General features: G+C 41.0%; 2 protein-coding genes and 1 non-coding gene across 5 annotated transcripts; 1 reads left to right on the top strand and 2 right to left on the bottom strand.

Moving 5' to 3' along the window:
• Positions 1-2,630: 2,630 nt before the first annotated feature.
• On the top strand, positions 2,631-31,447 carry CTR9 (CTR9 homolog, Paf1/RNA polymerase II complex component). Its single transcript, XM_023189969.3, has 25 exons — positions 2,631-3,303; positions 4,503-4,601; positions 6,783-7,022; positions 7,504-7,621; positions 8,570-8,659; positions 11,941-12,089; positions 13,699-13,806; positions 15,153-15,260; positions 15,365-15,601; positions 15,834-15,923; positions 16,030-16,158; positions 16,270-16,453; positions 18,128-18,216; positions 19,541-19,726; positions 19,809-19,896; positions 20,078-20,226; positions 21,939-22,055; positions 22,212-22,357; positions 23,273-23,344; positions 24,246-24,381; positions 24,848-24,994; positions 25,744-25,901; positions 26,941-27,037; positions 27,250-27,362; positions 30,383-31,447. The coding sequence occupies exons 1-25, from the start codon at positions 3,259-3,261 to the stop codon at positions 30,807-30,809; spliced, it is 3,522 nt and encodes a 1,173-aa protein (XP_023045737.1). The 5' UTR covers positions 2,631-3,258; the 3' UTR covers positions 30,810-31,447.
• A 7,754-nt stretch (positions 31,448-39,201) lies between these two features.
• Positions 39,202-61,063, bottom strand: EIF4G2 (eukaryotic translation initiation factor 4 gamma 2). 3 transcript variants are annotated; one of them, XR_003309373.1, is made up of 23 exons: positions 60,854-61,063; positions 59,684-59,810; positions 59,247-59,312; positions 58,364-58,504; positions 57,435-57,537; positions 56,833-56,964; positions 56,685-56,751; positions 56,447-56,598; positions 56,020-56,130; positions 55,751-55,834; positions 55,574-55,672; positions 54,863-55,004; positions 54,608-54,768; positions 54,151-54,264; positions 53,441-53,566; positions 53,187-53,291; positions 52,888-53,103; positions 52,535-52,793; positions 52,000-52,204; positions 51,670-51,881; positions 51,457-51,578; positions 49,671-50,334; positions 39,202-39,212 (listed from the first exon to the last, which is right to left on the bottom strand). XR_003309373.1 is itself a non-coding variant. In XM_026454021.1 (22 exons), the coding sequence occupies exons 1-22, from the start codon at positions 60,897-60,899 to the stop codon at positions 50,269-50,271; spliced, it is 2,856 nt and encodes a 951-aa protein (XP_026309806.1). In that variant the 5' UTR covers positions 60,900-61,063; the 3' UTR covers positions 49,503-50,268. The 3 variants fall into 3 exon arrangements, 2 of the variants coding, with proteins under 2 accessions (XP_026309806.1, XP_026309807.1); XM_026454021.1 differs by lacking the exon at positions 39,202-39,212 and having other exon boundaries at positions 49,503-50,334; XM_026454022.1 differs by lacking the exons at positions 39,202-39,212; positions 54,151-54,264 and having other exon boundaries at positions 49,503-50,334.
• LOC111524724 lies at positions 53,957-54,098 on the bottom strand. The gene has a single exon (XR_002725856.1). It is a non-coding gene; the product is annotated as a small nucleolar RNA SNORD97 (small nucleolar RNA).
• Positions 61,064-70,976: the final 9,913 nt, after the last annotated feature.

Raw genomic sequence — 70,976 nt, 5'->3', positions numbered from 1 at the left:
GCCCTTCTCTTGTCACTCTCCATTCTCTCTCTAGGTTATCTAATCTAATTTAATACCACAGTTTTAAAATTTATTTTTATGCCAATGGCTCTCAGACTTACTTCTCCAGGTTAGAAACTGTCTTCTGAATCACAGATCTGTATATCCAATAACTGACTATCTGAAATCTGCATCTGGCTGTTGCAGAGACAGCACAAACAACACACGTGAAATCAAACTAGTGGTCTACCTTTGCCCAAATGTGCTCCTCCACTAATCTTTCCTATTTTAGGAAATGACACATCATTCACCCACTTGTTCATGCCAGAAACTGGATGTCCTTCTTGACACTACTTTTTCAGTGACCCTGGCCTATATCCAATACATTGGCAAGTCCTAGTGACTAAGGTATCAACAGACGATTGATAGACAGATAGATGATAATCTTAAATCCATCCACTTCTCTCCACCTCCACTGTCTTAAACCTATTCCTATTTATCATCTGTGACCTGGACAGCAGTTTCCTAAGTGGTCTGCCCACATCCTCTCAAGACACTTTCCTATCCATCTTCCACAACGTAGCCAGAACAATCTTTTAAAATCAATTTTTTTTTTTTTTTAATTATTTTTAGATAGAGTCTCGCTCTGTCACCCAGGCTGGAGTGCAGTGGTATGATCTTAGCTCACTGCAACCTCCGCCTCCAGGGTTCAAGCGATTCTCGTGCCTCAGCCTCCTGAGTAGCTGGGATTACAGGTGTGCACCACCACACCCAGCTAATTTTTGTATCTTTAGTAGAGACGAAGTTTCACCATGCTGCCCAGACTGGTCTTGAATTCTTAAGCTCATGCAAAAGGCCCACCTCGGCCTCCCAAAGTGCTGGAATTACAGGCATGAGGCACCACGCCTGGCCAAAATCAATTCTCTTTTATTCTTTCTCCCTCTCATTGACACATACACATCACTTAAAACCTTTCAATCACTTTGCATGTAAGATAAAACCCCAAATCATTAATATATACCAAGTCAAAAGAAATTCTGAAGGACAAAAGCATTTAGAAAAAAAAAGTTTACTTACAAAAACACTTGCAAAAGTATACAAGTGAATTTAGGCTTTAGAAGAACTGATACATCAAATGTACACACACCAAGGTTTACAGTTAGTTGCTTCATGGTAGGAAAACAGCAATTTTCTCATATGACTGCCATATGACCCCAAGCTCCCACATATCTTCAAACTGCAGCATTACAAAAGTCAGCAATTACATTGTAAGAGAGTCGGTAATAAATGGGAAATGCTGAAAGTTTTGTTCACTTTGGAGACTACAGATAGTGTGATACTCTTCTTTCACGGTTTATTTCAGAACACAAAGTATTTTGTTTTTCCTGTGGGATATAATGTGTACACTCACTCATTTTGGACACAGGACAAAATGTCAGTTTTGCTTTATATGAATAAAGCCCAGCATGTCTGGGTACTTCTTATACCAACTTCAACTTATGCCACTCGCCCCCTCATTTTCTACATTCTAGTCACATGACCTTCTCGCAGGTTCTCAAAGCTCTTCCCCAACATGCTGTCCCCTCTGCTACACATTCCCCTACATACTTTACCTGTCAAACTCATTTTCCCAGATGCAACTTAATGTCACTTCCTCCAAATCCCACTCTAAATTGAGTGCCCCAACTATTCAATCATGGCACTATGCATTATCAGGTATGATGCTTTGGATGCAAATAACTGAAAAACCAAACCTATCAATAGAGTTTTTAATATCAGGGAGGCTTTTGGGCATGGAGAATAACAATCACCACTATTTGTACTTTTGTTTAATGCTTACTTTATAAACTTTAAAATGTATTAAACAGTATTTCTGGGAAATACTGTCTGATGCCATCCAATGCAGTATTCACTAACCACATGTGGCTATAGAACACTTGAAATATGACTAATCCAATTAAGGAATTTAATTTCAAAAATTTTTAATTAATTTAAATTTTGGAAAAACTAAAGTATGCGAACTTATTTTTTCAACTGCAAACTTCATGAAATCTAAACACAGATCCAATATTTCCATTAAAATCAGGCAACTGAGACAAGTGTATACATGTGAAATACATACCGAATTTTCAAGACTTAGTATTAAAAATGTAAAAATTATCTGAATTTTTATATTGATTACATGTTGAAATGAGATTTTGGATATATCACGTTAAATAAAATATATTACTAAAAATAATTTTTTTTTTTTTTGAGGTGGAGTCTCGATCGGTCCCCAGTCTGGAGTGCAGTGGGGCGAACCCGGCTCACTGCAACCTCCGCCTCCCGGGTTCAAGCGAGTCTCCTGCCTGAGTCTCCCGGGTAGCTGGGATTACAGGCGCCCACCACCGCGCCGAGCTAATTTTTGTATTTTTAGTAGAGACAGGGTTTCACCATGCTGGTCAGGCTGGTCTCGAACTCCTGACCTCAGATGATCCGCCCGCCTTGGCCTCCCAAAGTGCTGGGATTACAAGCGTAAACCACCGCGCCCGGCCTCTTCTGCAATTTTATTTAAATCACAAATACACTAGGTCCTCTTACATGCTTCGAACAACCAAAAAAAAAAAAAAAAAAAAGACATGAATTATCACAGTGATTACCGAATTAATTGTAAATTTTTTATTTAAACTAGTCACAAAGGTATCATAGGTATGACTTACAGCCAATGGGGACCAAAAGATGAACCAATGATTGGGTTGCGGAACGAAAGACTGAATTATCCACAACAATCTTGCGAAGACAACAGGATTGGCCAGGCCCATCCCAAGAGGTCCACGTCAGGCAGAGGCCCCGCCCACCGCGGGACCAAGCGGCTACGCCTTCCAAGCTTTCATTTGGGGCCGAGCCAGCGCTGAGGACAGTCAAACGCCACATGGTTCCTAAGGCCCTGCAGCCTCTCGGGTCACACCCTACAGCCCTACAGCTGACACGCCAACGAAAGCTTCTGAACTGCCAACACCAAAATGGAAACACCGGAGCCACAGGGTGAGCTCGCGTAGGGCACGCTCCCGCGGGAGTGCTTCCGGGACAGGGGGCGGGGTCGCCGGAAGTGGCCGTCCGCCGTCGGCTGCTCGTTGTTTAAGCGGCTGACGGGAAGGAGAAGCCAGAGCTCTGGCGGCGCCGCGGGGCGGCAGTCAAGACCAGAGACGGAGCCGTCACTCACCTCTGGACTAGCCTGAAGCGGAGACTACCAGCTGCGAAGCGGCGGGGCGAGACACTTGCTCGCCTTCTGACCCCATCATGTCGCGGGGCTCCATCGAGATTCCCCTCCGGGACACTGACGAGGTAAGTGTCGTGTAGGGAGGCGGGTGGGGGCCGTGAACTTGTACGACCGCCCCCACCGACTTCACTCGACTTCGTTTCTGAAGCGAAAGCATCCTCCTTGCCTAAGAGCCCTGATCAAAATCCCTGGCCAAGGTCTGATCATCTTCTTCAGCCCCTGTGCCTTCTCGGGCAGGGAGCACCGCGCCTCTGCAGCCTCAGGGCCACTCGGAGAAGGAGTTCTTGAAAGTTCCTCTCCAGCCTATTCGTTTTTGATAGTGCGCTGCTCTTTTCCTAACCAACACGCGGGAGCGGAGATGTGAGAGTACCCGATAAACTGTAAAACACCTCGCAGATTACAGAGGTGGGCTCTGATGTTACCGGGGTTTATATGCTGCTCAAGCTGGAGATCTTTCCCTGGGAATATATAGGAGGTCATCTCTTCTCCCTTAGAAACTCGAGTCTGTCATGGTGCACTATGTTCTCGACATCAACTCTCCTTCAGCGAGATAGCCCAAGATTTAGCCGCCCCTGTGTGCTGATAGAATTTAACCTCCTCTCATTTACCTATGTCTCATTCATGGGTGGCCTGTGGCTTGTCTGAGTAAAGCTCTCAGCTTTGATGTTCAGTCTTCTTGTGTATCTTATACTCTTACTTTTATTTTTTTGTTTGAGATGTAATATTGAGGTGTAAAATTCAGTGGTTTTTAGTGTATTCGCAAAGTTGTGTAGTCATTGCCTCTAATTCCAGGACATTTTCCTATTATTATTTTTGTGCTTACAGTCAGGACTGTCTGTTACACGCAGGTGCCACCTCCATGATTAATGTGTGCAGTGGCATTCAACTTTGCATGGCCTGTAGGGTCATGCATCTCAAGGAGTCAGACCTATGGCATGAGAGTCTCTAGGGTGCTTATCTGCACTTTACTTGGATTCTATGTTAAGTAGGATTTTGTTTTGTTATTTTTGAGTAAGCAGACCATTTCTAGCATTTTATAGTTCCAGTGATTTGGGGACAAGTAGCAGGTCTGTGCTCTTACTTTATTATAGTATTACCTATTTGTCATGTAGTCCTTAAACATTAACATGTATTAGCTCAACCGTATTGAAAGTGAACACGTACTCTGTGTATATGCATGTTGATTATATTCAAGAAAAGCAGCACAGATGAAATTTGAATTTTAAAGCGGAATAAGAGTTAAGACCTACATTTTGTATTTTAGGTCATTGAACTTGACTTCGATCAGTTACCGGAGGGAGATGAAGTTATCAGTATTCTGAAACAGGAACACACACAACTGCACATATGGATTGCTTTGGCGGTCAGTATTCATGTAGCAAATATTTTTTATTTGTTGACTAGGAAAATACGTAGTTTCTGTTTTCAGATATAGTAATAGCCAGCTTGGCTGCATGATAGATTAATTATACCATGTGTATGGAAATTAATTGTGTTAATAATTTATGAAACAATAAGGCCATTTTCCTAAGTGATATGCTACTCTACTGGTGAATTAGTGTATGTTGGTAAAGGCAAAATTCATTTAAGTACTATTCTATATTGAATATGTGATTATTTAGTGCTTGTTCAGTGAAGGCTGGCTTATGGTTTATAGACAAGCTGAAAAAAAGGAAAGTGCTTCTGTGTGAACATTGCTGCTTAACATTGTTTCCTATAACAATAAAACATTTCCCTTAAAATATTCTAGAAAGTGATTAGGCTCCAGGAAAACCCCACAGAAGTTCTTTTGGGTGAAGTTTATCTCAGGCTTACGTTTTTTGTCCTATTTAGTCTCCTTCAATGTGAATCTTACTGGAGATTCTCAAGAAAATCCAGTCAGAAAGCCTAAAATTCTATATCCTCTACTCGCCAGCATCAGCTGCATAATGATGTTTCCTTTTTATAGGAATAGGTAATATAAATGTTACAGTCATTATTCCTAAGGAGATGTGCCACATTGCTTTCATACAAACATGCAGAAGAGTCTCCTAATATTGTCTTGAAGAATCAGAGAAATAGGTCTGGAATTGGGCTTATATCCCATGCTCAAGACTGCTCTAAGAGTTTCTTCCTTTTGGATGTGGATTTACAGAGAAGTATTTTCAATGACAAGCAGTGCCTTCTTGACTTGAAGTGCCAAGTTTGCTTATTCCATGGAGACCAAGCCTCCTTGTCACACACATTTTTTAAAACCATACAGTAATTTAGGTGTGTGTGTGTGTGTGTGTGTGTATATTATTTTTTTTTTAAAGTACATATGCCTTCCTTAACAGCACTTAAACAAAAATTAGAATATTGGAGGATTAGTGTGACACCTGTAGTAGAATAGATTAATGAAACATTGTGGGATATAGATTTTTATAGGGAAAAGAATGTAGGCTTTGGGGTTAGATCAAGTCTCGGCATGGCTGCTAATTAGCTACGTGACCTTAAACAAGTGATCTAACTTCTGAGCATATGTCTGCATTTAAAATATAGAGATGTTAGCATCTACCTCATAGAGTGGTTGTACAGATTAGAGAATATGTATATGAAATGCCTTTCATGGTATGTGACCAATGGTCAGTGGTTGGTAAATGGTGGATATTCCACATAGAGACAGAGTCCCCCTCTTTTGCCCAGGCTAGACTCAAACTCCTGGGCTCAAGCCATCCTGCCACTGCAGCATCCCAAGTAGTAGATTACAGGTGCATACCACCACACCTACTAGATATTTCTTTTATTATTTATAAGTCAAACAGATGCCTAGAGAAGTTATTAAACAGGCCCAAATCACAGATAATTTTTGGTAGATCTAGAACCAGAACCCAAGTTTTCTATTTAGAATTCTTCATATCTTTTATTATTGTTTTCTCTCTTAGGCTCCACTTGTCTGAAAATTTTAGTTAGAAATCAACTATTGCTAGATAAGTAGCAGATTGGGAACATTTTGAGTCATTCCAGTTTTTTAAACAGCTTTATTAAAGTCTAATGGATTTATAATAAATTGCACATATTTGACATTTACCATTTGATAAGTTTTATCATCTGTATATACCTGTGAAGCCATCACCACAATCAAGGTTAATGAATACATCCATCACCTTCCAAAACTGTCCTCTGTACCACTCCCCACAAGCCCCCCACCCCACCCCTAATCCCTGTGCCAGATCATGACTGGTCTGCTTTCTGACACTAGAGATTGTTTTATGTTTTCTAGAGTTTTATATAAATAGGATCACACAATATGTACTCTTTTTTTTGGTCTGATTTCTTTCGTTCAGCATAATTACTTTGAGATTTATCCATGTTGTAGCATGTATTAATAGTTCATTCCTTTTCATTGTAGGATTGTATCCTTTTTATGGATACACCACAGCTTGTTTATCCATTCACCTATTAATCAACATTTTGATTGTTTCCAGTTTTTTGTTATTACAAAAAAAGCTGCTATAAACATTTATGTACAACTTTTTATATGGACATATGCTTTAGTGATTCTAATTTGTTTCATTACCTATAGCTGGAATACTACAAGCAAGGAAAAACAGAAGAGTTTGTAAAATTGTTGGAAGCAGCACGTATAGATGGCAATTTGGACTATAGAGACCATGAAAAAGACCAGATGACTTGCTTGGATACATTGGCAGCGTATTATGTACAACAGGCTCGGAAAGAAAAGAATAAGGACAATAAAAAGGATCTTATTACACAGGCCACCTTATTGTATACAATGGCCGATAAAATTATTATGTATGATCAGGTAAAAATAAAGTCAAATTTCTTTCCATTTATGAAGGGGGGAAAAGCACATGAAAGCAAAATGTGTGTGAGAGCAGATTTTTTGAAAGAGTTTTTCTTTAAATAACATGGTTGATAGAGTCAAAAAGAAGAAAGGTTCCTCATTAAAATTGGAATGCTTTGGTTTTTGTACTGTTTAAGTAATATGGGCGAATTTAGTACATAAAACTTGCTTCAGTAATTTTATTATCTCCAGGTGAATTTCAAGAATATTTTAAGGAATTAAAATTTTTCTTTTGGTCGTTGTTACTGGCGCAGAAGACTTACATTTCAGGATAATTTCTCATTTTGTAATTAAGAATTGCTTGTTAGTAGCTTAAGCACATTACATTTGATAGGGGAATTTGCATTGTGCTCCACTTCCTTGCTATTTGGTTTTCACTTTAGTGTTACACGTTCATGGTATATGGGGGTAAAGTCTAAGATAATACATTACTTTGTAGAACCATTTGTTGGGAAGAGCCTGCTTTTGCCTCCTTGAGGGTGACAAAATGGATCAAGCTGATGCACAGTTTCATTTTGTACTCAATCAGTCTCCAAATAATATTCCAGCCCTTCTTGGTAAGTGATCTTTGGCAACATATCAGGAAACAATTGTTTTCAGCATATGCCTACAATAGATTTCTTTGTAATAGCTTCTTAATAACTCAGCTAGACAGCACAGTAGAAGAGCTTTATGTTGTTACAAATGAAATTACCTACAACAAATATTGTTGAAATTGTAGAAATAAAATATATACCAGTTAAGAGTAATTATTATTTAGGCCAGGCACAGTGTGATTTCAGCGCTTTGAGACCCTGTCTCGTTATACCTGTAATCCCAGCCCTTTGAGAGACTGAGGCAGGAGGATCACTTGAGACCAGGAGTTCAAGACCAGCTGGGGCAATGTAGCAAGACCCTATCTCTACAAAAAATAATTTTTTCAAAAAAGAGTAATTGGTTATTCACTTCTGAAGAGCCAGTAAGCAATCTCTACTTAGACAACTTGAAGCTATTTCAATTATTATTTTGTAACATTTTTAAAACTTTTTTTAAGTTCAGGGGTACAAGTGCAGGTTTGTTACATAGATAGACTTGTGTCATGGGGGTTTGTTGTACAGGTTATTTCATCACTTAGGTATTGAGCCTAGTACCTATTAGTTATTTTTCATGATCCTCTTCCTCCTCCTACCCTCCACCCTCCAAAAGGCCCCAGTATGTGTTGTTCACCACTGTGTGTCCATGTGTTCTCATCATTTAGCTCCCACTTATAAGTGAAAACAGGCGGTATTCAGTTGTCTGTTCCTATGTTAGTTTGCTAACTTCATAACATTTCACATAAAAACAGGAAGTTTTATTTTCAGACAAATTAATATACTTGTATGAAAAACGAAGTTTTAATATGAAATTTTGTTCACTATTTTCAAGTATTTCTTAGCGATGTATTTAACTTAGGTAAGTTAGTGTAAAGCATAATAGACTTGTGGCCTTTAATCAGACACTATGTTTATTTTTAAAAATCTTTACAGGTAAAGCTTGCATTTCCTTCAACAAGAAGGATTACAGAGGAGCTCTTGCTTACTATAAGAAAGCATTGCGTACTAACCCAGGATGTCCAGGTAAGAGAAAAATTTATGTCTAAACTGTGTATGACCCAGCTTAAAACATTGAGGATTTGTCAGTTGCTTATGAAGTTAGTTATGAAAAGATATTGTTAGATTATTGAAGTATCAGAATCATGATTTTTTTTTTTTTTAGTGCTACGTTTGAGTCAAAAACTGGATGGTAAGGCCAGGTGCAGTGGCTCATGCCAATAATCCCAGCACTTTGGTAGGCTGAGGCAGGAGGACCACTTGAGCCCAGGAGTTTGAGACCAGCCTGGGCAACGTAGTGAGACCCTGTCTCTACAAAAAATGAAAAAGTTACATCAGCATGGTGGCACACACCTGTGGTCCCAGCTCCTTAGGAGGCTGAGGCTGGAGGATGGCTTGAGTCTGGGAAGTTGAGGCTGCTGTGAGCCTTGATTGTGCCATTGCATTCCAGCCTGGGCAACAGAACGAGACCCTGTCTCAAGGGGAAAAAAAAATAGATAGGGTCTGGGTGCACTGGTTCACACCTGTAATCTCAGCACTTTGGGAGGTTGAGGTAGAAGGATTGCTTGTTGGGCCCAGGAATTTGAGACCAGCCTGCACAACAAAGTGAGACCCCCGTCTCTATAGAAAATCAGCTGCACATGATAGTGCTTGTGGTCACAGCTAGATTGCTTGAGCCTAGGCATTTGAGGCTGCAGTGAGCCATGTTCATGCCATGGCACTCCAGCCTGGGCAACAGAGCAAGACCCTGTCTCAAGAAAAAAAAAGTCTGGATAGTAGATTATAATATAATCTTTTTGCCCTATATTATTTTTCTTTCCAAAATGTCATTCATGTAGCAAATTTTTATTGAGTATGTGACAGGCACTGTTCTAAACCCTGAGAATGTAGCAATTAACCAAAGAGACAAAAGTTCCTACCCTCATGGAATTCAGTTTTCAGTGGGCAAGATAAGTAGTAAAATATGTATGATGTGTAAGCTACCAGTAAGAGCTAAGGAGAAGAATAAAGCAGAAAAAGGGTATGAGAAGCATCAGGAGTTGCTTAGAAAGGATGACCAAGGAAACTCATCAGAGATAGTAACATTTGTGTGAAGACCTAAAAAACAACTAGAAGCCAGGCAGATACATAGGAGAAGACCGCTCCGAGAGAGAGAGCATAGAAGGTACAAAGGTCCAGAGGAAAGTTTAAGGAAGAGTAAGGAGGCCATTATTTCTGGAATGGAGAAAGAGTGGGGGTGAGAAGTAGTAAGAAACGGGGTCAAAACTATAACCAGGAACTGACTAATCACATAGGGCATCACAGATTGTTGTAAGGACTTTAGCTTTTACACCAACAGAGACGGGAAGCCATTGGCGGGTGTTGGGTGGAGGAGTGACATGATCTGACCTATATTTAAAAGGATTGTTAGAGCTTTGGGGTTGAGATTAGAGTGGGGCTCAAGGGGAGGGGGTCAAGGACAGAAGTAGGGAGAGCAGGAAGAAGGCATCTGCAGGCAGGCAGGTCAGAGGTGATTGTGGCTCACACTAGGGAGGTAATAGTGGAGTTGGTACAAGTGGTCAGATTCTACATGTATTTTGAAAGGAGAGCTGATGGAGTAGATATGATGTGTGAGACAGAGAGGAAGAGTCAAAGATAACTCCCTTGCACAAGCAATTGGAAAAGTAGTGTTATATTTTATTACATTTGGGAAATAGTTTAAGTGGAACTAGTTTTAGACATGAAAAGTTTGAAATACCTTTTAGACATATAAGTTGTCAAATTAAACAGTTCAAACTTAAAGCTTTTAGAGCTTTATCCTGAGCCTTGAGAAGAATGTGGCTATACAATCTGAGTCACGTAGCATGCAGTTGCAATTTCTGCCTTTTTTTTGCTGTAAATAATTAAGATCAAATGGTGCCACAAATAAGACCCCCCTCACATGGAGCAATAAAATAATCTTTTTAGAATATAGCAATTTGTAACCAATCAAATTGCTGTAACATATGTACCTGGTGTTATATTTAAAAATGTTATAATCCTGCTAGAATTTCTCTGTTTCCCCCAAATAATTAAAACCTTAACTTTTTCTCTTTGGACAACGCTGATGTCACTTATTTGGAGTCAGTACTTTTCCAGTGGCTGTTCTCACACCTTGCACCCCAGTAAACTCTATACTTAATCATATTTTCCAAATCCCGTTATTTAAAATTGATGAAGAGATCAGAAAGGCTGGAATTCAGGAAAGAGGTCTGGGCTGAAATCATCAACATACAGTGTATAAAGCTGTGAATGAGTGCAAATAGAAAAGAGGTCTGAAGGTGGAGCCCTAGAGCACTCTGACAGTAAGAGATAAGGAAAATAAGGAAGAATCTGCAAAGGAGACTGAGAAGATAATAGCCAGAGGTATAGGAGGAAAATAGGGTGAGTGCATTGTCCTTAAAGGCAAATGTAAAATGTTTCCAGAAGATGATGACCAACAGTGTCAAATTCTGTTGTTAGGCCAAGTAAAATAAGGACAGAATTGATCATTGGATTTAGCAGCATACAAATCCATAGTGACCTTGATAAAAGCAGTTTTACTGGAATAGTGGGGTGAGAGCTTCACTGGAGTGTATTCAAGAGAAAATGGAAGGTAAGGAATTAGACATAGCAAGCATAGCTAGATCTTTCTGGGAGTTTTGCTATCAAAGGAAGAACAGACATGATTGACAACTGGAAAGAGATATTCAAGAGAGGATTTTTATAAGATGGGAGAATGTTTATGTATAGATGAGAATGAATGATCCAGTAGAGAGAAAAAATAGGGGAGGGTTGCCGGAGCAGTATCCTTGAATAGATAAGAGGGCATCTAGTGACCAGTATGGCGATTGGCTTTAGATGGGAACTTGTTTGTGTTTTGGCATGGTCTCGAAATGAGGTAGCACATGTGAGCATAGCTCTGAAGGGAACAATGGTATATGCACATAATCAAGTCACATTTAAGGTCTTGGTGGAACTTTTGTTCTCTGTTTAAAAATCATTCTTCAGTAATGAGAAATTGAAGAGATGGTTAGCAGCGTTGTTAGAAGACAAGAAAAATACCAGTATTATAGCATTCTGTTATGTGGTGAGAAATGTGTCAGTGATAGGGGAGAGAGTTGGAACGTGGTATGATGTAGCCTCCAAGGAAACCAAGTTTGTGATAGATCAAAAGATTTTATGGTGTAGTTATACTGAAGTTAATTTTGGGGATTTTGCAACTCACGAATAGAGAATGTTTAAGCATTTTTGTAATTGAACCCTAAAAAATGCCCTAGTTTAACAGATTGAATGACTTCATTTTATAGCGGAAGTTCGTTTAGGAATGGGTCATTGCTTTGTGAAACTTAACAAACTGGAAAAAGCTCGTCTGGCATTCAGCAGAGCCCTAGAACTCAATTCCAAATGCGTGGGAGCATTAGTTGGACTGGCTGTTCTAGAACTCAACAATAAAGAGGTATGTAAGTGAAAAAAGTATCTAGCTTCTAACTGCTTTGTCAAGCCCACAGCCTCTTACCTAAAACTCTTGGAGCCAGATGTGTCTTAGAAATTAAGACTACAGATTACAGAAAGGTACCTGTACTTTTTAATGTATAATACCCAGTTATTGGCGCACTACCCCAAAAGCAAACTTATATTTGTGTGGCAAAATGATAGACTGTTCACACTAGTAGGATAGTGTTATAATTCAGGTAGTATTGCCACCAAATGAGTTTGCTCCAAGATTAACAAAAAAAAAAAAAAAAAAAAAAAAAAAAAGCTTGTTTTTTAGAGCATTTAGATTTCAGAATCTCAGATAAGGGGTTGTAGACTTGTATATCAGTTTGGAATGCTTCCACTGCAAGTAACAAAAAACACATCTCAGTGCTTTAAACATAAGAGCTTTTACTGTTTACTAAACCAGTTGTCAAAGGTCTCAAATTTGATAGCTCCTTGTCATCAAACCTATGATTTTATATAATTCTGTCCTCCCTTCCTTAATGTGCAGCCTTTCTTCATCATGTCTGTCACCTCATAGTCACAAGATGGCTGCAGCATCTCCAGCTTCTCATTATTACATTGATCTTATAAAGAGGGAGGAAAGGGAAAGGATAAAAAAGGCTTTCTCTTAGAGAAGCCCTGTCTTCTTTTATTGAGAAGGAAGCTCTCCATCATGCTTCCCTTCATGTATAATTGTCCAAAACAGGGATGCCCAGGTTTCTCAGCCTCAGTACTATTGACATTTTGGGCTGGATAATTCTTTGTTGTGGGGAACTGTCCCTTCCATTGTAGGATGTTTATTTTAACAGCATCCCTGGCCTCTATCCACTAAATGCCGGTAGCATTCCTCCAGTTGTGATAACCAACCATGACTTCATCCTCAGTTGAGAACCACTACCTTAGGCCAGAGGAATAGATTATCTGGACTGGTGTAGGTCAGTCATGATTCATCTCCCAGGCCTGGGGAAGAAGGGAAGGGAACTTTCCTTCCTAAACTCAAAAGATTTTCACAGGCTACAAAATCTGGATTCTGTTAGGATAAGTAATAAAATGGCTGTTGGGTAATCCACCAGTATCAGTCACATGAAGAAAACAACTCGGATCAATAAAACCAAAGGTGGTAAAGGCCAGGCATGGTGGCTATCACCTACAATCCCAACACTTTGGGAGATCAAAGTGGGAGGGTTGTTTGAGCCCAGGAGGTCAAGGCTGCGGTGACTCCATCCTGGGCAACACATGAGATCCTGTCTGAAAAAAAAAAAAAGAATATAAATAAATAAAAACAAAGGTGGCTTTTTTGTGGGAGAAGTAGGGGCAGGGACTAATAAAGTAGATAAGTCTCAAGCAAGAACTGAACAAGAAAATAAAAAGAGGGAAAAAAAAGTGACACACAAAAAAATTAAGGATTAAAAGGGAGATTTAATTACAAATGCAATACAGATATTTAAAAATCATAAGAGGCTTCTAATCCGTTTTAGTGTCTGATCTTAGGGTTTATAACCTTATTTCTTGTGACTGAAGAAAACTTTGAAAAGTGCTAATTTAGTATTGTTTTCACTCCACCTTGTTGCAATGTTTTCTTTTAGGCTGATTCCATTAAAAATGGCGTCCAGCTTCTTTCCAGAGCCTATACTATTGATCCTAGCAACCCTATGGTATTGAACCACTTGGCAAATCACTTTTTCTTCAAAAAGGTAGAAATCATTTATTTTTAAATTCTGATTTTTGTTTTTCTATACTGCAATCGATATTTTATTTCTTTTTTAAACTTGGAAAGAAATTTGAAAATGTCAGATTTTTCCCCCCCTCCAAATCATAGAGTTTGTTGTATTAGTTACGTGGGGGTACATACATTTGTTTATTCATTTATTTGCTTAATATTTATTGACCCCTATGTACTGTACCCAACACTGTGGTGGTGATGTGGAGATGAGTAAAACATGGTTTCTGTACTCAAGGAGTTCAGTTTCATAGAAAAAGCAGCCATGTAAACAAATGTAAGTGAGAAATGAGGAAGTGGTCAGGTGGCTAAGGTGAATTTTCACCAAGGCTGCAGAGCTTTTGAACTAGGTTTTTAGGAAGAGGTCACTAGAGAGTTGAAAAAGGAAAGACACACAAATATATGAAATAGTATATAATATTTTTATGGTAGGCAGTGCTTTGGATTCAGATAGTGGAGCATTTGTGTAATATCAGAATTTGGACATACTGTGTAGGGAACAAGGAGTCACTGACGTTTTTGTTTATTTTGCATGTTGATCATGTTGTATTTTTTAAGTTGCCACTAATTCTGTAGAAGCAGTGGTATTTTAGATTTCTTAAAATACTAAATCTACTGAGATTAGTGGCTCACGCCTGTAATCCCAGCACTTTGAGAGGCTGAAGTGGGAGGATTGCTTGAGCCCAGGATTTCAAGACCAGCACTGGCAACATAGTGAGACCTCGTCTCCACAAAAAATTTTACAAATTAGCTGGACATGGTGGCACATACCTGTAGTCTCAGTTACTCAGAAGGCTGAGGTGGGAGGATCACTTGAGCCTGGGAGGTCGTGGCTGCAGTGAGCCATGGTGGCACCATTGCACTACAGCCTATGCGACAGAGTGAGACCCTGTCTCCAAAAAAAAAAAAAAAGGTGCATTTTATGAATTTACTTATGTAATCTTCCCAGTAATTCTATGATGTAGGTAATCTTATTCCCATTTTGTGGATGAGTAAATTGAGGAAGAGTTAATAGTCTAAAGTCAATAATTCACTATGAAAGGAGCGTATGTTTCTACAGCCAGAGAGAGTAAAGCACTGTGGTTAATAGCTATGTGACCTTAGACTAACCACGGTGCTTTACTCTCTGGCTGTAGAAACATACTACCCTTTCATAGTGAATTATTGATTAGGCTATAACTGTTAAAGCACTGAAAAGCAATTATTTATGGAGAAGATGGAAATGTATCTTACAGGTAAATGAAATGTTAGTCTAAGATAAAACAGCTATGCAAGCTAGTCTTATGAGTTCACTCAGTTGACTTTCTGATCTTCGTTCAGGATTATAGTAAAGTCCAGCATCTGGCCCTCCATGCATTCCATAATACAGAAGTGGAAGCTATGCAAGCAGAGAGCTGCTATCAGCTAGCTAGATCATTCCATGTTCAGGTAATTTTTTAACTTCTCTAAATGTCTAATCTTTTTACTTATGGTGTTTTAAGTCTTTCCAATACTTTTGTTCATATTGGTCTTGTTTTATTTTCATTCTTTAGGAAGATTATGACCAAGCTTTTCAGTACTATTATCAAGCCACACAGTTTGCCTCTTCCTCTTTTGTGCTCCCGTTTTTTGGTTTGGGACAAATGTATATTTATCGAGGTGACAAAGAAAATGCATCTCAATGCTTTGAGAAGGTTTTGAAAGCTTATCCTAATAATTATGAAACTATGAAAATTCTTGGCTCTCTGTATGCTGCCTCAGAAGATCAAGAAAAACGAGATATTGCCAAGGTACGTCTTTTTTTTAAAGTCTTAGCTGTTTACTGTTAGTTATCCCAAAACTTCCATTTCTCATTTCCTGTTATTGCTAGTAGAAATATGATATAAACAGTTTTGTTAGCTGAGCTTGTTCCAGTTTAGATAACAAGCAATGGACTTATTAAACAAACTTAAATAGCCCCCACTTTTAATTTTGACAACCTATTCATGGAATACTTCAGCTTAACAATCTCTTTTATCCCAGGGCCATTTGAAGAAGGTCACGGAACAGTATCCCGATGATGTTGAAGCTTGGATTGAATTGGCACAAATCTTGGAACAGACTGATATACAGGTGTTTGAGTAATGCTTTTTAATCTCCCATATGATGTGTTTTTTGTAAGCCTGGTGTAGTGTTTCTCTTCCACTTACACCTTTTTCTGTCAATCATGAAAATACAGGGTGCCCTTTCAGCCTATGGAACAGCAACACGAATCCTGCAGGAGAAAGTGCAGGCCGATGTCCCCCCAGAGATTCTCAATAATGTGGGTGCCCTCCATTTTAGACTTGGAAACCTAGGGGAGGCTAAGGTAGGAAAATAGAAATATTTCCTTCTTTTATACTGAATCAAGTTGAATGCACGGCTTTTTAAAAAGTGTATAAACTAAGTCTTTTAACAGTGTGATTTTTCTTTCTCATAGAAATATTTTTTGGCATCATTGGACCGTGCAAAAGCAGAAGCGGAACATGATGAGCATTACTATAACGCCATTTCCGTGACCACATCATACAACCTTGCCAGGCTATATGAGGCAATGTGTGAATTCCATGAAGCAGAAAAACTGTATAAAAACATCTTACGCGAACATCCTAATTATGTTGACTGTAAGAATTTTAAACTTCTTTATGTAATGAAATCCCTTCATTCCCACAAAAGCAGCAAAAATTTAGCCTGAAAAAAAATTTAGATTTGATAGTCAGAAATTTTTAAGGTTCTGATGTCCCCATTTCTCCAGGGCAGATTTGTGGCCTTAAAACAAAGGTGCAGCTTTACTTACATTTGTGCTATAAATAAGCAACTAAAACCAACTGGACCATATTTCAATGACTACACTATCTTCAGTGGGTCAACTACCTTTGTTAGGCTTTTAACAACTCCTTGGCATATTTGATAATGCATTTACCTTTGAAACATCCTGTTTTGATTTCATATGAACATTTTTGCAATGTTTATAGAGAAAGAGAAGTGCTTTTCCTTGAAATAATTATTACTAAAATGTCCTAATTTGAGTTTTGCAACCTATACATTGTAAAATATGGAAAGCTTTTAATTAAAAAATAATTTAGGCCTGGCATAGTGGCTCATGCCTGGAATCCTAGCACTTTGGGAGGCCAAGGCAGGGGGATCGCTTGAGTCCAGGAGTTCGAGACCAACCTAAGCAACCCCAATAGTGAGATCCTATCTTTATATTTTAAATAATAATAATTTACATAGGGTACTTAATTTTATTTGTGTGTATGAGGGTTTTGTTTTTGTTTTTGTACTTTCTTTAAAAAGAACCTAAAGCATGATTTGACTCTAGTAAATCAGGAGCTTTTGTGTGTGTGTGTGTGTGTGTGTATGTGTGTATGTGTGTGTGTGTGAGATGGAGTCTTGCTCTGTCACCTAGGCTGGAGTGCAATGTCACAGTCTCGGCTTACTGCAATCTCTGCCTCCCGGGTTGGTGCGATTCTCCTGCCTCAGCCTCCCGAGTAATTGGGATTACAGGGGCCCACCACCATGCCTGACTAATTTTTGTATTTTTAGTAGAGATGGGGTTTTGCCACATTGGTCAGAGTGGTCTCGAACTCCTGACCTCAGGTGATCTGTCCACCAAGGCCTCCCAAAGTGCTGGGATTACAGGCGTGAGCCACCGTGCCCGGCATATCAGGAGCTATTAACTTAGTGCCTGTCATGCTGTTATGGATGCAAAAGTGATTTAAAATAAGCAAGATTTCAGTTGAATGCCAGACTGAATATGAATTGATTTGATAGGCAGTAGTGAACCATTATTGGTATCTTGAGAGAAGTGACATTTCCTAGAGAAAACAACAACTTACATTTGTGTAGCACTTCACTGTTATTTAATGTAAGAACCCCAGTTAGAGCCCAGGTCTTCTAAGTAGTAATACCTATTCATCAGACTTTCACTATTTTGCCATATTACAAGCAGCTTTTTTAAAAAAAGGTAACTGACAATGGTGTGCATTGGAGAGAAATTAGAAATGGGCCAGTTCCAAGCTTTTTAAATAACTTAGCTTGAGATAAGGACTTAGACCAGGGAACTAGAATTGGGAGTGGAGTGGCAGAGGTGAGTCTTAGATTTCAGACAGTAAGTCTAGTTGGTGACAAAATTATTCTTTAACTTGTTGGATTGATGATTGATTATTGACCTTTGGGACTTTTTTGTTTCTTGTATGGCGTATTAATGAAAAAAATTTGTTTCAAAAGTACGACTTTAAAATTATGATACTTTATAGCTAATATTTGGGATATAAAGCTTTCAAATATGTTTTCAGGCTATTTGCGCCTAGGAGCCATGGCTAGAGACAAAGGAAACTTTTATGAGGCTTCAGATTGGTTTAAGGAAGCTCTTCAGATTAATCAGGTTGGTAATATTAACTCTTAGGTTTGAGAAATAATTATTTTCACTTTTCCTTCCCCATAAATCAGTTTTTCCTTTTAATGGCTACATCTTCCTGGTTTTGTCATCTTTTTGTTTTGTTTTGTTTTGTTTTGTTTTCATTCACTCATTAGATACTAAAGAATGTATTAGGTTGCATTATTAATCATGTTATAAATAGGGACCATGTTTTTTATATAAATCTTTCCTATTGTCTTCCTTGTTCCTTCTTCCCTTCCCCCATCCTGTCCCTTCACTCCACTTCAACAAATGTGACCTGGCTCCTGTGTTTACTCTAGTTTACTTCACTTTCAGTTTAGTTAGTACCATATGAGAGAACTTTATAGAATCATAGTATCTTAGGATTTTGGATGGAACCATAGAGGTCATCTAAACGTTTTGAGGGCCCACAAAAAGAAATAGATTTCACATCATAGTCTAGTACACACAAATGTATATGTAGACAAACAACTGAAATGAAAGTTTCACAAATCATTATTTGCTTTTGCCAATGGACGACACACTGATATTTTTACTTTATTCCGTTCTGTTGCATTTACTATGTAGATAACTAAATACTAACTAAATTGATTTTACAACTCACTAATGGGTATCAACTCTGTTTGAAAACCACTGTTATGTGGGGGTCTACAACAAGAAGTGTGTATTTTCAAACAATTTTTTAATGATTTAACAATTTTTGTAAATCATTTTCAGGCTTCTGCAGCTGTAGATTCTCATTGTGAATCCATTGCTTGCTCATGCATAAGTGTATTTGCAATACCAAATATACAGGTTTAGTGTTTTTGCCTGTTAGTGATGGTTTCACATGTGTAACGTTTTGGTTGAGATTTTAAATGGTGGACGAGTACTATGGATGTGAATGTGGGGAAGTAATTTTAATCTTATGTAATTGGTCACAAGGCCTAATTTGCAGTAAGTATTGCTGTTTTATTTAACAATGCCTTGTTGCTTTGTATGCATTAACGTTTGGATGTAAAGATTGTGTGTCTATCCAACGGGGAGCCACAGTATTTAAATTGACCAACCTAAAGTTACAACTACTTTGAGGTGGCCAAATGCAAACTGAAAGCCTTAATTAAAGTGGTGTAATTTTGTATAACTTAGCATCAGTAGTTCAATAAATTTGGATTGCCATGCAAAAAAAAAAAAAAAAGAAACAAAAGAAAGAAAACCACTGTCATAATATAGCTTGTAAACCTCTTCAGTAATCAGCTGTTGTGGGAAGATGATTGATCTCTCTCAAACTAAACTGCAGATTTTCCTTCTTCATATATGTATGTTTCAGGATCATCCAGATGCTTGGTCTTTGATTGGCAATCTTCACTTGGCAAAACAAGAATGGGGTCCTGGACAGAAGAAGTTTGAGAGGATATTAAAACAGCCATCCACACAGAGTGACACCTATTCTATGCTAGCCCTTGGCAACGTGTGGCTCCAAACTTTACATCAGCCCACCCGAGATCGAGAAAAGGTAATCTCTTTTTGTCCTTTTAAACAAAACTGATACTCTACTTTCTTGTTTGAATCTTTTTTAAGAGTGCTTGTTTCTATAGGAAAAGCGTCATCAAGATCGTGCTCTGGCCATCTACAAACAAGTACTCAGAAATGATGCAAAGAATCTGTATGCTGCCAATGGCATAGGTAATTATAAAACTTGAGTACCTATGACAATTTGTTTTAAATGAATATTTTCAGAGGAATGTTTGTAAATCAGAATTTTTCTTAAAATGTGATCAATGTAGTTGTTTTAAAATATAATTTTTAGTTGTTTTTCTGGCTCCAATTAGAAAATTCTTAAGCGTGAACCTTTTTCTATCTTTAGGAGCTGTTTTGGCCCACAAAGGATATTTTCGTGAAGCTCGTGATGTATTTGCCCAAGTAAGAGAGGCAACAGCAGATATTAGTGATGTGTGGTTGAACTTAGCACACATCTATGTGGAGCAAAAGCAGTACATCAGCGCCGTTCAGATGGTAATAGCTTCTCTTTCAAGATATTTTTATCTCTTGTTCATTGTTGAGCAGATATTTTCTTAGCCATTCTGGCCCTGTCATGGAACTGCATGCTATCTCTTGTGATACTGTGTCTATTTAGAGATTTATAATTATATAATGCTAAGGCCAGGCTTTGGTATCCAGACAGAGATGGGAGTCCTGGTTCCACCATTAATTACATGCCTCAGGCAAGGGACATCCCTTCTGAGCCAGTTTTCCTATCTATAAAATGGAGATAATTGTACCCTAACTTCATAGAATTGTGTGAGGATCCAGTATGAAAACTACTTGGCACTAGCATGCCTAGCATATTAGTAATACCCAGTAAGTAGTAGGATTTAATATTCATTTGTATATTCAGTTTCTGAAACTGAACTGTGAGTTTCAGAAAGGTTAAATGACTTATTTAAAAGAAAACGGGCCAGGCATGGTGGCTTACATCTGTAATCCCAGCACTTTGGGAGGTCGAGGTGGTCGAGGCGGATGGATGATGAGGTCAGGAGTTCAAGACCAGCCTGGCCAACTTGGTGAAACCCTGTCTACTAAAAATACAAAAATTAGCTGGGCATGGTAGCACGTGCCTATAATCCCAGCTACTGGGGAGGCTGAAGCAGGAGAATTGCTTGAACCAGGGAGGCGGAGGTTGCAGTAAGCCGAGATCGCACCACTGCACTCCAGCCTGGGTGACAAAGCAAGACTCTGTCTCGGGGAAAAAGAAAAAAGAAAACAGGGATAAGATTTAATGACTGTAGGATTTTTTTTATGCTTACATTTGTTGAGTGCTTGAGTTTGAAATAAAAGTCATACTCAGCATCCATAACATTAAAAAGTAAAAAGGATCTTCGGCTCTCTGGGATATATTATGGTCAGAAAGGAAAAGCTTACAAAAAGTAGAAGAAAAGAGCAATCCAGGCTCTGAGAAGTGGTTTACCTTTTTCTAAAATGGGTGGGTTATTATCAGTATTCAGAGTATTGGAAAGTCGATAATCACAGAAACTCACAAAACCCAGATTGTATATGGTAGCTTCAGAGGCTGTGTTTTGTGACGTTGGCCTTCCTGATCTCCTGAATAATAATGTTGCCTTTTATAAATGCAAATTACTAGGGATATTCAGGAAAAACCTGTCTTAACCATTTTTCATGAAAAAGGTCTTACTTATGTATGACAAGAGGTATTCCGTGGTCAAAAAGTGCTATGTTCATGTCACAGTTAACGCTAGTATTGTATTGGTTTTACCAAGAAGTTAACAATCAGAACTGTAAGACTCCTTGTGCTCATTGCCAGTAGGTATGTCCTGCCAATTGTTAAGAAAGGTATAGACAGTAAAACCCAAAGGACACAGGTATATGACTTCTAATCAGTGGTCAATAAGCTGATTCTAGATAGTATTGCTAAAAATATGAAAAAGACTTTCCAATCTGTTTACCCCTTCTTTCAGTGTTGGTCCACATTTCAAATGGAAAGAAATCATTTCAAGCATCTAGTTTTTCTAATGGTCAGGTTTTTATGTTATCAAAATGTATCCTGATGAATGTCAAAAATCATTCCCCAAATTATTCTTTGAAATTAACCATTCAAAGGGTAAAATACCTTTTTACAGAGCTTTAAAATTGCAGTGCCATTTTGCTACAAAATGAAAATGTCATGTATTCTTTGTTGTGTTTTAATTAACTTTTTTCTTTTTTTGTAGTATGAAAACTGCCTCAGAAAGTTCTATAAGCACCAAAACACTGAAGTTGTGCTCTATTTGGCACGGGCCCTCTTCAAGTGTGGCAAGTTACAGGAATGCAAACAGACTTTGCTAAAGGTAAAAAGGAGACTATTATTCCCATCCATTTCTGTGCTACATTGTATTTTGTAATTCTTTGTTATGCATGTTCACATACCTACTAAATAATACTCTGCTGTCTAAAATCCTTTTCATGTCACTTGACCATATGAAATATTTATTTTTTATTCACAGGCTAGACATGTGGCACCCAGTGATACAGTTCTTATGTTTAATGTGGCCTTGGTCCTACAAAGATTAGCTACCTCTGTCCTGAAAGATGAAAAAAGTAATCTGAAGGAAGTCCTTAATGCTGTGAAAGAACTGGAGCTTGCACATAGGTAAAGATTTTGTAGAAACAGCCTATTAAATGCTTTGTTTGGACTATGACCATACCATCTTGAACGCTCCCGATTTTGTCTGAAATGCTTTATTTGTTTAAAACTGTTTGTCTCAAGCTGCTGAAAATCACTTACTTCTAAAGGTGGTCTATTGGAATCATTCCAGCAATAGTTAAGCCAAAGCAGACAGCTGATGCCACCAGGTGGTGCCAAACTATAGTCAGGATCCTGCCAGATTTGGATCTTGTAGCTCAACCTGTAGGACTGGCTGGCTAGCTTTGCAAACTTGCCATAGATTTTTCATTAATCTGACAGTAATGTGACCCAGCATTTTACACATGTGAAATTTTTTAGACACTTAACGTTGGTTTTCCATTTTACACCAATGTGTCTTTTAATGGGATGTTGATTTTCATTGAACTAGGATTCAGGTTTTACCTCTTAAATAATGCTTAATAGTTTTATTCAGTTCAGCTCAAAATTTATTTAACCATATAGTATTTATATGGTGATTCAGTGTGTGGTGAAATTAAAACCTGTCATCTCTTCAGGTTTTGTCCAACTTTATTTGTATTCTTATTTAACAATTCTTGCCTTGCCTGGTAAATTATAAGTGCTTTCATGGCCTGAGCCCCCTAACCTCCATCCTGACATATTCAGTAAATTTCATGTTTAATAAATAGTCATTGCTTGAATTGATTTGTGGTTATTTGTGAATTTACTGATAATATTAAATATAACTTAGACCATCTTGATGAACGTGTCTATTAAATGTAATGAGTGGCATAAATTTGTGTAAATCAGTTAATATGCAAACCTATTCTCAGGTTTTGTAGAACAGGTTGATTTTTTTAAGGGCTTTATTTCATTACAATCTCTTTTTTTTAAAGTAAAGTATTTTTTCATTTCATCTAGATACTTCAGTTATTTGAGTAAAGTGGGAGATAAAATGAGATTTGATTTGGCCCTTGCTGCTACAGAAGCCAGGTAATGTTACTATTTATGGAAGGTGACTTTGGGTGAGGCAGTGATGTTTGCGTGGGCTGGTAAAGTGACACAGTAGGGAACAGAGGTTCCTGACCTTCCACAGGTCAGTCTTTCACACTTCTCTTGGGGACTTTCTAATCTTTACCAGGATTTTTTCCTTTCAGGGAACTGGGCAAATTGCCTTAGAACAAGTACTTGAGTTGTGGGGGAAATACTTTTCTATTTTACTTATGTCAACTGTGTCAGCCTAGTCAAGATAAAATTCACGACTCTGAGTTATATGGAAAGATAATGTTGGAAATCTTTTTAGCTGTGCTTTCAGAGGATATTTATAGTTTGGAAGCTTAACATAGTTGGCAGTATTGGCTTATAATAAACTAAGTTAATTTTGCTAATTAAGACTTCATACTTTGGTATAGTGTGGGATTTGTAATGCAAAAAATAAATTATTATTTTTGACTGGGTGCAGTGGCTCACACCTGTAATCCCAGCACTTTGGGAGGCCGAGGTGGGCAAATCACCTGAGGTCAGGAGTTCGAGGGCAGCGTGACCAACATGGAGAAACCCCATCTCTACTAAAAATACAAAATTAGCCAGGCGTGGTGGTGTACACCTGTATTCCCAGCTACTCAGGAGGCTGAGGTAGGAGAATCGCTTGAACCCGGGAGGCAGAGGTTGCGGTGAGCCAAGATAGCACCATTGCACTCTAGCCTGGGCAACAAGAGCAAAACTCCGTCTCAAGAAAAAAAAAAGAAAAAAACATTTTTTTAAAAAAAAGACTTCACATAGATCAGCTAATGGTCCTGCTTCAGATTTTTTAATTTGTGTAAGGAAAATAGATGTGCTGAGTTTTTCAATATAGTAGTTGCATTCATGTTTCTCTAAACCTGGAATGTTCTAGGCAGTGTTCTGACTTACTGAGCCAGGCCCAGTACCATGTGGCCCGGGCACGCAAACAAGATGAAGAAGAGCGGGAGTTGCGGGCCAAGCAAGAGCAAGAAAAGGAACTGTTAAGGCAGAAACTTCTTAAAGAACAGGTATCTTGTATTTTCCAGTTATACTGGAATTAATTGTGTGCATGCATACACTTTGTATGTTTAAAAAAAAAGTCCTCTGCCAGGTGTGGTGGCTGACGCCTCTAATCACAACACTTTGGGAGGCTGAGGTGGGTGGAGGGCAGCTCACTTGAGGTCAGGAGTTCAACACTAGCCTGGCCAACATAGTGAAACCCTATCTCTACTAAAAATACAAAAATTAGCCAGGAGTGGTGGCACACACCTGTAATCCCAGCTACTTGGGAAACTGAGGCAGAAGAATCACTTGAACCTAGGAGGCCAAGGTTGCTGTGAGCCAAGATTGCACCACTGTACTCCAGTCCAGGCAACAGAGTGAGACTCCGTCTCAAAACAAAAAAAGAGAAGTCCTCTACTTAGGATGGTAGCCTAATTTTTCATCATAAGAAAATTTTCAGTGGTGTTTCTTTTCTACCATTTTTCCTCATAGGAAGAGAAACGTCTCAGAGAAAAGGAAGAGCAAAAGAAACTTTTGGAACAGCGGGCCCAGTATGTGGAGAAGACCAAAAATATTCTTATGTTTACTGGTGAGACTGAAGCAACAAAAGAGAAGAAAAGAGGTGGTGGTGGAGGACGGGTAAGATATAATTCCTGCTAGCACGAGTGACCTCAGTCTCTGTCTTTTGACTTTGAGAAATGAGGATAATTGGTTAAATTCCTTCTGTACTTACTAGTTTTGACTTCCTCTTTTGTTAAGAGACAGTCTTCCAACACAGAGAATGATTTCAATGGTATCCAGTATTTAGCAATGCATTCCAAGGTTAGCTAAGTATATTTTACCTTGTAGTTGTCTTTTAAATAGTTGATTTTTGCAAAGTTTTAACTGGTTGAGACTTTCATCTCAATTAGAAGTCTTTAAAATATGGGCCTAGCCAAGAACCTTTTCCACGTGACTTAGTAAAAGATCCTTCATTTGGGCCAGACACAGTGACTCATGCCTGTAATCCTAGCACTTTGGGAGGCCAAGGTGGGCAGATCACTTGAGGTTAGGAGTTTGAGACCAGCTTAACCAACACGGTCCATATCTCTACTAAAAAGTACAGAAATTAGCCAGGTATAGTGATGCATGCCTGTAGTCCCAGCTACTTGGGAGGCTGAGGCACAAGAATCACTTGAACCCAAGAGGCAGAGGTTGCAGTGAGCCGAGATTGCCCCACTGCACTCCTACCTGGGCAAAAGAGTGAGACTTCATCTCAAAAAAAAAAAAAAAAAAAAATCCTTCATTGTCAAATGACTGATAGGATATGACCCCTTTCTGTACCTTAGCATTCTAACCACATTCCACCAACCAGGAAATAACTGACTGTAGGCTTGTTTGGATTTTAGCGTTCTAAGAAGGGAGGAGAGTTTGATGAATTTGTCAATGATGACACTGATGATGACCTACCTATATCCAAAAAGAAGAAGAGAAGAAAGGGTAGTGGCAGTGAACAAGAAGGTGAAGATGAGGAGGGTGGTGAGAGAAAGAAGAAAAAGAGGAGAAGGTAATGTCATCATTAATGTGTTTTAAGTAACCTCGTAAAAGTGGTGAAAGACCTTTTACCTTCTGAATCTTTTGATGTTTAGAATTTATGAACACTTGATCCAAACAGTGAAGCTTTTTGTGCCCCCACTTCCTACTTTAATTCTAAGATAGACCCCAGTACAAAATCCACTGAGTACCTGGGATTTCCATACATCTCCACAGCTTTCCTTCTAAGAGCTACAAGTTAGTCATAATTGCCTTTCTTGTGTCTCTAAATATTTATTGGAAAACATGTGATTTAGAATAAGACCTGGATTGTGTCCACACTAACTGTGCATGTGCAATCTTGGAAAAATCACTAAGCTTCAGTTTCCTCTCTGTTGTTGGTAACAGCAATGCCTACCTCATGGTTTTTGCTCAATGCATAAGATGTGAATGTGTGTGAAAGCACCTGTAAAACCACTCAGTGTTCTCTGCTGTTAAGATCAAGGATGCCCTACCCATTTCTTATGTGGAGGTGCCTCCTAAGCTACTTTGCCCCTCTCTTACTGTGCTATCCTGTCCAGGAACCTCCATTCAGCTATCTTATCTAGACTGCCCTTCCCAACCTTTGGCCGACTGTATTTGGGAAAGAACCTGATAATTCATTAAGACACAGACTTGTGAAATTGAAGCTGTGGTGAGGATATGAGTAGCAGGCCTGGAATCAGTAGTTGGGAAAGAAGGAAGAGGAGGGGAAAGATGTTGAAGTCAGGAGCCTGTGTCTTTTCTCATGTTCTCTATCACTCCACCAAGTGCAAGATTCAAATGCAAATTAATGAGACCTCAGCAGTGACTAAATTAATCAGCAGACATTGCATAAATACATCGTTTTACAGATTTCTGAGCCATGTGCAGCAAGAGTAAGTTATATCTTTTGCCCTTGAGGAGTGTACAGTATAATTGAGGACAGCACCCATATATAAGAGGATTCAGAATGAATAATAATGTAATGGCAAAGTAGTCTGCAACTTTATAGGTAGGCTCTTGACAAACTCTCTTGGTGTTCACTATTTAAGACTTCCGAAGGGAGAAGAAGGATCTGATGATGATGAAACAGAAAATGGCCCCAAACAGAAAAAACGACGTCCACCAAGAGCAGAGAAGAAAAAGGCTGTAAGTTTATAGTAGTGTGTTTTTCTGTCTCCTGGTAGACATGAAAGATTGCACTAGAATACATTCTTTCCTTGCAGCTTTCTCAAGCACGAATGCTCGTTTTCAAAGTTCATCAGTGGCTGTTTGATTGTATCATTGTAATGCAAACCCAATTTAACAAGATGGCCTAATGTAAGCGTCTTGACAAATCTATTATGTTTGACATTCTTTAGCCCAAGCCGGAACGTCTGCCTCCATCAATGAAGGGAAAAATAAAATCCAAAGCCATAATTTCATCAAGTGATGACTCTTCGGATGAGGATAAACTTAAAATTGCTGATGAAGGGTAGGATATTTTCTCTTTGTAAATTCTTCTCATGATGTAGATAAATCAAAAGTGATGACTAATCTACCTGTCTATACTAGAAAAATATACTTTTCTTTCTTTTTATTTACAAATAATAAGAGGGGTAGGGACAGACTTGAAAATTGGAGGAAATAGATAACTGGGAGTGTTGCTGTGCCGAAATGTCTTCTCCCCAGCTTCTTAGAATCTGAGAGCTGGAAGAAAGTTTAACTTGTCATTTTGTCCTACTACATCTTTTCTGTCAAAGAAGAAAACCTTTTTTGAAATCTCATTTCTTCATGGATGTTAGCTGAAATTTCCTAGATGACATCCTTCTAAATAAAATGTATCATTTTGCTGCCCTACTGTTGACACACTAAAAGTGTTACAGGTAGCCAAGTCCTGGTCATATGGAGATAGGCTATTTCTTTTTATTTATTTGTTTATTTATTTATTTATTTTTGAGATGGAATTTTGCTCTCATTGCCCAGGCTGGAGTGCAATGGCACGATCTTGGCTCACCACAACTTCCACCTCCTGGGTCCAAGTGATTCTTCTGCCTCAGCCTCCTGAGTAGCTGGGTTTACAGGCATGCGCCACCACACCCGGCTAATTTTGTATTTTTAGTAGAGACAGGGTTTCTCCGTGTTGAGAGATAGCCTGTTTCTTGACTGTTTCCTCCCCTGTTGTGCAGTGGTAAGTCAACAGTACCTGCTCCATGGAGGACTTATCCTAGACTCCTTCCGCAAGACTCTTCTTTAGTTCATGGCCCACCCAGTGAAGCATAAAATCATTTGTCCTAAGCTTGCCCTTCAAGCTCAAGTTGTCCCCCATTTGGATTTCTCAACCAGGTCTCTTAATACTGTACTACAGTGTGTTCTTCTGTAGCCATCGTTTTCATTTATTCATTCAACAGACATTTGAACATCCAGTGTGGGATAGTATAAGTGCTGGTAAGACAGAGAGAAAAGATAGGCCCATAAATTCTCCAAGGAATTTCTGCTTCAGGCAGTGGTGAAGAACAGATAAACCAAAACCATGTTGTAGACTGGGTGCAGTGGCTCACACCTGTAATCCCAGCACTTTGAGAGGCCAAGGTGGGTGTATCACCTGAGGCCAGGAGTTTGAGACCAGCCTGGCTAACATGGCGAAACCCCATCCCTACTAAAAGTACAAAAGTTAACCAGGCATGGTGGTGTGTGCCTGTAATCCCAGCTACTAGGGAGGTTGAGGGACAAGAATCGCTTGAAACCAGGAGGCAGAGGTTGAAGTAAGCCATGATGGCACCACTGCACTCCAGTCTGGGCAACAGAGTGAGACTCTTGTCAAAAACAACAACAACAACAAAAAACCCACATTATAGTTGGATTAACATTATCATGTGAATTTGCATTATTGCTCTCCAGGAACCATACCTAGTCTTGAGTTTGGGTGGCGGTAGGAGTTGTAAGAGATGTTTTTTTCCAAAAGAAAGGGTGTTTGAGTTGAGTCTTAGAAGAATTGGGATTCCTGAGGCAGAGGTTAGCATGTTGAGGAGGCTAAGGCTTCTAGTGGGGATTGGACTCATAGGGTGGTAATTTATAAAGAACCAGATTTGCAGTTCTGGCTAGGTGAGGTGGCTCACGCCTATAATCCCAGCACTTTGGGAGACTGAGGCAGGAGGATCACTTGAGGCCAGAAGTTTGAGACTAGCCTGGGCAACACAGTGAGACTCCATCACTACAGAAATTTTATAAAAACAAAATAAACAAAAACAAAAAAGATTTGCAGTTCCCTTTTTCTCTGAAGGCACCGGCTGACACATCTGGATTGTTTTTCTGTAAAGCACTGTTTAGCCCTTGTCCCATGGTGTTATCCAGGTCTGTTTAGAGATGTGCATGATCAGTGTAATGAAATACATGGTTTTCAAAGACTGAGCACTGTTAAATGTGTTGGCAGAAAGGTCCATTGTGAGATGCTGAGCTGCTTCCAAATCTGTACCTGAAGTCAAGGCCAAGTTTGTTTGAGCCACTTGCATCAATTAAGCTTTGTCCTGACCATCATAAAGTGTGTTTGCTTATTTGGCGAGATGGAATGGAGTGAATTGGATCCCAGGGAAGACCCACAGGTCTTTAATATTTATACAGAAAGAGAGTAATATATTTCACCTCCCTCACCGTTCCTAGACCGAACTCTGGGATTCAGTATTCCTTTACTGGAACATCTGTCATGAAAACCAGAACTAAGGAAGGTGCCAGAGAAGTGTGTCTGCTCCAAAGGAGCGGTCACAGTGGTTAAGGGAATGTTCTTTCCTCAGAGCCTCCAGGAGACCAAGACTCTGAGGGTGCTGCCACCATTCTAAGCATAAGCGTGACTTCCCCTTTCCTTTCACATATCAACTGAGAAGTAGAGGGGAGAGCTTGGGAGCAAAGGCAAATAAACCAAAGGGCCCCTTTAGCCCCAGTTCCCTATCTTGAGCAAGTCTGGTCATGGTGGAGGAGACCTAGTGCGGTAGCAAATCTTAGGACAGGAATAATGACCTCACTCTTCAGGTACCTATTAGCACCGATGGCAATAGGACAGGGAAATATCCTTTGAAACCCTTTTCTGCCTTTGGAAAAGGGTTAATTCTTCAAAGTCTTCAATCCAGTTGAGATCCTGGATTTCACCTTTGTTGCTGTTAATTTGCTTACAAAGATAAACAAATGTATCCCTTCCTTTTCATAATTTTATATATGAAATTGGGAAATGCTTCATTCTGATTAAAAGTGCCCAGTGAATCACCATCCCAGTTTATATTTTGACTTGTAGCTAAAGTGCCTTATCTTTTTTTCCTTTTTAAACCTTTTTGAATTGTGAAATATATCACATTTACAGAATAGTACACAAAACAAGTATCACAAAATGATACCTGTGTAACCACTACTTGGGTCAAGAAATAGAATATTAAATGCCCTTATGTTTTAAAAGTACATTCTCTGCTCATCAAGGCCCCAGTTAGCCAGAATCCTCAGCTTCTAACCAATGATCATCTTTGCCAGACATCCCAGGAACAGCAACAGCAACAGTGACTCAGACGAGGACGAACAGCGAAAGAAACATGCCTCATCAGAGAGTGATTCTGATGAGAACCAGAACAAGTCTGGCAGCGAGGCCGGCAGTCCCCGGAGGCCACGAAGACAGCGGTCAGATCAGGACTCAGACAGTGACCAGCCATCCAGAAAGAGAAGGCCCTCCGGTTCTGAGCAGTCTGACAATGAATCTGTGCAGTCAGGGAGAAGCCGCTCAGGAGTTTCTGAGAACGACTCTCGCCCAGCTTCTCCAAGTGCCGAATCAGACCACGAATCAGAGAGAGGATCTGATAATGAGGGTTCTGGCCAAGGCTCTGGAAATGAATCGGAACCAGAGGGATCCAACAATGAGGCCTCAGATAGAGGCTCAGAACATGGGTCAGATGATAGTGACTAGGTTTCATTTCATCAATACGCTTCATCTCTGGAGGAAACTTTTTTAATATATGAAAGCTGTGATAAAAATGTTTCAGATGTTTAGTCAATTGTGAAATTTTTCTTAAGGCAATTTTCTTTTCTATCAGTTTGTATATTACTAAACCCCAAGAGATATTTCCTGTGCTAGAGTCCAATATTTGAGTCTCTTGTACAAATGAGACTATTCTTTGTGGTACAATTCCACCTATCATATGTGAAAACTGCAGTAAAAATAAACCCAGATGCTAAATCATTCCTACAAAGGTTTGACTGAAACTGTGGCAGATGGCTCATCTTCTTTATATGTTAAGCAGCATACTCTTTTGATTTTTATTGCAATCTTTTACCAAGTGGTGCACAAACTTGGTATTGATGTCTTTATTCCGTTTTGAGTTTAGACTGAGAATGTTTTATTTTCTGAAGGCAGAGATATCTACTGTATAATTGCACCAAAGTACATTTGAAAGGAAGGTTTTCAATAGTGTAATACTGCAGCGATGTAGATAAAATCACAAATATATAATTTGTTAGGTTGAATAAGGTGTGGAAAATGCTTTTCTGTTAGTAGAATGCAAAAACCTACCTAAGCCACGTAATAAATTCTTTTACCAACTTTTATGGGTAATTTTGTGTCTTTTTTGTTTTGATATATTTGTGCATGGCAGTTTAGCAGAAATTATGCAAATATTTGAAAAATCCTACATTAAGCCTCAAGACTTCTATAATTCTTACAGATTTGTGGAGTGTTTATTTTAAAGGTGCAAGAAAACAAAGGTACCAGCATGTATTTTTATTTTCAGTAATTCAGTAATTAACAAGAGTAACATTTTTATGTAGCAGTTTGTAAGAGCTTTAATTATTGTAGTCAACAAGTATTATTAAATGTGCTATATTAGCCATTGAGGTGAGAATGCAGAGATAAAGTTCCCTTCTTGTCTTCAGAAATTGAATAAAGATAAATTTATTGCCCGTGTGACGTGAGAAATAGGGTAATGATGTTTGCACAGGTTGTGGGAGCAAAAAGGAGGTTGGAGGAAGCAGTGAAGACAAGGTTTCTTGAAGGACAGGAGTCCTGAGATGACTCAGCCTGAGCCAGGGCTCCTGCTTGTACCTCAGGATCAGTCTCCCATTTCTTAGTGGCGTTGGTGTCAGCAGGAGCAGGCAGCATAGATAATGGGCCTAGTGCAGTGGCTCATGCCTGTAATCCCACCATTTTGGGAGGCTGAGGCAGGAAGATTGCTTGAGGCCAGGAGTTTGAGACCCTCCCTGAGCAACCTAGCAAGGCCCAATCTCTACAGAAAAATTTAAAAATTAGCCAGGTGCTGTGGTATGCACCTATAGTCCCAGCTACTTGGGAGGCTGAGGCAAGAGGACTGCTTGAGCCCAGGAGTTCTAGGTTACAGTGAACCGTGATTGTACCATTGCACTCAGCCTGGGTAACAGAGCTGAGAGCAGAGATACTGGAACCCAGGAGTCCAGGACTGGAATCTCACTTCATGACACTAACCAGCCATGTGACTTTGGGCAAGTTACTTCCCCTAGATAGGCCACGTGCCTCATCTAAATCAAACCATTTCTCCACCGTTAATCTTGAAAGCCTCAGTTCAGTGTCACAATTAGAGAATAAGACTTGTATGGTCTTTGATGTTCATTTGGAACTAGACCAAGCACCACAATTAGAGCTATTTAATTAAAAAATAAATTTTGTTGAAATTTACACAAGAAAAAACATTATTCTGAATCCGAAGCTTTAAACTCCTTCCCCACTGAAATTACTTAACAGTCTTTTTAAACAGACTATCCCATTATAGCAAAAGACTATATACCCAACTCAGGAATGTTGTGAGGATGATGAGTTAAGGTAGGTTAAATGATGAATGCACTATAAATTCCCAATAAAATTATGCATGTGATTGAATTGGCTCTGAATATTTGGCACTGTTCATCAAGCTTGGCTCGTTTAGCCTAAGTGGGGACTAGGTCAGTTACTCTTTCACAGGTCATCCTTTAAAAAATTCTTCCTAGTTCCCTTTGAGAAAAATATTTTGAATCTCCAGGAAATGTGATTTTCCTGGAGCTTTTAAAGTATCCCTTGTTTTGGTTCCACTAATGAACAATTTCTATCCCTGGGAGTGTAATTAGCCAAAACAGGCAAGAAAGACCTTTTAAAGGATAATAATATCATCTCCTCAAACTGGAATTTGGAGCCTATGATCAGTGTAGCTTTTGTCACAGGGGTAGTTTCTGATGCTCTGGTCTTTTGGGTGTGTTAGGAAGTATGGGTTGGTGGCAGCGCTTCCTGTAATGGCATTATGGGCCCAGGAAAGGGTATGTGCTACAGGCAAATCAAATACGTCTAGACTGCAGTGCATCCTCCGATTTGGGCCCGAGCAAATCAGACTGCAGCTAGAGGCAGAGATTCTCACTTTGGATCAGCCCCTAATGATAGGAAGGCTGACCTGGCTCCTAGTTTGACTTTGACACTCACTTGATGTGACAAAATGCTTCACTTTTCAGCCTCAGTATCCCTATCTATAAAATAGGTTGTTTATGATCCTTTTAACATTCTGGAGGCTTTCTCAATTATTTTATTCATTTATTTATTTATTTATTTTTGAGACGGAGTCTTGCTCTGATGCCAGGCTGGAGTGCAGCGGTATGAGCTTGGCTCCCTGCAACCTCCACCTAACTGGGTTCAAGCGATTCTCCTGCCTCAGCCTCCCAAGTAGCTGGGATTACAGGCGCTGGTCACCACGCCTAGCTAATTTCTGTATTTTTAATAGAGACAGGGTTTCGCCATGCAGGCCAGGCTGGTTTTGAACTCCTGACCTCAGGCGATCCGCCCAGCTCAGCCTCCCAAAGTATCGGGGTTACAGATGTGAGCCACCGCACCCAGCCCAAATAATTTTAAATACAGTGTCTCTACCTCAACTGCATTATTCACTTGAGGTATTTCTAGTAATTGAAAATCTTTTCTGCTATTTTAAGCCTAATTTCTTACAGACACAGATATATTTTTGCTTTTGAAATACATTTATTTGGGCCAGGTGTGGTGGCTCGTGCCGGTGATCCTAGCACTTTGGGAGGCCGAGGTGGAGGATTACTTGAGGCCAGGAGTTCAAGACCAGCCTGGGCAACAGAATGACACCCTGTCTCATTTTTTAAAAAGTACATATATATATATATATATATTTTTTTTTTTTTTTTTTTTGAGATGGAGTTTTACTCTTGTTGCCCAGGCTGGAGCGCAATGGCTCTATCTCGGCTCACCGCAACCTCTGCCTCCTGGGTTCAAGCAATTCTCCTGCCTCAGCTTCCCGAGTAGCTGGGATTACAGGCATGTGCCACCATGCCTGGCTAATTTTGTATTTTTAGTAGAGACAGGGTTTCTCCATGTTGGTCAGGCTGGTCTCAAACTCCCAACCCCAAGTGATCCGCCCACCTTGGCCTCCCAAAGTGCTGAGATTATAGGCATGAGCCACCACACCCAGCAAAAACAATTTAAAAAAAATTTATAAAGTAGTATATTTATTTGGCTCTTGTCTTTTGCTGTTTTTTTGTTTTGTCTTTGTTTTTGTTTTTGTTTTTTTGAGACAGAGTCTCACTCTGTCGCCCAGGCTGGAGTGCAGTGGCACAATCTTGGCTCATCAACCTCCACCTCCCAGGTTAAAGCGATTCTCCTGCCTCAGCCTTCTGAGTAGCTGGGACTACAGGCATATGCCACCATGCCCAGCTAATTTTTGTATTTTTAGTAGAGACGGGGTTTCACCATGTTGGCCAGGCTGGCCTTGAACTCCTGACCTCATATGATCCACCTGCCTCGGCTTCCCAAAGTACTGGGATTACAGGCGTGAGCCACTGTGACTGTCCCCTTTTGCTGTTCTTTATTCTGCTTTACAGTAGAAGTATTTTGATAACATTTTTTTTTTATTTTAAAAATAGTGAGTTCTGGAAAATATCTCAATTTTTGTGCATATGCCTTGATATAGCTGATCAATTCGGGGTTGCCACTACTCTAATACTCTGGAGGGCAAGTATATTTATTTGTTCATGAAGTCCACAGCTAAATAGTGAAGAGAACACTTATTAGCAAGACATGTGGGGCTGGCTTTTCAGGTGTCTTCTGCAGAAGTCACTCAAGTTGTGAGTTTACCTTCTTTTTAATTCTGTCTCCTAAACAGACTTCAATCCCGTGGGTTCGTTCCCCAGAGTGTTTTCCAGGACATGCTAGTTCCAAAAGATACTCCTTAAAAAAGAGTTCTATAGTCAAGTTAATTATGAAAATGCTATAACAATTAGGAAGTTTTGGTGACAATTCACAGAAAACGCTGTTTCAAACTGATTTAGCAAGAAGGAAAGGCCATCCACGGTGGTTCACGCCTGTAATCCCAGCACTTTGAGAGGCTGAGATGGGTGGATCACCTGAGCTCAGGAGTTCGAGACCAGCCTGGCCAAGATAGTGAAACCCCGCCTCTACTAAAAATATAAAAATTAGCCTGGCGTGATGGTGCACACCTGTAATCCCAGCTACTCAGGAGGCTGAGACATGAGAATCACTTGAACCCAGGAGACAGAGGTTGCAATGAGCTGAGATCTTGCCACTGCTGTCTACCCTAGGCAGCAGAGTGAGATTCTGTCTCCAAAAAAAAAAAAAAAAAAAAAGGAAAGATAATTGTATCCTATAACTGGACATCTGGGGGGATTGCTGAAAGGAAGCTACAGTTCAACCAGAAGGTTCAGTATTATGAAAGACTCAGTTTTATTCATGCTTTTTATCATGCGTATAGAAGAGTATATGATGTAATAAATATAAATTAATACCTCTATGTCCCTACCAGAGGCTTCCTGGGTGCCCTTTCCCAGTTGTACCCCTCTCCTTTCCCATATATGCTATGTTTGAGCAAAGTGTTTAAACCTGTCTGGGGGTTTAGCCCTCTTCTGATGATGTAGGTCATAATTTGAACACCGGTATCATTGTGTGTTACCGTAGAAAGTGAGGTGTCAGGCTCCTTGCCTCTGCCCTGCGTGACCCCTTAGTGTTGGTTGAAATGATCTATTTATTCCCACCAGACCATGAGCTTGAGGACAGAGCTTATAGTGTTTCCATCTATTTTCCAGGGGCCAATCATAAAGTTTGGCAAGAAGTGGATGCTAATTTATATTTTGAATATAAATTTAAAACTGAATTAACTAAACATAGAGGCTGTGGAAAGGCTTGGACTGTCTGCTCTGAGGCCTCTGGCAGCTCCATCCTGCTCTTCTAGCATGTGTTTTAACAAATTCATTTTGTGGAACTCAGGTTTCCACTTGCACTCAGTGGTAGCATGTGGCATGAGTCCAGGTCCCCTTCACAGACGCGGCCACAGCAGATGCACTGCCAGACTCTCCACGTGGCTGGAAATGGTCAGGCTGCTGTTTCTTACAAATCGTCCTCATGCCCACCAGGTTTTGTTCTCATTTTGACAATTGTGAAGGCATTGAATGTCTGTCTAACTACTCAAAGATCACTGCTTTGAGCATAATCTCAATAAATGAATGTGTAGGTTTGTCTTGAGTCCCAGACAGGGTGGAATGTATGTGATATTATCTTCTCCAGAGGGAGATCAATGCCAAAACCTTTGTTCTCTTCTGAACTGCTTTGAAACAATACTGTTCTTTGAAACAATACTGTTTTGATCTCCCATGGGAGCTGCTGCTCCGATTTCCTTAACTGAAAAGAAGTGGCGACTTCATTTCCCGCCTTAGCCCGCTACGGATTGTCCTGGCCTGCATGTGTGTGCCTGTGCCTAGGTGCAGACACGCTCCTTCATTATTTCACCTCCTGCTGCTTCCAGCTTGGAATGGAAGCTAAAGCTATCAGGCCAAGGAGGTGGGAGAAGGGAGCACCACCATATTCCTTGGCCAGAAGCAACTGTGAGGGACAAATGCTGGGGCTAATTTAATGGATTTAAAACCTTGTTTCCACAGCCTGCAACCTTCTTGTTGTTTCTAGCTGAACTCTGGCATGGGAACTATGCACTATATGCACTATGCACTATAATTTCTGAAATTATAGAAATTTCAGAACTTAGGTTCCCACCCTTTTGATCCTCCAGGAAGACTTGGGACCCTCCCTTCTGGAATCTCATATTGCAAACAGCTGATCTTGTTCAAAACTCCTATTTAAGGCAGCTCAGAAGTTCTCAGTAGTCACATGAGCTGACAGTGTGCTCCCCATGTCAGCTGTGGTGTGGCTGGTAGGCCCTTGTTCCTGTGGCAGGGATGACAAATGCCTTATAGTTATTTGGCTCTAGACAATGGGGTTGGAGCATGAGGAAAGGGTTGGCCTTTGCAAAGAGCTGAGTCCCTTCACCCACACAAAAGGAAATCATGGGTCAGTGCAATTACTGGCAAGTCAGTAGCTTAGATGGTAGGAAGATACAGGGGATGGAGTTGCTTCTCAATGAAGTGGAAGCTGAGGCCCAGGGTCACCGTGGCTGGGAAGGCAGTACAGTCCTTGGTGGTCAGCAATGGGGCCTGGGCAGATTAGGTTGGATATCAGGGCTCGTCAGATTTTAATGGGCTAATCACCTACAGTTGCTGATTCAGTGAGTCAGGAGTGAGACCAAACATTCTGCATTTCTAACCGGCTTTCAGGTGAAACGAATCCAAAGACTATACTTCAAGCCGGGAGGTTGTATAGCATTACAAATGTGCCCTTTCTGGGAGAACACCCTCAATTTTTCTTTCATTGAGGCTTAAAAGCCTGACAAAGCAATTTCATCAGCTAGGGGTGGGGTGTGGAGAAGCAGATGTTACCAGGGGAAGGAGGAATGAGTGAGAGGAGGCTTAGGGAGGAGACGATGTGAAATGGCTATTGTGGAAAGTGGGAAGGTGAGCATACCGAGGAGGTGGTGAAGTCCAATGGCACAATTTTTTTTTTTTTTTTTTTATACTTTAAGTTCTAGGGTACATGTGCACAACATGCAGGTTTGTTACATATGTATACATGTGCCATGTTGGTGTGCTGCACCCATTAACTCGTCATTTGCGTTAGGTATATCCCCTAATGCTATCCCTCCTCCCTCCCCCCTCCCCACAACAGGACCCGGTGTGTGATGCTCCCCTTCCTGTGTCCAAGTGATCTCATTGTTCAATTCCCACCTATGAACGAGAGCATGCGGTATTTGGTTTTCTGTTCTTGAGATAGTTTGCTGAGAATGATGGTTTCCAGCTGCATCCATGTCCCTACAAAGGACACGAGCTCATCCTTTTTTATGGCTGCATAGTATTCCATGGTGTATCTGTGCCACATTTTCTTAATCCAGTCTGTCACTGATGGACATTTGGGTTGATTCCAAGTCTTTGCTATTGTGAATAGTGCCGCAATAAACATACGTGTGCATGTGTCTATAGCAGCGTGATTTATAATCCTTTGGGTATATACCCAGTAATGGGATGACTAGGTCAAATGGTATTTCTAGTTCTAGATCCTTGAGGAATCGCCACACTGTTTTCCACAATGGTTGAACTAGTTTACAGTCCCACCAACAGTGTAAAAGTGTTCCTATTTCTCCACATCCTCTCCAGCACCTGTTGTTTCCTGATTTTTTAATGATTGCCATTCTAACTGGTGTGAAATGGTATCTCATTGTGGTTTTGATTTGCATTTCTCTGATGGCGAGTGATGATGAGCATTTTTTCATGTGTCTGTTGGTTGTATGAATGCCTTCTTTTGAGAAGTGTCTGTTCATATCCTTTGCACACTTTTTGATGGGGTTGTTTGTTTTTTTCTTGTAAATTTGTTTGAGTTCTTTGTAGGTTCTGGATATTAGCCCTTTGTCAGATGAGTAGATTGCAAAAATCTTCTCCCATTCTGTAGGTTGCCTGTTCACTCTGATGGTAGTTTCTTTTTCGGTGCAGAAGCTCTTTAGTTTAATTAGATCCCATTTGTCAATGTTGGCTTTTGTTGAACGGCACAAATTTTAAAGGACCTGGGCCTTCAGAAGAAAGGAGAGGTGGCCAGAAAGCAGAGTAGACACTGGCCATGCCAAGGCCATTGGGCATGAGATGAAAGGCAGCAGGGGAAGTGATGATGTCACAGGACAGCCAGGTTTCCTTTAGAGCAAGAGGATGACAGCACTGTCCAGAGAAGAGACTGAGGATGTGGGAAATTTCCTGCTGATAGACCGTGAGGCCCAGAGGGTATGCAGGAAGGGTTGGGGAGGGGTGAGGGAGGGAGAATTGGGAGACATTAGCAGGTGTATGGAGAAGTTCAGCGTGAGGTCCAGGTCCATACTGGGGCCCTTGGACTTCCTGTGGGCTGAGGCAGGGCTGAAGCAGCCTGGGAAGACAAGTAACCAGTTCCGACGGCACAGAGTAGGGCCACTGGGGATGCTCTTCCCTGCATTCGGGTGATGCACTGATCCTTTTCTGGAGGCACGAGGGAGGGGCAGTAAAACTTTAGGAGAGGCGTCACTCCTGGGACAGGAAGCCGGGGTGCCCCTCTCCAGGGCCCAGGTGTCTCAGCCATGGAGTGGAAGCCCCATGCACGAGACCTTGTCTCTCCAGGGCATGTTGTTATGGATGCTGCCTTTTTAGAGCAATGTGGTCCGACAATGCTGTCCCTATGCACTGGTGACTTGGTGGTTACAGCTCAGCATTTCCAAAGATAAAGCAATAGTTGTGGGGTTTTTTGTTTGTTTGTTTTTTGAGACAGAGTCTCACTCTGTTGCCCAGGCTGGAGTGCAATGGCACGCTCTAGGCTCACTCAACCTTTGCCTCCTGGGTTCAAGCGATTCTCTTGCCTCAGCCTCCTGAGTAGCTGGGAGCACCATGCCCAGCTAATTTTTTGTATTTTTAGTAGAAATGAGATTTCGCCATGTTGGCTAGGCTGGTCGCAAGACTCCTGACCTCAGGTGATCCACCCCCCTCGGCCTCCCAAAGTGCTGGGATTACAGGTGTGAGCCACCGCACCCGGCCAATAGCTGTGTCTTGAGCTTCAAATATCATAGATGCCTGAGTATAAGGTGTCCTGAATATAACGTGACCCCATGCCCACTGTAAAGGTTCTCTCTCTCCACCCAAAAGATTTTTCACTAACTTAAACTTATAAACTTTGGGGATGTAGATGAAATAGTTCAGTGTCTACTAATAATACTTATTAAATTTAAAATGTGTTTAAAATCACACGTTCATAAAATGTTGAGAACAAGTGCTTTCCTCCATTCATATTCCATAAAAGAATTTCACTCAAATTTATCACAGAATCTTTGTCCATTGTTGTACTTGAGCCATTTTCAGAATCATCTAACGGTTTTTAGGAGAATGTTGCCTTCCCACCCATCACGTTGTTTGAGGTCCAGGACTTGAGAGTCCGTGGTTCTGTGGCTGATTGTGTTGTCCTGAGCTGCCAGTACTCATCTGCATCGCATTAGGACAACTGGCCTTCCCATCTGTCCCGTTAGTGGGCTTTTCCCATCTTCATTTAATGTACTGCTCTTTCTTTTCTGTGTGAGAGAAGTTCTCGCTCTGTCAGCCAGGCTGGGGTGCAGTAGTGAGATTATTGCTCACTGCAGCTTCAACCTCCTGGGCTCAAGCGATCCTCCTGCCTCCCCTCCCTACCAGCTAGGACCATAGGAACACAGCATTGTGCCTGTCTAACTTTTAAAATTTTGGGGAGACAGGGTCTCACCATGTTGCCCAGGCTGATCTCAAATCCCTGACTTCAAGTGATTCTCCTGCCTCAGCCTCCCAAAGCAGTGGGATTTCAGGCATAAGCCACTGTGCCCAGGCTAATGTACCACTTTTTAAAACAAGCTTTAAAATGCTTATTTATAACTTTTGCAAACTCTTGAGATTTTACAACCATGTCCCCAGGAATAACAACTAAATCTGTATCCACTTTCTTTCACACCAAGCCTCTCAAAGGCCTCTATAAACATCAAAAACTAGCTATTGATTGGGATCACTTCAGGTTAATGTGTCATCCCCAAACTGTACATTGTTGTCCAAACAAATGTAATTGACAGGGCCTCATGTAATTGGAAATTGTCAGGCAATTATCGTGTGTCAATTAAAACTAATAAAAGTGAAAAACATAATAACAAACAACACATGTATAAGATATGTATTCTAAAACTTACACAATGATGAAAACAACATCAAAGAAGACGCAGGCTTGGCACAGTGGCTCACACGTGTAATCCCAACACTTTGGGAGGTCAAGGTGGGAGGATCGCTTGAGCTCAGGAGTTCAAGACCAGCCTGGGCAACATGGCAAAATCCCATCTCTACAAAGAATACAAAAAATTAGCCAGATGTGGTGGCGTGTGCCTGTAGTCCCAGCTACTTGGGGGCTGAGGCAGGAGGCTCACTTGAGCCTGGGAAGCAGAGGTTGTGGTGAGCTGAGATAGCACCACTGCACTACAGCCTGGGTGACAAAGTCAGACCCTGTCTCAAAAAAAAAAAAAAAAAGTCTTAAATAAAGAGATTTATCATGTTCATGGATTGGAAGACTCAACATAGTAAAGATGTTTCTCTACCAAAAAAAAGAAAAGAAAAGAAAATTGTTGTAGCTAAAATGTCAGGCTTCTTTTCAAGGGGATAAAAACTGCAGGTATTGGCCAGGCACAGAGAAACACGCCTGTAATCCCAGCACTTTGGGAGTCTGAGGGGGGGTGGATCACTTGAACCCAGGAGTTCCAGACCACCCTGGGCAACATGGAAGACCCCATCTCTACAAAAAATGAGCCGGGCATGGTGGCCCACCTATAGTCCCAGCTACTTGAGAGGCTGAGGTGGGAGAATCATTTGACCCCAAGAGGTTGAGGCTTCAGTAAGCTGAGATTGTGCCACTGCTCTCCAGCCTGAGCAACAGAATGAGACCCTGTCTCCAAACAAAATAAAAGCAAAACAAAACAAAACCTGCAGGTATTTATAGGTTGCCACATTTTGTTTTATTTCCCCCATCTTTGGAAATCAGCTCCAATTTTGACTGCTGTAATAGAAAAAATGCAGGCTTTAGAGTTATTCGAACTCTAAATCCTAGCTCTTCCTCTGACAAATGATGTGACTTTGAACAATGGCTCCATCCCCCTCAGCTTCAATTTCCTACTGTTTAAATTGGGATAACAATGTCTACATCCCAAGACTGTTCTGAGAATAATATAGTCAGAGTTCAAAAAGGTTAGTCTTTTTTTCCCACTGATTTTTTTAAAGAGCTTTTTGTGGTTAACCCTTTATTGTGCACATGGCAAATATTTTAATTTATCCTTTATAACATTTTGGGACAAACAGATTAATAGGCAAATCTGTCAACATTTCCCTTCATGGTTTCTGGATAAGTATATTTTTTTCACAAAGAAATAGATGTTCCATGAAGTTAAAAAAGCTTAGGCATCGGGGTCCCTCACTTGCCTGGGCCTCTTCCAAGGCTGCACCTAATTTTTCATTTGTGATTTTGTTTCCTTTTTCCTAAAGAGACCCCCGCCCCACCCCCACCCCCTCCCCCCACCTGGCAAATATAAACTTCAGGCCCCACAGAATCTGGAACTTCCCCAAGTAACATGCTTAGAAAAGTCACCTCACCCTAGTCCGGGCACGGTGACTCACGCCTGTAATCCCAGCACTTTGGGAAGCTGAGGTGGGCAGATCACCTGAGGTTAGGAGTTCAAGACCAACCTGACCAACATGGCAAAACCCCGTCTCTACTAAAAAATACAAAAATTAGCTGGACATTGTGATGGGCGCCTGTAATCCCAGCTACTCGGGAGGCTGAGGCAGGGAGAATTGCTTGGACCTAGGAGGCGGAGGTTTCAGTCAGCCGAGGTCAGGCCATTACACTCCAGCCTAAAAGAAAGAGGGAGACTCTGTCTCAAAAAAAAAGAAAAAGAAAAGTCACCTCACCCCAAATTATGAAAAATTTTAATATGCTTAGCTTTATATCTTTTCTTTTGGCTTATTTTCTAATTTTTTAGTACTAAAGTTGATTACTAATTTTCTTCAAAGCATTTTTCTCAGCACAAAATAGAGCTCCACTGCTCATTCATTTACTTATCTTATTTACTAGCTCGTCCAAGCCCTTCCCTCACCTTTCTGCACCCAGCTGAGTTGTGAAGCAGCTGGTGGTTTCTGGAGAGGAGAGAGGAAGGGACAGAGCTGGAGGGCACGGTGGCCCTGGATGGAAGTGATGGTGCTGGGGTTGGGGGCAATGTATTAGTTTCCTAGGACTACCGTAATGAAGTAGTACAAACGGGGTGGCTTGAACCACAAAAACGTATTCTCTCATTGTTCTGGAGACTAGAAGTCCAAAATCAAGGTGTCAGCAGAGCATCAGAAGGCTCTAGAGAGGATCTGTCCACTTCTGTCTCCTAGCTGCTAGCATTGCTGGCAAACTTTGGCAGTCCTTAGCTTGTAGAGGCGTCACTCCAATCCCTGCCCCCGTCATCATGTGGCATTCACCCTGCATGTCTGTGTGCCACTTCTCTTATTATAAGGACACCATTATATCAGATTAGGGCCTCCTCTAAGGACTTGATTACATCTGCAAAGACCTTATTTCCAAATAGGAAGGTCACATTCACTGGTACCTGGAATTAGGACATCAGTATATATCTCTGGGGGCTGGGGACATAATTCAACCCATGACAGAAGGATTAGGGGCTGATTCTTCCTCACCTCAGGTCCTACGCCCCAACCCTCAGAAGTGCCTGTCCCTCACTGCGCTCATTCCACCTTGGTTACACTTCCAAGCATGAGGGGCTCATTGCCTCTGCAACGGGCCCTTTACTTTCTCTCTTCAGTTTCTGTCCCCCACCCCAACATGCATTTTGGTGTATCTGGTATAAACACTGGCTCCTGAGTTACAGTGTAGGGTTTGAATCACCATCCCATGACTTAATAGATATGTGGCCCAGTACTTAAAAAGAGCATGCATGATGTGGTGTGGCTCTGTGTCCTCACCCAAATCTCATTTCATCTCAAATTGTAATCCCCATAATCCCCACGTGTCGAGGGAGGGACCTGGTGGGAGGTGATTCGATCTTGGGGGCGGTTTCCCCCATGCTGTTCTCATGATAGGGAGTTCTCACAAGGAGATCTGATGGTTTTATAAGTGTTGGACAGTTCCTCCTTCACACTCTTTCTCTCGTTGCCTTGTGAGGAAGGTGCCTGCTTCCCCTTCACTTTCTCCTGTGATTGCAAGTTTCCTGAAGCCTCCCCAAACATGTGGAACTGTAAGTCAATTAAATCTCTTTTTTAAAGAAATAAATTACCAAGTCTCAGGTATTTCTTTATAGCAGTGTGAAAACAGCCTAATACAATGCAGAAAAGGCGTTCATAACTACTTGCCAAATACATGAAAGACCTTGGGCAGGTGCTTTGCTTCTCTGAGCCTCAGTTTGGGGCTCAGATATGGGATTAGTGAAGGGGGATAGTGAAGCACCTACCTCAAGGATGTTGGGATGATTACAAGGGATGACTACCCTGATACACTTGGTGCAGCCTGACATATGCTAACTCCTCGTAAACATTAGTTACAGTAATCATAATATGTCCTAGCAGAGCTCAGGATGCAGTGCAGGCACTGGCTGGTCTTAATGAAGATTGATACTAACAAATGATAAAAAGCAATCCTCCAAAGACGGCCCATCTCACTCAGCATAAAAGCCAAAGTCCTTACTGGGTCTGACTAGTTCTCTGCATTGACCGGCGCCCTTCTCCCCAGCCTCAAACCCCCTTGCCCTCTGCTTGGCCAGATTGTTCCTCAGACAGGCCAGGGGCGTTCCCAATCTCAGGGCCTCCAGCTTGGCATCCCCTCTGCCAGGAATGCTCTTCCTCCAGATGACTGTGGAGTTCACTCCCTGGCATCTCTTAGATCTTTGCTCAAAGGCCACCTCCTCCTGAGGCCATCCCAGAACCCCCTCTTTCAAGCAGCACTCACTCCACTCCCTAGCCCTTATTCTGCATCTCTACATACAGCACTTTTTACTGCCTGGCACTGTACGTGTGTTGATTTACTGTCTCTCTGCTATCACCCAGAAAGTTTGTTCCAAAAGAAGACTGTCTCATTACTGTTACATCTCTGGCCCTGGAGTAGCCCCTGGCAAATATGTACTCAGTACATACTTGCGAGACGCATGGACTTTAGAACAGTTCCACAGCTGTCCATCACTGCTGTTCCATACCTAGCGATGTGGCCTTCGAAACGCACCGGAGAGCTAGGCAGACCAAGGATAATTTCACAGGTAAGTCAAATAGAGCCTGGGAAGGTGCAGCGATTGGCCTAGGCTCCCAGAACTGATGACCTGCGCTCTGGTCATCAGCTGGGGCCGGCGCTCTGCTCTGTTCTGCGCGCTGCGCAGCTGACCAGAGCACCTCTAGAGGAGCCACTGCTCATTTACCAGTCACATCGTCGTGTCATGCAACGCTGACAGGAGACCAAACCCAGGGCAATATTCTCATTCCCCCTCTCCATGAGCGTGACCGGTGGGTCTCGGTCTTGCCTCCGCGTGGGCTGTACAGGACAACGGCCAGAGCCTTGCAACCCCACCCCCCTTCCAGGGGTGGTCTCCCGGCAGCCCGGCAGAGGGCGCTGTGGGACAGCGTTGCTGATAGGTTGGGGACCTGGGTCCAGCTCAGCGCCCTGCGCTCCTGCTGGGTCAGGACTGGCGAGGGCAGGGCTGCGGGGCGGGGCAGGCTGTGGGACTTCAATGTCCTGTGTCTGCTAGTCTCTGCCCTGTGCTCAGGTGTCTCCTCGTCCAGGGCTCTTGCATATTCTTGGAGAGCTTTGCTTGGAAAATTGTCTCTTAAGCTAGTGAGAAAGTGACTCGTTTTTGGTTGGTATGAGGCTATGGTTCCAGAGTTAGAAAGGGAGGGAGTGTTGGTTTGCAGGAAAGAGTTTAGGGATGAATATTGAGTTTGAAGTGCTTGTGGCACATTCAGAAAAATTGTCCAGGGGCTGGTTGGATGTGCGAGTTTGACATTCTGGAGAGGGGTTTGGACTCAAGATACAGATGTCATCAGCGGTTAGCTGGTAATCGGATCCTCAGAAGTGAATGACCGTGTTGAAGAAGGGAGGCAGAACAGCAACATTCAGGGACCAGGTGACAAAAGAGGGCTTTTAAAGGAGACTGAGAAGCTGGGAGAAAAACAAAGTAGGGAAGAGGAAAGTCAACTGGTGAATGCTTTTGATTGATCAAATAAGACTGAGCTATACCCTTCAATTAGATCTAGCCAGTGATCTTGTTAGTTCAGAAGATGGAAGCAGTTCTCCTGGGGAGGAATCTTAGAAAGGCTACTGAGAGGGTGACATTCATATCTATTGGGCTGCTATATGGGATGCTCTCCCTATTGACTTTCACATGTTAACTTGTCTAGCTCTCATCACAATCCTTAAGTATTAACCCTGTACGGTTTTTTTTTGTTTTTTGTTTTTGTTTTTGTTTTTTAAATTTTTGAGACAGGGTCTTGCTCTGTCTCCCAGGCTGGAGTGCAGTGACACCATCATAGTCCACTGCAGCCGCAAACTCTTGGGCTCAAGCAATCCTCCCACCTCAGCCTTCAGAGTAGCTGGAACTACAGCTGCATGTTAGCCACATTTTCATTCATTCATTCGAGACAGGGTCTCCCTTTGTTGCCCAGGCTGGAGTGTAGTGACGCGATCATGGCTCACTGCAGCCTCGCCTCCTGGCCTCACGTGATCCTCCCACCTCAGCCTCCCGAGTAGCTGGGACTACAGGTGTATGCCACCACACCCAGCAAAGTTTTTTTTTTTTTTTTTTTTTTTGTAGACACGGAGTTTCCCCACGTTGCCCAAGCTAAATTTTCTAAAATAATTTCTAAAATAAGACTCAGATAAAAAAAATCTTACCTAGGATCACGCTGCTTGTAAGTGGTAGAGATTAACCTTAGATCAATCTACAACTTGAGTCTGAGGTCTTTCCACTACTTCTTCCCTCTATGTCCACATCCTGCCATGTAGGGTAATTTTATTAATTCATGATTTGGTTGAACAAATATTTGAGTGTTTACTGGGCACTGTTCTGGATGCTGGGAATGCAGCAGTGAAAAAAACTGGCAAATACTTCATGCTGTTCACATTCTAGCAGGAATCAGATATAAACATGCAGTATATCATGTAATGAGACATGGAGATACAAAAAGAGGGATGAGGATGTGTTTAGAGTTTTAAAAATATATGTGAATTTCTTTCCTGCCCCTTATGATCTGCAAGAGGTTATCAGAATTGACAATGAGGACTTTACTAATAAAAGTGACGTTTGAGCCAAGACCTGAGGAAGGGGAGAAAGCCAGTCATCCAGTTATCCAGAAAGGAGGAACGTAAAACTTCCAAGGTAAGAAGATGCTTGGCATGTCCTAGGAGCAGCAAGGCCAGTGTGGTGGGAGCAGAAGGATTAAGTGCCGGCAGTAGGAAATTAGATCAGAGAAACAGGTCGTGGGGCAACGATGGGGAGAGGGGTAAGGAAATCAGATGCAGGGCGATGTAGACCAAATTAAATATTTTGACATAAAAATCCCACTAGGTGGGAAGCCATTTGGTGGGTTTAGAGCCAAGTGGTGCTGTGTTGAGAAGACAAAATGGAGGCGAGGGCTAAGCAGGAAGGCCAGTTAAGGCTACTGTGGTACCTAGGTGAGAAATGAGGGTGGTGGTTGAAGAAGCAAGTTGTTCAATTTCTAAAATGTTTGGAATGCAATCAACATGATTTGATGCTAGACTGGATGCAGAGTATGACAGCAACTGAAAAAGTATTGAGATCAGGCATCTCCCATTGTAAACTGAAAAGCAAGAAAAAGGAGGTGTCCTGGGAACAAGTTAACACTTTCAAGGAATGAGTCCAACTTGTCAAATGCTGCCTACAGGAGGATCAAAACCTACTAGATATATGGAGTTACTGGTGACCCTGAGAAAATTTTGGTGTGGGGAACCTGGGGAGTGAAACCCTATTGAGGCTTGAGAATGGGGAAAATTGGACAACTTTCAATTTTGCCGTATATAAAGGAAAAAAATTGGAGGCAGTAAAGATGTGCAATCTTATTTTGAAGTCACCATGAAGTGAATGAAAATTAGTCACTACATGCTGATACTAAAGACCTTGGCCATTGTGCAAGGTACATCCCAATTATATCCAAATACTGCCGTTTCACAGTATGGTAGGTTATAAAGTACACCGTTAGGTGTCTTTAGAACAAGGTAGCAGCAGTATTATACATTCTCTACAGGTTATTTTGAGTAGCTCTTGACACATATGGGGTGGGAAGATTAAAGCATGATTCTGTAAGCAGTAACAAACCACTACGCACTGGGTTTAGTTGTTTTATTGAGACGGAGTTTCGCTCTTGTTGCTTAGCTGGAGTGCAATGGTGCCATCTTGACTCACCGCAACCTCCGCCTCCCAGGTTCAAGTGATTCTCCTGCCTCAGCCTCCTGAGTCACTGGGATTGCAGGCATGCACCACCACGCCTGGCTGATTTTGTATTTTTCTGGAAGAGTACAGGGTTTCTCCATGTTGGCCAGCCTGGTCTCAAACTCCAACCTCAGGTCATCCACACACCTTGGCCTCCTAAAGTGATAGGATTACAGGCGCAAGTCACCATACCCGGCCCAAGTTTAGTTCTAACACTTCCTTTAGTCTGATACCGTGGCTGAACTGGGAAAATTCCGGCAATATGAGGAATTGAATAGCTGATCCACCTGTCTAACCACTTGCTCCTTTTGCTAGGTTAAAAATTAGTTTCCTCCTCTTAGTGGGGAAGGTTGGGCAGAGAAACAACTTACAGCTTTTAAAATCTCAAGTAGGTTCATACAAATCTCTGCTTAGCCTTAATTTTGCTGTACTCAAAGTACTCACCAAAAGCTTGACTTGTTAAATACTTCAGGGAAGATGAGTGCCATAACGCAAGGTTTAGCTTCCCTGGCCCAAGTAAGACACAAACACATTGATTGGCTCTGCCCACCACCCGTAGGAGCATGAGCAGGCAGCCTCTTCTGACTTCAAGGTTCTGATGGGTTCAGCAGTGTGACAGTCTGCCTTGAGGGTCTCCCCCATCACCAACAGGTTGTTCTTCGGTGTTGATATCAACCAGAATTCCAGTAGCACACTTCAAGAGCCCCCATCCATGCCAATGTTAGAAGTAACCCTAGGATTGTCAGAATGTTCCAGGGCTGGAGGGAAATCCTTTATATGTGCTTTTGGAAAACATGCAGAGGTTTAAGTTGAATCAAAAGTCAATTTTATTGGGACGATGGAATTTTTCCAGAGGAAGCAGGGATCTTCCTGGACATTCTGGGGCAGCTACTTGGGATGATGCTTGCAGGACAGCTAAGCTTATCCAGACATCATCATGTATTTCCGTCTGACAAAAGATAAATGTCACCAAATTGTAGTTGCTATGTGTACCCATGTTCCTCCACATTCATGAGACTTGCAATTTTTGATTATAAAAATCATTTATATTGGTTAGTTTTAGTAACTCAAAGGAAAAATAACCACCTTAATTAAATCTTGGGTCTCATCATGAAGAGTCTAAAAATTCCTTCTGGAACTCAGGCTTGTACAGCAGAAAAACAAACATTTGAAAGTCCGTAAGTCAAACTAATGTGGGTCTCCTATACCTCAACAACAAAGCTGACTATTCTCCCAGACTGTCGATGCCATTTATAGCCACACATCACTACATCAAGTATCACAATGTTTATTGATAGATACAAGTATATAAAATCAGGGCATGAACATGACTTGATAAATTAAGTAGACTTAATTTCAATACTATAATAGGAGGGACCAATTCAAATTCTCACCATTTGTTTCACACCCACAAAAACCACTTCAAGGGCATTAACGATCTCTCAAAACTGATCAGTTTTGTGCAAGTAAACCATGTTTCTTTTAAAAAGACTTGTGCACTTGCCCAGGCTCAAAGATATTAAAATCTAGCACATAAAGCCCATTACTAGAGGTAGAAATACAGGCAATATACTATTACGGCAACAACCATCAATTACAGTTAAGAATTTTTCTGTAACAACCAAATGGATAATCAAATATTGCAACAACTCAAGTATTACTGAGCAAAGTGCATTTCTACAGTATTCAGTGTTGCTATTCAGTTTTCTAACTTAAAACAGCCTATGATAACTGGCAGCAAAGAAGGTCCTTGCAATAGACTGCCTCTGCTTGAGAACTTATGATGTAATTATTGCATGCTGCTAATATACTATCTAAACATTAAAGATACTCCTAAAATATTTGATGGTAGACTATGATTAAGACATTACACTACAAAAAAACCTTATGCAGAAGAAAATCCTAACTGACGTGCTTCTGCTTTAAATATTGTGAAAACATTACAGCGGAATGAATTTTCGCAGTGGTTAGGTCAAATGCAGTTACATCATAGCAACAGTATGTTTTGCACAATTTAAGGCTTTGGCTGGTTCTTTAGTCAGCTTCTTCCTCTGATTCTTCTTCTTCAGCAGTTTCTAGCCAGGTTAGCCACTGATTCACCTATAAATTAAGATTTGTAACTTAAAATAGTTCACAATATAAATGGAAATCCATCCAAAAAGTTTTAGGTGGTACTACAGTTTTAGAATATGAAACAAGGACATCCTTACAACAATTTGTATATTAAGTTATACAAACAGTGGTATATTATCCAGATTTGGGACAACACAGAGCTAGATATAATCCTGCAAGGATGAGCTTCATGAATCTAGTTTATAATCAGTAGTAAAAAGGTAGTAAGATGCGCTGTAGGACCAATGTTTCTCAAAGCCTGGGCCCCCTGGAAAACTGGTAGCATGAAAGTCACCTGGATTTTGTACACAGACCTACTAAACCAGAATCTCTGGGTTAGGCCTGGAACCTACTTTTAAACTGCTCTGCAGGTGATTAATGCATTCACTGTGATTTGAGAATGCCCTGATGTTCCTCCCCTAGGGCTACAACTTCATTCAGTAAGACACAATTAAATTGTGAGAAATCAAAAGCATCTTTTTTAAAAAATAAATATATATTTAAACTGTTCTTTTCTTTTTTTGAGACACAGTCTTACTCTGTTGCCCAGGCTAGAGTGCATTGTTGTAATGTCAGCTCACTGCAACCTCTGCCTCCTGGGCTCAAGACATCCTCCCGAGTAGCTGGGACCAGGACCACAGGAACATGTCACCATGTCTGGCTAATTTTTTGTATTTTTTAAAGACAGGGTTTCACTCTGCTGCCCAGGCTGGTCTTGAACTCCTGAGTTCAAGTGATCCTCCCACCTCGGCCTCTTAAAAGTGCCAGGATTACAGGCATGAGCCACGTGCCCAGCTACAATTTCCTCTTTGCTGACGTTTTTTAAAAAGCTTAAATCAAAACTTGTACAGTCACTCCCATCTATATAAGTAGCTATACTCCTTGAAAAATTTGTTAGCTACCTCTAACATCTTATACACCACTAGAACTGATTCATTGTGTAGCTTTACTTAATCATAGCTTTAAACAGTGCAGAATGAAATGTATGGGTGAAGACAAACTACTAACTAGGACTATCTTGCCTGTATTTCAGTTGAAAAAGGCTCTAAACTTGAAGTTAATACCAAGCAAAATGAAATAAGCAGACCAAATTTTTAACAAAAGACTTACCTGGAACAAAGCCTTGCCTTTTCCCGGAAACTCTTGAGTTATATCTTCTTTCCAAGCCAAGAAAGCTTCTTCTTCAATAATTTCCATATCATAGAAGTGCACAAAAAAGCGAAGTAACATGCCTTTAAAAAAAATTAAAAAGTAGTAAGCCCATTATTTAGTGTGCTGTTTAAGACTTGCCCCACACCATTCCTCCGATACAAGTCCCCTCACCTTTTGGGAAGTTGCTGTTATAGCAGTGCACCTGAAGAGCATACAGGGCACTGACTTGTAGATCAACGTGATCATGAAGAAATTTCTGCATTACTGGCTTGAAAGAAAGAAGTAGTTGTTTTTCCTGCTCTAACTGTTCTTTGGAAGGAGCAGAGGATGAATCTGTTTCATCGCTGGGGGGGTTTACTTCACTAGAAATGTACTGTAAGAAGCTGGACAGAAAGAGGTCTTGTTAGAACCCAACAGTGCGTTTTCTTGCTTAGTCTCCTGCCTTGTAGACATTCTTTTCTAGTACATGAAACACTACATGTAGAAAACCATTCGTCTTACCTAGTCATTAAGATGTTCACAAATCCTTTATCTACATGAAGTTTGGGAGAGATGTTATCTTTAATCCATTTATATATGGTTTGAGGGGATGGATCCAACTTTATTTGCTTCAACAGTTCCTTCTCCAGTTTGAGGAGTGGGAATAAGAAACTCAGTCCCTTTCCTTCCAAAATCTCCAACATGCGGTCCTTATTCTGATCAATTTCTGAAGAGACAAAGCCACTTGCATCATCTAAAAGTTCATTTTACCAAGTTGTCCTGTCCAGAGAACAGAACTTCACAAATGATGTCCCCAAGTATACAAGATCCATGTAGCAGAATAGAGAACCAACCCAGCAAATGAAAAAACTCAATATACGGATCAAATGAAAGTAGTTTAATCATAAATCTTTTTATTGGTAAGATCTGCAGTAATGTTTATCATTATCTGAGCAGGACAATCAGACCATCTGACCTACATAAATCCATTCGAGGTACTAAAAATCTCTAAATATAGTATTAAAAAACGAAAACAAACAAGTCAGCATTCTCTTACCTGGGAGCATTTTCTGCATATTGACCTTGCTTTGTTGAAAAAGTTCTGTTAACCATTCTCGATCTTGTAATTTAGCTAATTGCTGAAGACAAAGTAGGAAGAGAGGAAAATGGGTGCCACTTTCTAGTGGTTGAGCTAGTTCTGAAATGCTCACCAGCTCTGAAATGATGGCACGAGCTGCAAACTGTGCTAAATATGATTTCACCAAGGGGATGTCAACCTCCAGTTTGGGACACTGGTCCAATACATTCAGGAAAGCCTAAGAAGAAATATACAACAGTTTATCAGTTCTCAAATTTGAGTGGTAAGAGTTCTTAAAGAGTTGTTACCACACAATCAGTAAAGTGTCCTACCTGCATGAAGTTGTCACTTGTGGCTATCCCTTCCTGTTTGAGTAAACTGATCAAAGAACTTGCTTTTTCTTTATCTTCATCGCTTCTATCTAGTGACAGGATGATTACTTTGCTTAACATCTCAGGAAGAAAGTGTTTAGGAGCCCTCATTTCTCTTACACCATTGACAGCCTCATTTGCATTTCCACTATTTAGATATTCAGTCACAACAGTTTCCTGTGAAGAACACAAGTATCTTTAATGTTTTCTCTATCTCAAAAATAGGCTGATTACACTAAAATGGGATATATGAAACTTACAGTTAGTTTAAGTAGTTCTTCCTTTGATGGTGGTGGCTTTTTGCTGGTCTTGGCAGGCTTTTCCTGGATAAGTGGTGGATTAGTTTTGAGACCAAGCTGAGGTGTCTAAAAAACAAGCAATGACAAGTTATTTTTTAAAAGAAGGAATATAGTTAGGGGGAAGAACATACTAAATTTAGAAAAAAAAAAAAGTCTTCAGTCATCTTTAGAAAATAATGGAACAACAGAAAATGCTATCACACTATGGTCTGTACCTGTCCCAGAGGTGGTGTTTGAGTGCGTGGTGGTTGTGCACTAGGAGGAATCATAGTTATCTGGGGCTGAAGCTTTGGCACTTGATTTTTATTCATTAGGAAAGACTGAGCAGGCCTCAGGCTAATCTGGAATTGAAAACAAATCAAAATAGAACTAAATTAACAACATGCAGTTGGTGAACATATTAAATACAACATCTAAAATCCGATACAAACATGACAGAATCTAGGGAAACATTAAGCTTTTTAAAAAATTAAAGAAGGCACTCAACAGGTTTAATTTTTGACAAAAAAATTAAAGATCTGATGATGCATATAGTAAGATACTATTATAAATCTTACATTTATGAGAATTCTCTTAGAATTAGCATGACTAAAATATTCAAATAAAAACTGCAAATTTAACCAGTTTAGAAAATTCCTTGTTTTATCCTTAAATCACCCTACTTACAAAGAAAGAAACCACAATATCTTGACAACCATTTTCCTTGCCCTAACTAATAGACTTTAGCAGACTTGCCCTCATATCTCATAATCTTCACTCACAGGACGCTGGACATTCAAAGAAAGAAAAATAAGTACAGAAAAGAGAGAAAAATGTAAAGAACTCCAGCATTAAGTCCTCTTAATAACGCGTCTTTTTATAATCATCGGGCAATAAATTTCTGAATTGACAAACTATGGTATATAAGTAACATAGGCAAATGTACCTCATCTGCATTAAGCTGTCCTTTCTTAGAAAACCGAGGTGGCATATCCTTCGACTGTCCTTGCAGCTGGGATAAGAGTCCCTGACTCTGGTTATGGTAGAGCTGGCTTAGCCCCTATTTCAGAAAAGGAGAAAGAAAGTCTAGATAAAAAGGGGTCCACAAATTATGGTAATCAAGTACCAAAAGGGATGAGCCAAGCCAAAAAGAAAGTTTAATCGAATCTGCTCAGAGAAAGTAAAAGATGAAACAGGTAAGAATAAAAATCTAACCTGTCAAATAAAGTGATGTCATTTTACTAATACTTTACTAATCTTAAGGATAAACATTTTAGTTTGAAATAAATGTTGCAGATATGGTTTAGAAAACATGCACACTCCTAAAATAGTTTAACAGCAAATGAAATCACATATATTGCAGAATTTAACACTTATTGCCTAAACACTCAAATATTACTTACCTGGCTTTTCATAAACTTGCCTCCCATCTCTCCAAACTGCGACTGTGTGGGAGGCATGATGTGTCCCCCATGGCCATTGAACAGTTGATTTGAACGATGACGTCCCATGGTGGGTGAAAATCTATCCTGGATAACTCCTGGACCAGTACCAATTCCGCTACCTTAAAATACATATATGGACAACTCTCAAAACTCTACTGACAAAGTTAAACTGATTTTTCAGCTTAATGAAACCACTGTTTTTTTCAAAATTACCTGGCATTTGTCCGAACATATCAGCAAGTCCTCCAAGTGGGTCCCTATCTATTTTCATCCTGGGTGGCATGAACGGTCCCTCCAGGAAGAAGTCACTTCTCATCCCTTGAGCCATAGGAGCAGGAATAAACACCCCTAGATCCTTTAGAAATGAAGTGAATAAGCACTTTTTGTCTCTGGACTCTATTTCACTTAAAACTAAAATTCTTGCAACTGGGGGGGAAACCTATAATATTAAACTGTAATTTATGCTATTTCTGTAAATAACTTCTTCCAAAAATGGCAGACAAGGCTGGGCATGGTGGCTCACACCTGTAATCCCAGCACTTTGGGAGGCCCAAGCCTTGGTTTGCATGAGGTCAGGAGTTCAAGACAAGCCTGGCCAACATTGGTTAGAACCATCTCTACTAAAAATACAAAAAATTAGTGGGTTGTGGTGGCACACGCCTATAGTCCCAGCTACTGGGGAGGCTGAGGCAGGAAAATCTCTTGAACCTGGGAGGCAGAGGTTGCAGTGAATCGAGAACATGCCACTGCACTCCAGCCTGGGTGACAGTGTGAAATTCCGTCTCAAAAAATAAAAAAATAAAAATGGAAGACAAGACACTAAAAACATTAAGCTCCGCCACTAAGATGAGACAGACCCCTCAAGTGTTCAGGGTGGGTGGTACAAACACAAAGTCTATGTGACAAAACAAAACCCAATCTTACTTTTACTGCATCTTGACGGATTTGATTGATCGTCTTTGGTCCATTGTCAAGAAAAGCCTTGCGAGGAACCCAATGGTGTTCTCGCAACTCTACGGTATCCTTTAATTGAAAAATATATTTCAATATTCCTAAACCAAAAACTCAGCTTACCAACACATTTAAAGAAACCAGTTTTACCTGCAGCAGGAAACGAATCCTCGCTGGCAATTCCTTACTTAACATCAAGGAGCACATTCGGGCAAAGTACTGATCCATTAAGGACTGATAAGAGAAGAATACATTCATTGGAAGAGCTAAAACAAATGTGTTCAATTTACAGCTTTTAAGACTTCTAGATTACAACCCAGTTAATGGCTAAATATGGCAATCCCCTATGATGTCACAAAAATAAATAGCTTGATTTAAAGACAAGCTACTTGTACTGCTTCCATCAGCTACACACATACCTTGGCTCGTTCATGGTCTAATCTAGGTCCCACTGTCCTCATTATCTGACAGAGGCACTCCAAATCCTCTCCCATATCTTTGAGTTGGACTCTCTTCTTCTTTTCCAAAAGCTACAAGAATAAAATGCCATGGTGACAAAATTTTACAGTTACTCTGGTTTAGGCGTAGTACTTTCCCTTTACGTTTGCACTGACTCATTCACAGTTCCTACAGAATCTAGTATAGTGCTTTCTACCAATCTGATTAGTTCTAACCCTACACTTTGTCAAACACCACATATTTCAAATTATTCTTCTATGTTTGGTAAATTTTGTTGCCCATTTGTATTTAACTAGTCAACCTCCCTCTCAGATGAATAATTGACTCATTTCCCCTAAATAATGATTGACTACATTCACCTAAGCCTAACTTCCCCGTCACACTTACTGTTTTGATGCACTTATGAAGGATAGATTCGTGAATAAGATCAAGCTTGCCAAGCTCTCCAATGAATTTGATGTTTCCCAACATCTTGATCTTAGCAATGGCTCTCTGTTCCTCCTCCTCGGGGAGGAGGGGATTTTCACGCTTATCATAGACTGAAAAAAAAAACAATGAAATAAGACAACATTCAGAATTAAGCTGAAAATATACACTACTACTTAGTATCAACTCTAAGTCTTACCATCAACATTTCTAGTTCGGTTTTCAAATTCATCTTGTAATTTGGAAATTAGGAGGCGTCTGAATGTCTGGGAAAAAAGACATTTGTCATGCCTTAAGGAAATTGTTCAAGTCAACCTTAAAACAAGCAAACAAAAACTACCACTTACGGTGCTTTGCTTCTGTCCTGGTTGACCCTCTGCTGCTGGGCCATCAAAGTTTGGTGCATCTTCTGCCAATCGCAGACATAGCTGAGCATACAGTGAGCTATACTTTGGCTCTTCTAGGGCTTTGTCCACAATCTACAGAAAATGTCATTGCTTAAACTAAATACGAATACTACTTCCAAGAACCCTTCCTTTAGGAAAAATACAACCACCTAAATGTTAGCTATTACACTGTACCAAAAATGTTCAGTTATACAGTTCTCATCTAGTCACATCCATCTCCAGGGAGTCAGAAAATGGCATGGATATCAAAACTTTCAAGTCTACATAAACTGTCATACAATGCATTTCCAAGACCAAAATACGGTGTTTTCCACAAAAGAGCTTGCTAAGCACCACCATTTATCTCTTCAAGCATAGCATGAACTTAACATTTACCTCTTCAATCTAATGCTACTGAAGTCAGTGGTTCTTTCTAATCACTATCAGTATTCAAAAATCACACCTCAGGGTTTTAAGTAGTAATCCAAGTGTAAAAAAACACAACTTGAGTTTGTTGAACAGTTCCCTCTCCCTTTTGAGTTAAGCCAATATTTAAAACTTACCAGCAGTATGACCCCTTTAAGGATGAGTTTAGACTCTACACCCACATTGAGGAGCTCAAGGCATAGCTTGTCAAACTTTTCAGGAGTAAGCTTATTTAGTATGCTGGAGAAAAAGGAATTACATTTTAAGTGTTAGCTAATAGACAGAATTTGAACTGAAAAACTGCTTTTAAATTATACTGATTTTTCTTCCACTTGATCCCTTTAATAATCAAGACATGTTTTCTTACTCATCTAAAACCAAAAGAATGCTGAAATAAATCTGTTATTTTAATTACAATGATTTGAATTAGATAGGGGGGTTCCCAGCTATTTGACAAGAATCCTTTCTCACTTTCTCAAGGTTAGAGTGCAAAGATCTCATTATCAAGGCTAGACCATGAACTAAGACCATTATATTCCCTGCTTCACTGGCTTAAATAACATAGCACTTCCCTTAGCCAAGGCAAATGCTAGCACAACAGGATTATGGATTGCAATCCGATGGCTGAAAGCAACCGTTAAGACCAAAAATACGACATTCAAGATACATTTTTCTTTTTTTTGAGACAGTCTTGCTCTGTCACCCAGGCTGGAGTGCAGTGGTGTGATCTTGGCTCACTGAAACCTCCATGTGTAGGGTATTCAAGTGATTCTCCTGCCTCAGCCTCTTTAGCAGCTGGAACAACAGGCGCCTGCCACTACACTCGGCTAATTTTTGTATTTTTAGTAGAGATGGGGTTTCAACATGTTGGCCAGGCTAGTCTTTAACTCCTGACCTCAAGTGATCTGCCCACCTTGGCCTCCCAAAGTGTTGGGATTACAGGCATGAACCACAGCGCCTGGCTAGTTCAAGGTACCCTTGCCTTCTTAGTAGTACAGCATACACACCAAACACAGCTAATCCATACTATTTCCCATCTCTTAGTAAAACAGACCTTCCAACTTACCCTCTTACTTTCCTGAAGATTGCATCATGTCGTTCTTTTTCGTTTGCGGAGTTGTTTGCTGCGGAGTTGTCATCTCGTCTAGTGCTTCGTGCAGGAATCCATTTCTGAGCGTTTTGCCCTGGGGTTTTCCCCAGGAACTCGCTAATAAAAATCAGCAATAACACTTATTTTCACACAAATGTTAAACATCATAAATTCTCTGAAAAAGTAATTTAGGCTTTCTCGACTTCCCCTCCCAAAAAGCCAACTCTGGAGATCAGTGGTTCTGTAACGGTAGTGTGCATCAGAATCACCTGAAGGGCTTGTTAAGACAGATTGCTGGGCCCACCCAGTTTCTGCTTTCACTGGTTTGGGGTGGGGCCTAAGAATTTGCATGTCTAGTAAATATTCCCAGTATCAACGCTATGGATCCAGGAACCACATTTTGAAAATTAGCATTTTTTAAAAAGAGATAGGGTCTTGCTGTGTTGCCCAGGCTGATCTCAAACTCCTGCACTCAAGCAATCCTCCCACCTTTGCCTCCCAAAGTTGTTCGGCTGCCAAGTAACACTTTCTAATGTTTTACTGACCATGTTGCGTGTGTACCATTTTACTAATACCAATTAGTAGGAATAATAGCTACTGATTTCAGAAAAAAACATTAGTAAAAATAATCCAAAGAACAAGAAAAAAAGTAAGTTTGAGAATCTCAACTCATTTAGATAATTTGGCTAAGGAATAATCAAGAGCTGATATTCTATATTTAGGATACCCAACAGAAACCATGCCCCTTAAGATTAGGAGTCTTGATGGCTATTGCCTTAATTACACAGTCACATGGGAAAGACTTTTAACTTAATTTGTTACATAAAACTCAGTTTTTTTTTTTATATGTTTACCACACCTGTTGCCAGCAGTCTTGGGATAGTGCTGAGGTGCACCCCTACTTCCTCCTCCGCCCGAAGAAGCACTATTTAAAACAAAAAAACTTTTTTGTTTACTGTATCCCAACTATGTCTCACTCAAAAAGAATAAATCATCTATTTTGTGTTCTGCTTTTCTTGTAGAGATGGGGGTCTCGCTATTTTGCCCAGACTGTAGCCAGGTCTGTATTTTAGTGTACGTATGTTATGCTACAAATGAAGACCAAACTGGGACCCAAAGGAAAGGCAAATACTTGATTTTATTCTTCAGATGGCAGTTCTGAGAAGGCTGTCAATGAAAACCTAAGAATTTTTCAAATGAAAATTGCAACCCATTAAGTCGGAATTATTTGCTATGGTATCTAAGTTTTGGGACTGGCCTTTTCAAAAGGATTCCCCAAAATCAATCTAGACATACCTGAAACGAGAAGCACCCCCTTCTGCAATCGCACTCTCCACTTTGGCGGCTTGACAACGAAGAATCTTCAAAAGAATAATATTAATAGATGGGGTGGGGAGGGGAGGGGATGGGAGAAATGAAATACCTGGAACGAGAAAGAGCACCAAAATTACACACTGCTAACTAACATACAGATCTACAAGCCTTCATTCAATTATAACGTATTTCAGATCCTGACACTGTCACTGCATTGCAGATCTGTAAGACTAACCTAGGATGTACTCAAAACACAAACAGACAATTACATTTTGTTTAGCCACCTGGAAATTCCCCGGTGTTCAAGAATGCAAAGAGACTTCGTAGAACACAAGAGTATTTCAAACGGCTCAGAACGAATCTTTTGAAAAAGCCACATTCTACAGTCTTTAAAACTGAGCACTGATATCAATAGAAAAATCTAACTATAGACACAAGCAACATCACGTGGAAAATGTCTGCCCTAGGAATTTTTACTGCCTCGACGAAGAGGCCAGCGACTGCATGAGGTCTCTCCAAAAACTCTTCAGTTTTCCCCTGTCCACCCTTTCGCCTCCTCCCCGTGGAGAGCTCGTGGAAAGACGCGCGAGAGTGTGCCGGGTGTACGGGGCTAGCACTCGCAAGCGGAAGACCTGGGCTACAACATGGCAGCAGGAACCTCCGCCCCGTTTTTCCCTTCCTGGGAACAAAAGAGCGGAGCATTCCTCCCACACAGGCGCAAGTTAGGGAAGTGCTTCCGACAACCTCCCCGCGAGGCCGCGGGTCGCTCGGCTGGGAGGAGCAGCTGAGGCCGCCCCCACCGGCCCGGCGCCCAGCTCTTTGTTCTCCAGGCAGGAAGGCGGCCTCCTGCCCACCCGCCGCCTCCAAGCGGGCCCCCTCCTGCCCCATAAATCCCCCCGGGACTGACAACCGCCCCGCCACGGCCTCCTCCGCTGACAAAAGGAGCAGACATCATCTCTCTCTCTTTTCCTCCCCTCAAAGGGCAGCCCCGCCGACTCCAGGCCCTACACACCTCCCCGCCGGGAGGCCGGGCTCTGGGACGCCTGCGGTTCCCTGGTCCCGCGCCAACGGCCGGGCCCTCCCTGCCGGCCCGCGTGCCTCCCGTCTCGGCGCTAGCGGTCCGCGCCGCGCTCCCTTGCCGGCCGAACACACCCGTGCCTCGGTCCGCCACAGCCTCGGCCCTGCAGGGGTCGGCCATCCGGCCATGACCGCACGGCGGTCTGGCCAACACTGACGTTTTCCTTTTACTCCGTCAGCAACGGGAAGAGATAACAAAGGCCAAGACTTTCCAGGTGCCTGAAGCGCAGAGGAAATGCTAAAAAAGGGTCGCCCCACCCGGCTCCGCCTGCGGCCGCCATTTTGTACCACTCGAGAAGAAGCGGCCAGGGACGGCGGCCATTTTAGAGCGCTCCTCTCGGCGGCGGCGGCGGCGGCGGCTCCACTCACCTTCACCGAGAACTCAGCAGCTGCCACCGCAGCTGCCTCCTCAGGATCCGGTCGTCGGGGATAGGGAAGGGAGGGGAAAGGGGAACGGAAAACAAAAAAAAGGGGGAGGGAAGGGGAAGGAAGGAGTCGGGGACGGCCTGAAACTCAGCTCAGAGAAGTCACTGCTGCAGCCGCCACCGGGTACCCACTGCCACCTCCATAGGGCGCCGACTCACTGCTGGCGCTGAGGCGTGTCTGAAGCCGAACTTATCACTCTTGGGGCAGCCGAACCCACCAGAGCCGCCCCGAATGGCTCCTTCGCCGCCCAATCAGCGGCCCGGTTGCCGTCTGCCACCAATCCGCGCAGGGCAACGGGGAGGAGCCACAGGGCTGAGCTCGGTTGCGGCGCAGCCCCGCCGCAGTGCGCAAAGCCATATTCGCGAAGTCTCTGAGGCTGAGCCAGTGGCGTAAGGGGCCCCTTGCGCTGCCGAGATGTGGGCCGCGTGCGTAAAGCCGGAGAGCCCTTTTGAGTCTGCGTTGGTGTGGCTGCTGCTGCTTGCTCCAGTCCCTTTGTTCACTGAGTCGATATCCCATGCTCCAGTTGTATCATCCCCTTTTCTCCCGACCTCGTTTTCTCACCGGGAATATGGGAAGAAAACGCACCCTTACCTCCCAGGAGCCCTGTGCGTGGCGAGTGAGCATTGCTTTTCTTGGCGCCCCTTGGAGCTGTGGTTGCCCTCGCGTGCCTGGCCTCTCCAGGGGCCGGGCCCGTTGGGTTGAGGCCTGGCGCCCCCGGGCGCAGCGCCGGGACACTACCTAGTTCCAGGTCCTCGGCTTCGGCAGCCTTAGGGAACCCAGAGAGTAGTGGGCAGGAGGCGAGACGTGTGCCCTGATGCGAAAGGAGAGCTTCATTCAGTTCCTTATTGGCCCACCCCCTGCAGAGTGAATGAGAAAGGGATGAAAGGAAGGGGTTGATTGTCTTTCTTTGTACCGGACACCAGAAGCAGCTTTTCCCATAGGAATGTCCCGCTGGCGGTCACCGAGGAAAACACCCTGTGTGTCAGACTTCCGCGGGTGTTTGGAGGATTTCAAGTTGCTGGCTCCTGGGTTTGTTTTGTTCTGTTTTTTAAGTGCACGTTAAACATTGTCAGTTGTGTATTTTCATTTTATTTAGGGTCCACCATAAGAAATAGGATTAGGCTTTTCAAAGCCAGCAAGTTGAACTTTGTATACTTCTCAGGTAATGTATTGATGGGTACCGTATTCCATCGTTAGCGACACTGTAACTATACTAAAATGGAGTCATACTTCCATAAACTTAAACAATAAAAATGTCCCAGCTCCATTTTAACATGTAATACTTTCACACTGTATAGTCAAAGGCAAGAATGTGTGTGTTTTAACATGAATGACTTTTAAAGAAAGTGTTCAGTAAGAGGCAGGATTTTCAAAGACCCAAACTTAACCTTTGATGTGTCAAAACAGCTCTTGGTATTAGAGCACCTGGTCCTTAGTACAATTTTCAGGAAAATTGCAGTTTTTCCTACGACATTTAAATGTGATAATAGAAGGCTGTGGTGTGGCTCTACAGGTTTCTAACACAATTCCAGCATCTGTAGATCTTTGCTGTAGAATAAAGTCAGCATTCCCCACCTTACTGTTACTACACTTATTGCTATTAAATCAATTTTACTTGAACTTTAAAACTTGGAAGAGATATTCTAAAAAAAAAAAAAAACTTTTGGGGTGGTGGTGGTGCAAGTTTTGTTTTAAATACAGGAGGTTTCACTTTGTAATTTTTGGACCCTTCTAGCTTCATGATAACCCCAGAATAATGTTTCTTTATAATTTCTGTAGGGCCTTAAGGTTTGGAAAAATGCATTAGTATATGTGATATTTTTACATAACTGGTTTACATTCCATATATCTGATGATGAACGAATACATTAGTTTACTAGGAAGAGTAGTAGTCAAAAACTATTGTCTAGACTTCAAAGAGAATATTCACCTAGCCCTAAAAGTCGGATGTTCTTATAATTAAGACACTTAAAATTCAGTAATTAAAAATTTAAAAAAAGGTTTTACTTAATATTTTATTTAATCTTTGCTAATTGTGAACCCTTTTGGTATGGGCTTTGCAGATATGAGTTTATGTGAGAAATTGACCTGGAAGGGAGTAACCTAAGGTAGAAAGAGTAAAAATACTGATAAAACAATTTTTCAGTTACCTTTCTGTCACTTAAATAGAAAGATTTCAGATTGAAATCAAACCTGCAAAGCCCATTGCAGAAGGGTTCACAATTAGCAAAGATTAAATAAAACATTAAAACCTTTAGGAAAAAAAATTTTTTTTGAGACAGAGTCTCACTTTGTTGCCCAGGCTGGAGTGTAGTAGCGTGATCTCTGCTCACTGCAGCCCCTACTTCCTGAGTTCAAGCATTTGTTGTGCCTCAGCCTCCTGAGTAGCAGGGATTACAAGCACGTGCCACCACACCCAGCTGATTTTTGTATTTCTAGTTGAGACTGGGTTTCACCATGTTGCCCAGACTGGTCTCAAACTCCAGAGTGCTGGGATTACAGGTATGAGCCACTGTGCCCAGGGTAAAACATTTTTAATTATTGAATTTTAAGTGTCTTAATTATGAGAACATCCAGCTTTTAGGGCTAGTTGAATATTCTCTTTGAAGTCTAGACAATAGTTTTTTTCAAATTGAAATCTATTAAGTGAGGGAAATAAACATTGAAACTTTCTAAATGTTTCCATTCACGTCATGGATATATGAAAATTCAACAGCACTTTGGGAGGCCAAGGTGGAAGGATCCCTTGAGCCCAGGAGTTGGAGACCAATCTGGGCAACATAGGGAACCCCCCGCCCCCCTTCTCTAAAATTTAAAAGTTAAAGATCCAGATGTGATGACATGCGTTTGTAGTATCAGCTACTTGGGAGGCTGACACGGGCAAATCCCTTAAGCCCAGGACTTTGAGGCTGCAATGAGCCGTGATCACGCCACTGCACTCCAGCCAGAGCAATAGAGTGAGACCCTGTCTCAAAAAAAAAAAAAATTGCTGGGCACGGTGGCTCATGCTTGAGCTCAGGAGTTTGAGACTAGCCTGGGCAACGTGGTGAAAACCCGTCTCTACAAAAAATACAAAAATTAGCCTGTGTCCCACATGCCTGTAGTACCAGCTACTTGGGAGGCTGAGGCAGTAGGATTGCTTGAGCCCTGGAGTTTGAGGCTGAAGTGAGCCATGATCATGCCACTGCACTCCAGCCTGGACAACAGAGCGAGATTCTATCTTAAAAAAAAAAAAAGTCATTGTCTGAAATTTAGCTTTTAGTTCATTGAAAATTGAATTTTAAATATACCCACTTCAGTCTGCTAGTTTTCCACTTCCATTTTATCAGTTTTCTCTAAGTCCTAACTTGTTAACTCATATATTTTTGCCTTATTTTAACTAATCATGTCAAGTGCTGGTTATTATTCTAACACATACTATTTTGGAAGCATCTACCATCCTCTCTGTGCATATGAATTCCCTAATCATATACTTTCAGCCCAGATCTCTCACTTTACATCCAGTTCTGAATTTCCAACAGCCTTTTCCTCAGAGATGCAAACTTGAAGCCATAGTTTGGGCCACAGTAGTTTTAAACACTTGAATTTGATATTCACACAAATTTTTACATACAAATCCAGATTTCCATCTTTTCATGAAAAATATTAAAATATGGCAACACTGGGCCTGAAAGTCTCATAGGGCAACATTCAAGCATAACTAAGTAGAACTGCCTCCTCTTGATGTTTTGATTTCTCCAAGTTGCATCTGACTTGATTCACTCATTTATGTTCCCATCTGGCCTCTATAGCCATTTTGCTTTTTTGAGTTGTTTGTTCAAATTCAACAGATTCCATATGTAAACTGGTCATCTTCCTATAAGGAAAAGTAGTTAAACCAGTTGAGATCAAATGTCTTCTCTATCACTTACTGTGTAACTTTGGGCAAATAATTTAATTACTCTTCCTCAGTTTCTAAATCTGTAAAATGGGAATGATAGTAGTATTTATATGGTTGTTGTAAAGATTAAATGAGATAATGTATGTAAGGCACATAGGTTAGACCCTGACTTAGAATTTAATATTCGTTTCCATATTCTCAACAATATTGATTAACCAGCTGTTTCACAACTACTTTAATTTTGTTAAGGATCCTATTGTTGTTCTATGCTAGAAACTTGACCATATTTTTTTTCCTTTTGCTCAGATTTAATATTCAATCACCTACTGAATCCTGGTACTACCTCTCTCTAAATGTTTCTTGCAGTCATCTTCCTCCCTTCAACATCATTGTATGTATGCTAATCCAGCCCTTACTGAACTTTTCTCCTGGATTATTGCAAAATTCTTGTTGATCTTCTGTAGTCTTTGCCTACTAGTCTGTATATTCCTGTTAGTCTTTCTTCAAATATCTTTTTTCAGCCAGGCGCAGTGGCTCATGCCTGTAATCCCAGCACTTTGGGAGGCCGAGGCAGGCAGATTACAAGGTCAGGAGTTCGAGATCAGCCTGGTGAACATAGTGAAACCCCGTCTCTACTAAAAATACAAAAGATTAGCCGGATGTTGTGGTGCGCACCTGTAATCCTAGCTACTCGGGAGGCTGAGGCAGAAGAATCGCTTGAACCCAGGAGGTGGAGGTTGCAGTGAGTTGAGATCATGCCATTGCACTCCAGCCTGGGCAACAGAACAAGACTCCATCTTGGTGGGGCGGGGGGGGAACTAAACTAAACTTTAACATATTATTACTATGCTCAAGAATCTTAGTGCTTCACTATTTTCTACATGAGTTGATCTCAACCTTGGCTGCACATTAGAATCACCTGGAGAACTTTTAAATATCTCAGTGTCCAGGCTGCATCTGAGACCAGATAAATCTGAGTCTTTGGTAGTGAGATCTAGCCGTCAATAGTTTTTAAAGCTCTCTGGGTGATTCCAGCGTGTAGTGAAGGTTTCAGAGCCACTGTAGCAGGTCAGAGCATTATAGAAAATTACAACATTTATAGCTGAAGCAAACCCCAGGAAAAGGCAACTGGGTTTTCAAAAAGATAAGGGAACTTTCTCCAAGTAGGGGAACAGGTATTAGAACCCAGGGATCCCAGTTTATATGCTTTTACCTGGCTTTCAAGCCCTTTATATTCTGTCCCTACCCTACCTTTTTTGTTGGCCTTATTTTTTGCCTCTCCCAAACACCCAATCTTCTCTTATGGAGCCAGTTAGGCTGGTATTGCTGTCCCTAAAAATTCAGTTCTAATACTTCATTGCTTGCAATTTTGAGAGCACCCTCATTTATCCCCTCTACTGATTCATTCCTGAAGTACAGAATGAATATGTAAGTGCCCTACTCAAAAACCTCAATAGCTCTCTTGTAACAATAATACCTGAACTCCTTAGTTTGGCCATAAAAGGACCTTTATCATCTGGCTTCAGACTACTTTCCTATTCCTAGAGTATCACTCCTTCATTCCTATAGTTATCCCTAATCTGGTTCTGTGGTACTCAAATTTTGCTCCATTGTTAAGATATATTTTGGAGATAAAGCCAGTAAAACTTCTGATGGATTGAATGTGGAAGATGAGAGAAGACTCAAGAATGATTCATAGATTTTGACCTTAAGCAACTGGCAGGTAGTAAACAATGGAGGAAAAAGTATTCTGAATATATTAAATTTGAAATGCCTATTAGATATTCAAAGGGACATTTCAGTAGGTGATTCAAAATAGATGATGTGCATCTATAGCTTGCATGGGAGGAAGGGTGGCTCAGAGATGGAGATATGACCAATACCAGTGTTCTGTATTACATGTGACTAAAAGTTGGAGGTCTTTGTTCACTTGGCAGAAAAAGAAATAAAGTTACTGAGTTTATATGTGTAATACCTGTTTCCAGGGATCTCACAATCTAGACAAAAGATAAATACACCAATTATATAAAAGGCAGGGAAGGGTGGAATCAATGCTAAACCAAAGATGCCATAAGCTTTCATAAAGGGAATAACGGAGATGAGGCTGTGGCCATTCTTAAGTGCCAGAATGATGATTTGGGACTTGACTACACAGACAAAGTTCTTGTACTGATCAGAACTCTGATCAGTTTTAGTGTAAAGCTGATCATTTTTAATTGAGCCATGTACTGTTTTAGAAAAACTATCCTTACAGTTTGTGTAGAATGGATTAAACTGGGGTGTGGTGGCTCACGCCTGTAATCCCAACACTTTGGGAGGATGAGGTGTGTGGATTCCTTGAGCCCAGGAGTTCGAGACCAGCCTGGATAATATGGTGAAACCCTGTCTCTATAAAAAAAACTACAAAAATAAGTCAGGTGTGGTGGTGCACCTGTGGTCCCAGCCACTCAGAAGGCTGAGGTGGGAGAATCGCTTGAGCCTAGGAGGACGAAGCTGCAGTGAGCTGTGATCATGCCACTGTGCTACAGTCTGGGCAACAGAGCGACACCCTGTCTCAAAAAAAAAAAAAAAAAAAAAAGGGAGGGCACATTTGGAGACAGGGAGATCATTAGTTAGAAGGCTACATGATTTATTATTTTTATGGGCTTATTTTTATCTCCCTTCCAAAATCATAAGGTTCTTGATAGCAAGTATTTCTCTTGCATTACCAATAGAATTCTTTGCATACACAAGAGCTGAGAAAATATTTGCATATTATCTTGCTGCCATTTTATTTATTTTTTTCTGTAGAATTTCCTACTGGCTCATTGCCTCCTTTACCAATTCAGCTCAGTCTTTGCTGGATTCTCCTATTCTGACCTATAAATATTGACCTACCACCAAGGATTTATTCTGGGTCTTCTCTTCCCTCTGAATACTTTTCTCCGAGGTAATTCATCAATCCTATGGCTTTAAATCCCATTTATATGATAAACATTTCCAAATTCATATCTCTATCTCTTATCTGCCTTTTCCCCCATGCAAGCTATAGATGTATATCATCTATATTGACTTGCCTACTGAAATTTCCCCCTGAATATCTAATAGGCATTTCAAGTTTAACATGTTCAGGATAGTTTTTCTCCATTGTTCACCACGGTCAGTTACTAAAGTAAAAAACATATGAATCTTTCTTGCTTCTTCTGTCCCTTATCTTCTGTATTCAATCCATCAGAAGTTCTGTTGGCTCTGTCTCCAAAATATATCTTAAACTGGTCCACTTCTTTTGATCTACATTGCTATCACTTTAATCTAACCACCATTCTCCCTAGCCTGGATTACTGCAATAGCCTCCTAGAACTGGTCCCTCAACTTCATCTCTTGCTCTCCAATACATTCTCTACCCAGAACCAGTAATCTTTAAAAAATGTAAATCAGATAATGCCACTTCCATGTTTAAAACCCTCTAATCATGGATCTATATATAATATCCACAATAAAATCCAAACTCCTTAGCATGGCCTATATGACCTTACATGATCTGGCCCTTGACTATCACTCTGACTTCAACTCCTACTATGTTCCCTTTGATCTCTATTCAGTCACACTGGCCCCTTTCTATTCTTCAGACATGTCAAGCTCATGCAAAGCTTTCTATTCCTCAAATATGCAAAAACTATGGCTATTTCTTTTTTAAATTCCACTGCCCAAAAGCTCTTATCCCAGTTTTTTACAGAATGGCTTTTTGTGTGTGTATAATTTAGATTTCAGCTTGAATGGCCACCTCTCTAGAAAAGCCTTCCCTGATCATCCTGTGTAATGTTGTGTCCTCTTCTAGACACTTTATTATATTTCCCCTCTTAGTTTTTCTGTTTGTTTGTTTTTGTCTTTTGCACAGTCCTTCTTACTATCTGAAATGATTTTTTGCATTCATTCTTGTGTCTTGTCTGCTCACTGCATTAGGATGTTAAGCTGAATGGCAGCAGAAACTTATGTGTCATGTAATCCGTAGATTTTTTAAAAAGATGACTGGCTTCTGGCAGGGCATAGTAGCTCATGCCTGTAATCCCAGCACTTTGAGAGGCTGCAGCAGGTAGCTCACTTGAGGCCAGGAGTTTGAGACCAGCTTGGCCAACATGGCAAAACCCCATCTATACTAAAAAAATACAAAAATTAGCTGGGTATGGTGGCACACATCTGTAATCCCAGCTACTTGGGAGGCTGAGGCACGAGAATTGCTTGAGTCTGGGAGGTGGAGGTTGCAGTGAGCCAAGGTTGCACCACTGCACTCCAGCCTGGGCAACAGAGCAAAGCTCTGTCTCAAAAACAAAACAAAACAAAAACACACACACAAAAAACTTCACATTAAAAAGATGACTAGCTTCTGGATAGGGAATGTATTGGATAGCAAGAGATAAAGAGCTTAGAATAGTTCCTGGCATATACTAGGCATAATTAAATATTTGTTGAATACAGGAATATACATTATCTCAATTTAAGTCTCACTACAAACTATTTGGAGGAAGTAGAGATGTATTATTTCCCCCATTATATATATTGGGAAATCGAAAGTTTGGTGACTTTTCTAATGCAATTCATTAATATGTGGCAGCATCTCATACTTTCCCGAATATATCAAGCTCCCCCACCCCACAGCAACATGAATAGCCATAATGGGAATATTCCTTTCTTATCACTTTTGCATGAATAAGGTGCTTGCATTAGTTTCCTTTGGCTGCCATAACAAATTGCCACAAACTTGGTGGCTTAAAACAACCAAAATTAATTTTCTCACAGTTCTGGAGGTCAGAAGTCTAAAATCAAGGCATTGGCAGAGGTGCACTTCCTAGGGAGGTGCTGGGGAGAATCCAACTCTTGCCTCTTGCAGCTTCTGGTGGCTGTTGGCATGCCTTGGCTTGTGGCCACACCTCTCTGCTCTGTCTTCACGTTGCCTTTCTCTCTCTGTGTGTGTGTGTGTGTGTGTGTGTGTGTGGTGCACGTTCCTTGGCTTGTGGCCACATCTCTCTGCTCTGTCTTCACATTGCCTTTCTGTGTGTGTGTGTGTGTTGTGCATCCCCAAACCCCCTCTGCCTCTCTAAGGATACATGTGATTGTACCCAGATAATCCAGGCTAAGCACCTCCTCTTAAGACCCTTAATTTAATTACATTATTTGCTATATAAAGTAATATTCCCACATTACAGGGATTAGGACATGGGCATATCTTTTCGGGGTAGTCATCAATTCAACCCTACAGTGCTCTTACTATTTTACTGCAGTACTAAATTCTCAGAACTCTATTTAATGGGCCAGTCTCTTTACTGTTTTATTACAGAACCAAATTCTCAGAACTCTGTCCAATGGGCCAGTCTCTTTTTATATAGCTCATCATTCATTCATTAACAGATATTTAGTGAGCACCTAATACATGCTGTGCACTGCTAGAAATAGGGTATATATTGATAAACAATAGTAAGCACTTTATGTGTGGGGTGAAAGAGGGTGTTGTTAATAATTACATTGGGATAGCCAGCATAAACCAGGACTATACCAGGCAAACCAGGTCCTGTGACCACCTTACTTATGATGCATGTTGTTAGGCCAGGATAATGAACTAGACCAAGACCCTGCCTGCTAGTATTTCTCCCTTTGCCATTTTTCTTTTCTAAGTCAAACATAGTGTTTAGTTTTTAAAGTTCTTTTTTTTTTTTTTTTTGAGACGGAGTCTCGCTCTGCCGCCCAAGCTGGAGTGCAATGGCCGGATCTCAGCTCACTGCAAGCTCCGCCTCCTGGGTTTACGCCATTCTCCTGCCTCAGCCTCCCGAGTAGCTGGGGCTACAGGCACCTGCCACGTCGCCCGGCTAGTTTTTTGAATTTTTTAGTAGAGATGAGGTTTCACCGTGTTAGCCAGGA

The sequence above is a fragment of the Piliocolobus tephrosceles genome, chromosome 13, assembly GCF_002776525.5.
Source record: "Piliocolobus tephrosceles isolate RC106 chromosome 13, ASM277652v3, whole genome shotgun sequence".
In the NCBI taxonomy this organism is placed as follows: Eukaryota; Metazoa; Chordata; class Mammalia; order Primates; family Cercopithecidae; genus Piliocolobus; species Piliocolobus tephrosceles.
Note: the sequence above shows the minus strand (reverse complement) of the source record. Positions and strands in the feature narration are given on the sequence as shown.

What these genes read in the sequence shown, in the direction of transcription:
- EIF4G2 (XM_026454021.1), bottom strand. Translation starts at nt 60,899, where the DNA reads ATGGCCGACCCCTGCAGGGCCGAGGCTGTGGCGGACCGAGGCACGG. An exon ending in GGATTCGTTTCCTGCTGCAG is followed by an intron (nt 55,673 to 55,750) that starts GTAAAACTGGTT and finishes TTTCAATTAAAG; the next exon opens with GATACCGTAGAGTTGCGAGA. An exon ending in GCAAGTTTATGAAAAGCCAG is followed by an intron (nt 54,265 to 54,607) that starts GTAAGTAATATT and finishes TTTCTGAAATAG; the next exon opens with GGGCTAAGCCAGCTCTACCA.
- CTR9 (XM_023189969.3), top strand. Translation starts at nt 3,259, where the DNA reads ATGTCGCGGGGCTCCATCGAGATTCCCCTCCGGGACACTGACGAG. An exon ending in TAATATTCCAGCCCTTCTTG is followed by an intron (nt 7,622 to 8,569) that starts GTAAGTGATCTT and finishes AAATCTTTACAG; the next exon opens with GTAAAGCTTGCATTTCCTTC. An exon ending in AAGAAGAAAAAGAGGAGAAG is followed by an intron (nt 25,902 to 26,940) that starts GTAATGTCATCA and finishes TCACTATTTAAG; the next exon opens with ACTTCCGAAGGGAGAAGAAG.